Source organism: Sinohyriopsis cumingii, chromosome 1 (genome assembly GCF_028554795.1).
Source record: "Sinohyriopsis cumingii isolate HCF-2022 chromosome 1, ASM2855479v2, whole genome shotgun sequence".
NCBI classification, from domain to species: domain Eukaryota; kingdom Metazoa; phylum Mollusca; class Bivalvia; order Unionida; family Unionidae; genus Sinohyriopsis; species Sinohyriopsis cumingii.
Genome location: NC_142961.1, coordinates 157,941,495 through 158,013,583, shown reverse-complemented (window position 1 = coordinate 158,013,583; position 72,089 = coordinate 157,941,495). Strand labels below are relative to the sequence as shown.

General features: G+C 40.5%; 1 protein-coding gene across 1 annotated transcript; it reads right to left on the bottom strand.

The window, feature by feature from the left end:
• Nucleotides 1–37,345: 37,345 nt before the first annotated feature.
• On the bottom strand, nt 37,346–39,649 carry LOC149808218 (uncharacterized). Its single transcript, XM_089975038.1, has one exon. It carries the CDS (start codon nt 39,318–39,320, stop codon nt 38,196–38,198), a length of 1,125 nt encoding a protein of 374 aa, XP_089831164.1. The 5' UTR covers nt 39,321–39,649; the 3' UTR covers nt 37,346–38,195.
• Between the last annotated feature and the right edge of the window lie 32,440 nt (nt 39,650–72,089).

Genomic DNA, 72,089 nt, shown 5'->3' with positions numbered 1-72,089 from the left:
AAATACATTCACCTTTATCATCACGATGACCATTTCGATACCATTACCAGTATCACTGGATTCCTGAGATATGTTTATTATTGTGAGAAATGTGACTATGGTTATAATAATCGAGAGCAACACAAACATTGTGGATGGAAATGCTCAGGATGTTTGGCCTCTCCACCCTGTCTGAGCGAAGAACCAGTGCCTTGTTCCACTTGTCTGCGCACGTTTGTCAGCCCTACCTGTTACCAACAACATTTGAAGACGCAAGGTTCACAGAAGAAATGCGCTTGTCAACTGCTGAGATTGTGCCCTACGTGTGGACAAGGCATACGTACCAATAATACCAAGGCACACGTATGTTCAGGAAAGAAAAAATGTCACATTTGTCACCACATCGTGGACATGGAACACGAATGTTACGTGCAAAAATACCAACCCCCACCAGAGAAAGAGGACGGTCACAAGAAGAAAGGCAATTTCATCTTTTTCGATTTCGAATGCATGCAAGAGACCGGCATTCACATTCCTAATTTTTGCGTGGCTCATCGAGCGTGCGAGAAGTGCATTCAAGAACCTATCTTCAGTCATTGCCCTCACTGTAGCAAGATTCCCGGAGGACGTGAAAAAATCTTTCGGGGACCAAACACGTTAGCCGATTTTGCCCAATGGGTCTTAGACCCCGTCGACAAGACGTGGAGCCAAGAGGACATCGAACGTTACGGAGATTGTCATCGCCATGCCACAGTGATGGCTCACAATTTTTCCGGATACGATGGACAGTTTCTTCTCAGATACTATACGGAACAAGGCACCGAGCGTCCTAAAGTGACTTTGAACGGAGCCAAAATCATTTTCATGCAAGTGGGACAAGTGCAGTTTAAAGATTCGATGAGCTATTTGGCCATGCCTTTGAGTCGAATGCCTAAAACGTTTGGAATGACAGAAATGGCTAAAGGGTACCTTCCACACTTTTTCAATACGGAAGCCAATCAACATGCCGTTCTACCCCATTTGCCTGAGGCTCACTATTACGACCCCGACAACATGCGTACCGAACAACGAGAAGCTTTCTACGCTTGGTACCAGGCTCACGAATCGGACCCTTTCGACTTTCAGGAAGAAATGCTAAAGTATTGTCGTTCCGACGTGGACATTTTACGGCGTTGCTGTGGAAAATTTCGAGAACTGTTCATGGAACACGGAGGGGTCGATCCTTTGAAAGAAGCTTGCACCATTGCCAAAGCGTGTTCCCTAGTGTATCGACAACGATTCATGCCTGAAAACACCGTGGCTGTCATCAGCCCTCAAACGACCCACTTTGTCAAGCGTCAATACTCGGTCAAAGCCCTACGTTGGTTACATTACTTGTGCGACAAGGAAGACAAGTGGATTCAGCATGCCCGCAACGGAGGGGGCGAAAAGACCATCGGAACGTATTCGGTCGATGGCTGGGACTTAGAAAACCCCAAGATCGTGTACGAGTTTAACGGTTGCTTATTTCACGGATGTCCCGTCTGTTACCCTGACCGTGGCACTAAAAATCAGTTTTTACAACGAACCATGGAAGACTTGTACCAGGACACTTGTCAGCGACGCCTAAAGTTAGAACAGCAAGGATACCAAGTGGTGGAAATGTGGGAACACGAGTACGATCACCGTATGAAAACCGATCCCGAGTTTAAACGCCTCGTGGAAAGTTACCAGTTCATGGACCCGCTGAACCCGAGGGATAGTTTGTACGGAGGAAGGACCAATGCCACCTGTTTGCTGTACCAAGCCGACGAAGAGAAAGGAGAAGAAATCAAATACTTGGACGTGTGTTCGCTGTATCCCTACGTGTGCAAATATTGTCGCTTTCCCGTAGGGCACCCGCAATTGTTCACGGAACACATCGACCTGAAAAACATTCGACAATACGAAGGCTTGATCAAGTGTAAAGTTTTGCCTCCCACGAACCTATACCATCCCGTCTTACCTCACCATTGTCAAGGCAAACTGATGTTTCCCTTGTGCCGTACTTGTGCCGAAACGTGCAACCAAGACCAAGCTTGTCAGCACAGCCAGGAAGAACGGGCCTTGACGGGAACCTGGGTCAGCGTAGAATTGTTCAAAGCTTTGGACATGGGATACCAACTGTTAGAAGTGTACGAAATTTGCCACTTTCCCAAGACACAACAATACCGCAAGGGTGACCCTACTCAGAAAGGCATTTTCGCCGACTACGTGGATGCCTTTTTGAAACTGAAGCAAGAAGCCAGCGGCTATCCTTCCTGGTGTCACACTCCCGAAGACCAAATACAATTCAAAGAGAAATACTACGAACAAGAAGGCATCACTTTAGACCACATCGAGAAAAACGAAGGCAGGCGATCGTTTGCCAAAGTGATGTTAAATTGCTTGTGGGGTAAAATGGCACAACGACCGTGTTTACCCAAGACGGAATATTTGGCAGAACCTTCCCGCTACTTCCAGATGATTCACGACAAAACCAAATACATGAAACACGTGGACGTCGTTCGAGAGAATTTGATCTTGGTCAATTACGAAGAAGATCTGGACTTTGTACAAGACGACCCTTTTGGAAATGTCGTCATTGCGGCTTACGTGACAGCCCATGCTCGCTTAAAATTGTACGAAGCTTTAGAACTGTTAGAAGAACGTGTCCTGTACTTTGACACGGACAGTTGCATTTACATCCATCACCCGATTCAACATCACCCTAACATCGAAGGAGACCGTTTAGGAGCCTGGACAGACGAGCATCCCGACGACAAGATTCTAAGTTTCGTCAGTGGTGGTCCCAAAAATTACGGCTACGAATACCGGGACAAACAAGGAGAAGTGCACACGACGTGCAAAGTGAAAGGACTGACTCTGAATTATCGTACCAGTCGAGTGGTCAACTTTGGGGTATTGAAAGAAGCCTTGCAATCGGGAGAGGATGGAAACTTTAAAGTGACCACCTATCAACCGAACAAGATTGTACGTTTACCCACTCACCACATCGTCAGTCGACCCTTGGAAAAAGTCTATCAAATCGTGTACCAGAAGCGAGTGCGACTTCCCAATCATTTCACCTTACCGTACGGTCACGTTGGTATTGGTCTGTATATAAAAAGGAACCCTAGGCAAGATCGATAGTTCATTGGGACTACCAAGACCGAGCGAACAAGATGAATACTTTGAAAAAGACATCGTTCCAGTTTGGGGATTGTAAAAAAGTTGTATCTTCCTCTAGTGTGACTAATATTGGATGGATAAGACCCAGGCATTGCGACGGAAAATGTCCGGAAGGAAACTGCGATTGTCCATGTGGTTACCATTGTAATTGCGTAACGGAGTTTGCAGACGAGTGCGATTGTGAGCCTTGCGATGGGACCGATGCTGTACGTTGTGACCTGAGCGATGCCGTAAAGCATCATGGGAACTTTGTTCTCACTGCCCCTGTCATGGAAAGTGATGCTGTGCGTGTCAAACCTGAGGGATGTGAAAGCGATGCCGCTCGTCCTCTTGGACATTTTACCGGGTTTAAAGGGGAATGTCGACCTTCACGTTTACCTCCCTACGGATGTCATCCAGCCCTGAGCAAACTCCTGTTCCTGTCACCCAACCCTCATCGAAACGAACCTGTGAAAGACGAATATTCGTTCCCTGTGCGTTTGTCGGAATACTGCGACTTTGAAAATCGTCTTCAATCGTTCAAAGGAAAATGGCCAAAGTATCTGGGAGGACCGACCCCTGAAGAATTAGCCAGAGCCGGATTTTTCTACTTGGGCGAAGGAGATAAAGTCAAGTGCTTCAGTTGCGGTGTGTCACTTCACCACTGGGAACCGCAAGATTCGGCCTACGTTGAACATGCTCGATGGTCACCGAATTGTCATTACTTACCTTTAGTGGGACCGAGACATTGAAGTAACTTCTTACCATAATAATCTGTTCATGGATACTTTACAAGAGAACATTCGTGCTTTGCCTGTGGAGTTGAGAGAACGCATTTACCGAGAGCTGGTCAAAATACAAGTGAAACGTAAAGAACAATTGCATCCGTTACGTCACCGGTGTTTGAACCACTGGTACCTGAAGGCTATACAAGGATTGATTCAATTGAAAGTGTTCCATCGGACAGACATTGATCAACGATCCTCTAGTTTTAAAAAGGATTGGTTTGGTATGGACGATTCTACCTACATCATTGTAAACGTACTGCATCGAATTCCAGAGGAAGAGTTAACGAATTACCAACATCTTGAACACAATGTCAACTTAGTGAAAGAGGAAACTTCTGAACGAATTGTAATGTGTAGATTAGTGACTCAACGATTTAAATTCGACACTGAAGTGAAACCATGTTTGTGCAAAGAGTACATTTCTTGTGTCAGACCAAAGAGGATTTAGTATGACCTATTCATGGATACTTTGCTAGAGAACATTCGTGCTTTGCCTGTGGAGTTGAGAGAACGCATTTACCGAGAGCTGGTGAAAATACAAGTCAAACGTAAAGAACAATTGCATCCGTTACGTCACCAGATCTTTAACCACTGGTACCGGAATGGTATAAGAGAACTGATTCGTCAGAAATTGTTTCAGTGGTCAGACCTTGTTCAACACTTTGAGTTAGTGAATGATCGAAATGTTCATTATTTTGGTTACTTCGAGATTCACCTACAGCAATACATTGAGGAAGACAAGTTAAAGGATTATCAACATATTTTACGTGGAATCTACTTAGAGGAAGAGGAAACTTCTAAACGAACTCTGAAGTTTCGGTTACAGTATGCAAGATTTAGATTCCCTACTGGAGAACGAAGATCTCTGGCTAGAAAGTACGTGTATTGTTTCCGAAACAAAGAGACTATAAAAACAGGCTGCCATGCTACGACTTATGTCACATGTCATCCAACAGATTCCGTGGAAGGAACTCAATGACCATATTCAAACCGTGGATCATTACCATCGATTATTACAAGAACTGTATCCATTCAATTTGGGACGACAAGTGGTGTGTGTCTTAGTGACTTGTTTTTTGGGATTTCGTTTACCAGCCGATTCTTTGTGGACTCTTTACGATCAGTACTTACCACCTCCATGGCCTTAAATGGTCACGAAAAACTCCTTTTGCTCAAAGCCTTGCGGTTTCATCTGGATACTTCTCGACCTCAACAGGAAAAAAAGATTCGTCAACTTTTAGCTACCCAAGACGTGTATGACGATGTGTGTGTAGCTTGTGACTTACACCCTCATTGGACAGATGTTCGTGACTGGAAAAAGGGGGGTTTTGAGGCTTGGACCCAAGAAGTGGCCCAGTATGCACAAGAGTTGTTCAAGGAAAAAAGTTACTTTTCAACCTGTGTTAGTGACGGTGCCAGAAGAACCCGTCACCGAGAACAACCACTCGCTTCAGGACAGGACTGTCATGGACATTCCTGAAAGGTCATTCCGGGAGGACACTTGTGTGACAATACCTCATGTAGAGACTGTAAGAACATTACACACTGTCCCTAGGACATCTTGGTTACCCAAAACATGTTGTACAGACACTTGTTTATATTCCACTTTGATCGCTTTGCTGTGTTTTATATTCCTGTACATCACTATTTGGGTTGTATGTATTTTTGTCTTTCGTGTTCATATTTGAAACATTCAATAAACGTGTTCTGAAAAAAGTATATAAACTCTTGTCTTGTTTGTTTTTCGTGTCACAAGTGACATTTCTCACACCATGGCTACCTCTGCTGTCTCTGCTCCCTCTTCCTCTACTGTCAAAGTCATCGACGAACACTTAGATCGTGCCAGTTGGGAGGCTTTGTATCTTCGCCATCCCTTTAACATGCTCATTGCTGGACCTAGCGGTTCAGGCAAAACCGAATTTGTCAAACGTTTGATCGAACATAAACATCATTTGATCGATCGACCCCCTCAACAGATCGTGTGGTGTTACAAAGAGTGGCAATCGGCGTACAGCCTCTTGCGAGAAAGTCAAGGCGATTCCATCGTGTTTGTGGAAGGCATTCCTAAAGAAGACGACGGCATCGTCTCTGACTCCCGTCAAACCCATTTGGTCATTTTCGACGACATGTTAGGAGAAGACGAAGAAGAAATTAAACTGTGGTTCACGCGCAAAGGGCATCACCGTAATGCCAGTGTCGTTTACATCACCCAAAATTTGTTTCAACAAAGTAAAGCCCATCGCACCATCAGTCTCAATGCACATTACGTGGTCTTGTTTAAAAGCCCTCGAGATAAATCGCAAGTGCAAGTCTTAGCCAAACAGTTAGGAACACCTTGGCTGACTCAGGCGTACGACGATGCCACTCAAACGCCACACGCCTATTTACTCGTCGATTTGAAACCTACCACTCCCGAGGATTTGCGATTTCGTACCCACTTGTTTCACCACTGGTGCCAAGACGGAGGGCCTGTCCTGTACACGTCTCCGTCCTCGACTTCATTTCACTCCCCATCAAAAAATCTATAAAAACCTCAGACCCTTTTTCGTCTGTCTCACACTCAGTGCGAACATGACGTCCCTTCAGTCGCATCTTCCCGTCAAATTGATTCGTGCCTTGTATGGCATCAGTCGAGAAAAAGATCCACAAACACGAGCTCGTGTCTTAGAAGCTAGTCTCAAAGAAGTCTTACGATGGTTCACGGTGACGGCACGTCAATTACTCCAAGGAATCATTCAGATTCCTCATCAAACCCAACGCTTTTTCGATCGAAACAAAGTCGCTTTGGTCCAACTGGCCGATCCCCGCATCGACACTCAAACCAAAAAACAAATCATTTTGAAACCTGGAGGGAGCGGTACTCTAGGAGGGGTCATCATTCGCTCACTCTTAAGATGGGATCCTAATGCCCCCAAAGTTATCCCCAAGACAAAAGTCCAACGAAGCCCTAAGAAGAAAAAGAAAAAGACCAGGTCCCCAAGAAGAATAACTTCTCCAGTGGCGGGACCCTCCTCTTACCAGACACCACCCCGGAAAAAGAAAAGAAGCCCCCAGAAAAAGAAACAGAGAAAAAGTCCCCAGAAAAAGAAAAGTCCACAGAAGAAGAAAACTAGTCGCAAGAGAGGCACTGCGGCCAGGACGCAGCCTTACACTCGCAAACCACGACCTGCCACATCGGTGACTGTGTCTCCGACAGCCTCACGTTTATCCACTTCTCCGTTGATGTCACCAGGAACTGAAGAGTACTTGGAGACATTGATTACACCAAGAACTTCTCCGTTGATGACCCCCAAAAGAACTTCCCCAGTGGCAGGACCTTCCAACTTAGCGGCAGTGGCTGCTGCTCACAAATTACCTTCTCCCAAAATCAAAGTCCATGAAAGATCGGGCATGTTACAAAGTTTACTGGATTTGTCCAAGCAAGAACTGACTCGATTTAGTCCGTTACGTACCCCTGCACGACGTGTCATGCCTGTCATGAAGTTGATACGCCGTAAAGACAATCAGTGGCGACGCGTTCCAGTATAAAAAAGGCCTGTGACCAAGTAGGGTATCAGTGTTCTTTTGGTGCTCCTAAAGATTCAAAGATGTCACCCTTCAGAAAACCCCAAGGAAAGAAAAGGAAAGGACTGCCACCACGTTTAGCCAAACATGGGGACCTGTTATCTGTCCTGTCCAAAGCTTCTCCACCCCTACGAAAAAAACTCATTCAAACGGCCTCCAAAGAGGTCATCGATACCGTCTGCGAATGTTGTTTGAACCTTTTGAAAGGCACGATCCCTTTGTCCAAACACCAGAAACAATGCTTAGGCAAACATCGTCACGTTCTTCGCCAAATGGTTCAAAAGAAAATTCCCATTCGTCAAAAAAAGAAGATGTTGGTTCAACGTGGAGGCATTTTGCCTCTCTTGTTAGGCCCCATACTGAAAGGAGTCTTGGGAACCATGTTGGGAGGACTGATGGGAGCAAGATAAAAAGGCCTTCGAAAGTCCCAAGATCTCAGAATCGACCCCTGACAACCCCATGGAAGGACGAAAACTAGCTTTAGTGCCTTACAAACGATGGATGGAATACCATCGGTGGCAAGAACAACGCACCCCGCATTTACCTCCCAATCCCAATTTGAGCGAGATGTCCCAGTTACAACACGAATTGCAGTCCTTGATGGATCGCCAAGATTTGTCCGAAACAGAAAAATCGCAAAAGTACGGTCAACTCTTGCAACGACTGCAACTCTTTCACCAGAAAGCTTTAGACGAAACAGCTTTACCCACTCTAAAAGATTTTAAGACCTTGATGAAAAGTCCAGCACCATCATCATCATTACCACCACTACCATCCCCAAGGGTCACCAGAGATGCTACCCCACAAAGATCTGAGGAAGAAGAGATGCGCGAAGTGTTTCAAACACCGTCAGCAGCTCCCATTTCGAGTAAGATTGCAGCATCCTTATTGACCCCGTCCCCCACACCCCAACGAGAAGAAATGAAAGCTTGGGTTAAAAAGATGATGTCCACGCCTCCTTCGACAGAAGTGAAAAAGAAAGAAGGGAAACCAGAAGCGAAAAAAGAAAAGAAAACCAAAGCCATTCCATTGCCACCTCCACCACTACCTTCGACTTCTACTCCCGTAGCCCATCGGACACGTAAATCCGTTTCCAAACCACCCTTTCGACCCACCCAAAGTAGCATCACCGAAGAGTGGGTGACTTATTAACACACCAACACAAAAAATGGAAAAAGTCTTAGCCAGCATTTACTACGATCCCTCCCATCCTGCAGGTTACGCAGGAGTTGAAAAATTGTATCGTGCTGCCAAAACGCGACTGAAAAGTCTCCGTTTACCTCAAGTGCAACGATGGTTACAAGAACAAGCTACCTACACTTTGCACAAACCCATTCGACGCAAGTTTGCCAGAAGTCGCACCCGAGTGGAAGGCATCGATCATCAATGGCAAGCCGATTTAGCCGATGTCTCTCATTTGGCCAGCTACAATCGTGGCTACAAATATTTGTTTTGTGTCATCGACGTCTTTTCCAAATTTGCCTGGGTCGTGCCCTTGACTTCCAAATCGAGCAGCGAGTTAGTGCGAGCCCTGCAACGGGTGTTGAAACAAAGCGGTCGTCGCCCTCTTCGATGGCAAACGGACAAAGGCACCGAATTTCTGAACCAAGCTTTCCAAAAAGAATTAAAGAAACGTGACATTCACTTTTTTACCACCGAGAATCCCGAAACCAAAGCCAGCATCGTGGAACGTTTTCAACGCACTTTGAAAGAACGCATGTGGAAATATTTTACGCATCACCACACTCTGAAGTACATCGACATCTTACCGCACCTGGTGCAAGCGTACAACCAATCTTACCATCGAAGCATCGGACGTGCCCCGCAAGACGTGACTCCCGAGAACGAAGTGCTGGTGTTCGAGCGCCTGTTCGGTACGTCCCCGACGAGGGCTGTCCCCAAGAAAAGTGGAGAGTTGACCGTAGGAGATTGGGTGCGCATTGGCAAAACCAAACGCACTTTCGACAAAGGTTACTTACCTAACTGGACGACCGAATTGTTTCGCGTCACTGGACGAGTACATGGCCGTCATCCTGCCGTCTATAAATTGGAAGACATGAACGGAGAAGTACTCAAAGGAACGTTTTATTTGCCCGAGTTACAACGTGTCACCAAAAAAGAAGACGACGTGTACGACATCGAAAGCATTCTGGAACGCAGAACCCGTAAAGTGGGCAAACGACGTGTCAAAGAAGTCAAAGTACGTTGGAAAGGATATCCACCCAGTTTCGATTCTTGGATCGACGCTTCGCAAGTCATCGACTATAAAAAGAAGAAGTGACCATCATGCCCTTTCACACAGCAGCAGACGCAGCTACGTCGACCACTCCTTCTTCCCCTAGTTCTTCTGTGCAAGATTTACAAAAACAACCCTTGTGGGTGTGGTGTGGAGAACGTGTGCCTAAAACGCAAATCGTCTTTTTCTGCCAAATCTTCGTGGTGTATTGTGTCATCGGGGCAGCCATCGCCAATTTGAGTTTGCAACAAGGAGACAAACAATTGTGGACCATTTTATTGAGCAGTTGCATCGGTTACCTGCTTCCCAATCCCTCCCTGAAATTCTCCTCGAACGGGAACGTTGTGTCCAGTGCCAGTGCCAGTCACCACTCCAACATCCACAATCAGAACCCCATTTTGGGTGGAGACACGCCTCTGACATCCAGTAATATCCCCTCGGACAGCCACAGAACTCTGGAATTATGAGTCACGAAAACCAATTTTACTTAACCTTACCCAGTGACAGTTCCATGGAGGTGTTTCCCAACAACACGTTGTGCTGTTACACGGCCAAATTACCTAAAGCCATCCCCTTAGATCACGAAGCCCATTGGGAAGTGGCTTTAGTAGAAATGATTCAACCTACACAAATCCAAAACATCACCGAAAAGCAAAACTATTTTGAGGTGGAAATCCTGAACGAACAATTACAAAACTACATGAATGACATCGGGTTTTCAGGGGACACAAAACCAGCCAGCAAACCACCCTTCATTATCTACACCGTGAAAATTCCGGCAGAGTTTTATTTTAGTGGCCAACATTTGGTGGACACTATTGCGGACAGGTTCGAGTTCGCCTTTGGCAAAGCCCTGAACAGAGTCAAAAAAAGTGTCACCCTGGAGTACCATAAAGTGGCTCGTCGCTTACTGATGAAATTTCAGGATACTCAACTGTTGTCCTTCAGGTTCAATGGTAGTTTGTTTGAAATTTTGGGTGGACATCCAACAATGGTCGCAAACAATTGGAGCCCCAAGATCAACAATAATATGGATTTTTACAGAGCTTTTGGAAAACCGGTAGAACTGAACCAAGGACTGAATTTGATGTTTGTGTACTCCGATGTGGTGGACTACAACGTAGTGGGACACACCTCTGTGCCATTACTGCGTGTCATTCCTTTCAAAGTGGATAGTACCACGACCAGTGACCAGGAAGGTGGAAACACTTACCACGTCCACCGCGAATTTGTCCATCCTCATTATTTACCCGTCAGCAAGTCGTATTTGGACACGGTCAACATTGCTATAAAAGGAGATTTGGGACAAAATATTCCATTCACCAAAGGAAAAGTCACGGTGAAACTCCATTTTCGAAAACGGTTTTCTCACGATTCGTAAGTAAGTCATGTATCCAGTGTACCAAGGGGTGGCTCGACAGCGAGGACACGGTTTAGGAGACATGTTAAAATCGGCCTTTCGTTCGGTGGCCCCGGTGTTGAAACCGATGGTGACACGCGGATTGCACGCCTTGAAAGATGCGGCACTGACGCAAGGCAAAGAATTTCTCCAAAATGTCATCATCGACAAACAAAACCCTAAAGAAGCCTTCATGAGGGCAGGCAAAAATGTCTTGCTGCAAACAGGTAAAGACATTTTAAGTCGACGAGACACACCTATAAATGCCCTGCACGCTACCGAGTCAGGCATTCAGCAAGGACAAGGCAGAAAGAGACGACGAAGAAGAAAACACCCTTTCACCAGACTTCAAGCGAGAAAGGCCAAGAAAAGAAGAACCGTTCGAGACTTAGACGTTTTCGATTATTGAGAAAGAGAAAAAAAATGATGCACCGAGAGTCTTGCGCTTGTTCCAAGACGGAACTGGATCTGTTTGCCATGCCCCCCACCATGATGACCATGCAAGAATCCCAGTGGGTGGAATTTCACCCCGTCTCCTCACTGACCGATTCCGCTCCCATCGAGTTTGAAATCAAAGGACAGCCCGAAGATTACATCGATCTGAATAGCAGTTACTTGTACTTGAAAGTCAAAGTTCTAGATAAGGGAGGAGATACTATAAGCGGCGAAGAGAAAGTAGCTCCCGTCAACAATTTCATGCATTCCTTGTTCAGCTCAGTGGACTTGTACTTGAACAACAAACTGGTTAGCAGCAGCATGGATACTTACCCTTACCGTGCCTACCTGGAAAATCTCTTGACGTACGGAATAGATGCCAAGGATTCTCATCTCAATGCCTGTGTGCTGTGGCAACCTGACGAAGCGGACGAATTTAATGAAACAGGTCTTGAACCTGACCCCAAATCAAAAACAACCACCAATGAGGGATTTGTAGAACGAAGAAACAGAATCAAAGATGGACAGAGTTTAGAACTGATGGATCGTTTGCATTTGGACATGTGGTTGCAAGAGAAATATTTGCTAAACGGAGTGAATGTTCGCCTGAGACTGAATCGTAGCAGTGCCGCTTTCCATTTGTTGGCTGATGACAATGCTACTACTGGTGGCAATCCCAAAAGCAAAATCGAGGAGGCCAAACTATACGTACGACGCGTAGAAGTGTTACCCAAAGTAGGTAACGACATCAGTCAAACGTTGAGCAGAACGACCGCCAAGTATCCCATCCGACGTGTGGAAGTGAAAACGTTCACCATTTCCAAGGGACATCAATCCATGATCGAAGATCATCTGTTTCAAGGACAGTTACCCAAGCGTTTAATCCTTGGTATGGTCATGAAATCAGCCTTCAACGGAACCTTCCTTGAAAATCCTTTCAACTTTCAACACTTCAACGTGAAGAAAATCGAAGTCAGTCGCGATGGCAAGACCTTGTGTACCCGACCTTTCGAACCTGACTTTGCCAACAAAAATTACTTGAGATCGTACTTGTCCCTGTACGAAGCCACGGGACAGTTAGGAACCAACACCAGTCACGGCATTACGTACGACGATTATGACGGAGGCTATGCTTTGTGGGCTTTCGATTTCACTCCAGACCAAGGCAGCGACGAGGGACATTTCCACCCTATAAAATCTGGCCAGATTCGTGTGGAACTTCAGTTTGCAGATAAACTGAAAGAGACAGTGAACGTCATCCTGTATGCCGAATTCGATAATACCATAGAAATCAACAGTTTGAGAGAAGTCATTCTAGATTACTAGAAGTCATGGAAGACTGTTATCCCTCTTTACCTAGTGGAGAAACTTTGGACATGAAATGTGAGGAGACTGTGGAAGAAGAAGTGATCATAATGAAGTCGAGATGGCCAGAACAAGAAGCCCATTTAGTCTCCTGTTTTGCCAAACACTTGGTCGATAAAATGACGGAATTGATCAAGAAAAATTGCTATGGATGTCAAAACGATCATCCCAGTCAAATTCAACACGATAAATGCCTAATGTTAAGTCAAGAAGAAAAATTGGACGAGTATCTGGACGAAGCTTGGAGTCTCATCTCGAACAAAGACGTGTTGCACCAGTGGTATAAAGACTTGCGTGAACATTCTTGTCCACCATTAACCACTCAAGAGATCCATCGTATCGAAGCTCTCCTGAATCAGAGTGAGGAAACAGAACGAATAACCGTTTATTCGTCAGACATTTTCAAGCAAAAAGTCAGGATCGAATTGACGACTTATTATTACCTGTGAAGAAGAAAACACAAAACAATGGATACCTGGGAACTTTATTACCTTTTGAACCACAGTTCGTATACGGCTTCTTGGAATCCCGTCGTCTGTGCCAAAGATGAACTCCCTCATCGCAAACCTAAAGACCATCAAGCTTACGTGATCAACACGGACGACAGTCATCTCCCAGGAACCCACTGGGTAGCCGTCTACTTTCCTCAAGAAGGATGTGTGGAATATTTCGATTCGTACGGATTGCCCCCTTTGGAAGACGATATCATCGACTTTATGAGAAGAAATGCTCAAACCACCCGATTCAATAATGTGAAATTACAAGGCACAGATTCCTTGGTGTGTGGACAGTACTGTGTGTATTTTCTGCATCATCGCAGCCTGGGCTATTCCTTAGAACATTTAGTGACTCATTTCGATCCTCGTTCTTCTGCTAGAAACGATGTGAAAGTAGATCGATGGTTTTGTGACCATTATGCTTATCTTTTGTCTCAAGCTAGGAAACGTAGTGTCCATCAATGGCCTAATGATTTCCAACAGTGGAAATCACAATTTCATTCACAACGTTGTCAGCCCTGTTCAAAAAGTAGTTAGTAATTGAAGAAAAAATTGTTTGTCATTTGAAAAAAATATTGTTTGATGTTATCATGTTGAATTATTGTTAGAGTTGTTGTTAGTTAGTGTTAAGTGATTTTTGAATAAAAAATGTTGTGTTTTGAAAAAAAAAATGACTTTGTGGTTTGTTTAGCTATAAGAATGTTGGATTGATGCTCTTTCATTTCTTACTATCCCTCTCATGAAGGTTGCAGCTCGAAAACCGTGTGGGGGATGTTTTCCTTCACGTCCGCGCTTTAACTTTAAGAACCGGGTTGTTCCCAGTCTAGCCATCCATTGTCGACTCATCCTCCTAAGAAGATGTGCTCCAAACTAGCTAAGCTCAACGAAGCCTACGTGAATCTGCATAGGGTCAGACACAGTCTGATACCGAAACCAGAAGAAATAGAGAATGTGAGAATGTTAAAAATCACTGAAGACCTGATAGAAGAGCTCTTCAGAGAAGAAATGAACAGGGAGAAAGAAGAATGGACAGAGAAGTACAGACTTCAGAGACAGCAGCAACAGCAGCAACAACAGCAACAGCAGCAGCAGCAGCAACCTGAAGCTGACAGAGGCTTTGTCGATTGTCGTATCGACACCAAAGAATTCTTCTTCTCTTTCCGAAGAAGCAGACCTATCGCCAGAAAGTCTATCCTCAGAGGACATCGCATTCTTAGAAACTAAAAAAAGAATGCCATAGCAAAACAAAAAAAACAGCCCTTTTCAGGGCTACCCAATACTCTAGAAAAGAAATAACTATCCATTTGCCAATGTGTGTAGGTAGAGTAGTGTGAAAATAAACACTAACTCTTTCTTAAAAAATGTGAGGGTATGTGTTTGTGTGATTGTGTTTGTAAGTGATAAAGTAGGTTGGTGTGGATAGTAGATTAAAATGATGTTTGTTTTTTTGGGCTGCTTGAGGTGTATATTTGGGGTTAGATTGAATTGCTTTGCGTATGTGGATAGTCTATTGAAGTGATTTATAAAAATTTTACAATAGTAATGGGTAGAATAAAAAGTGTTTCTTTTAGGTCCGCGCGTTGTTGTTGTTTTTTGGTCATGATCTAGGTAAGATGAATTTTATGTTTTTAGGGGATGTTTTCCTTCACGTCCGCGCTTTAAGTATAAATTGAAACTCGTTCGGCAGTCCAGCTACCCTTGTTGATTGATCAACACCAAAAAATGAACACGAGACTTGAGAAACTGTTGGAGCTTCATGTGCATCTGGAATATGCCAGGCGCATATTAAATGAACTGGCCGCGGAAGCCATTGTCGAGGAGGGAAGGATAAGAGAGGAGGAAAGAAAAAACAAAGAAGAGGAGGAGAGAAGATATAAAGAAGAAGAAGAAAGAAGATATAAAGAGGAAAGAAGAAACAAAGAAGAGGAGGAGGAAAAGGAGAGAAGAAATTTCAAAATCCCAGAGAGCGAAAATTGGGATTCTGAAGCGACATATCCTGCCTCTGCTCTCTCCCCCCAAAAGGTAAAAAGTAACTGGGGGATAAGATGTGTATGTGGCGCCAGGCCTGGAAGGTGCCACCATTAACCAGGTGTCCATGAAGTTCCAAACAAAACAGCCCTTTTCAGGGCTACCCAATACTCTAGAAAAGAAATAACGATCCATTTGCCAATGTGTGTAAGTAGAGTAGTGTGAAAATAAACACTAACTCTTTATTAATAGTGGAAGTGTATGTGTTTGTGTGTTTGTGTTAGTAAGAGCTGAGGTATGTTTGTGTGAATAGTAGATTATGGGTTTCTTTATTGTTTCTTAGCGTAAGTGGAGAGTATAGTTTGGGTTATATTATATGAAATGAGAAAAGTGGGGATGTTTTCCTTCACGTCCGCGCGTTGTTGGGTCATGATCTAGGTAAGATCCATTTTATGTTTTTTAGGGGGATGTTTTCCTTCACGTTCGCGCTTTCACTATAAGAACCCACAGTGCTCGTCGTTCAAACCATTCTGCAAAGAATAAAAAGAAGATGGCGTCAAACCAAATGGACAAAATACAAACCTTGCAAGACGTTTTAGACAACTTAGGAATAATGGAACAGATGCTAATAAGACTGGTTGAAGACCATTATTCCTATAGTCCCCATCGTGTAAAGATGGAAATTAACAACTTAAGAAAAGCAAAGGACAAGATTAGTGGTGTGATGAAGGAAATAAAGGAGGAGAAGGAGGATGAAGAGGAAAAGATAAGAATAAGAACATGGAACGAAAAAATTGAAAAAGAAGAGGAAAATGAGAAGAGGAAGAAAGAAGAAGAGGAGGAAGAGAAGAAAGAAGAGAAGGAGAAAAAAAAGAAGAGAAAGAGTGTTGGAGATAAAATAAGAAGTTGGTGGAGGAAAAGAAGAAATTAGAAGAAGAAAACCCAAAGGCCCTTTTCAGGGCCAGCCATATATCTCGAAAAGAGATAGCCTTTGAATTGCCTACCCCTTTTTTTAAAATTTTTAAATTTAAAAAAAAAAAAAAATCCCATGTTAAATTCCCCTTGTCCCTAAACAAGCCCAAACTCTATTCCCCATGTTAAATTCCCCTTGTCCGTAGAGTGACCCACGATTTATTCCCATGTTAAATTCCCCTTGTCCGTAAAGTGACCCACGATTTTTCGCCATGTTAAATTTCCATTGTCCGTAAAGTGACCCAGGGGTCCCTGTAATGCTAATTCCCATTGTCCGTAAAGTGACCCCTTTCACTACTAAGGTTTTCTCAAGGTCTAAGAAAATAACTATGAGGTGTCTATCGCATTTTCTTTTAGCATTAAAATCTAGTTTGATACGGGACTCGAGCCTTATTAGTTGATCTAGGGTGGATCTTTTATTGCGGAAGCCACTTTGGTTTTGTGAGAGAAGATTGTTGCTTTCAAGGTGATATTTGAGTCTGTTGTTTATCATTGTCTCCATCACCTTGCATATGGTATTGGTATAGGAGATCGGTCTATTGGATACTTAAGTGGGGTCCCTGCCAGCTTTAGGGATCGGGATAACTATAGCCTGTTTCCATGTGTGGGCAATTTGTCATGTGTGCCATGATTGATTAATCATATCTAGTATGATTTCTTCCATAGTGGGTGGGATGTTCTTATATATTTCATATCATAGATAGTCTTCTCTCCTGTGGAGGTGGATTTCTTATTTCTAAGTGCTGATTTCCATTCGTCCAAGCTAAACAGTTCATATAGGGGAGAAATCCTTGGATCTAGGTCAGTAAATAGATTTGGATATTTGTACTCTATTGTTGTTCTATGTACTTGAAATTTGGATGGATGGCTGTCATTTTTGCTCATTTCAATAAAGTATATTGCTAGTTAGTCTGCTTTCTCTTTGTTAGTTGTTGCACTCTTGATATTTGGAATATTGTTGCTATTTGCGCATCTCATTGCGTTTAGTTTATTCCAAACCTGTTTTGAATTGCATTGATTAATTTCAAGAGTGGAGCAATAATTTGGCGAAATTTACGAGGGCTTTCTTTGTTTCCTTGATTATATTGTTTCAGTCCTTATTCCACCTTGGTATTGATTGTTTTGCATTTGCGGTGTTATTGGTTCCAGTAGTGGGAATACCTTGAGTGGCGGCTGCATTGATTGCTTCAAGAAGTTTTTGCTTGTATTTGTCAATGTCGTCTTCCCGTAGATTGGCTATAGCTATTCCGGCAAGCAAGGAATTGAATGAATAACAGTCGGCTTTGTCCAGTCTCCACTCGGAAGCTTTAGAGGAAGTGGTAATTGGGTTGATGAAGTTAATAGTAATAATCATGGGGACATGGTCACTGCCCAACGTGGAATCTCTTTCTACTTCCTAATTAGATATATATGCTAATTTGAGTGTGCAAATTGTTAGATCAATTGCCGATAGTACTCTATCCTCTGGTGAAATTCTGGTTTTAGTATCATCATTAAGTATGACCAGACAGTTGTTGATGACCCATTCTTCGATTATTTTGCCTCACTTGTTTTCGGTGCTTTCCTCCCCATCTTTTGCTATGTGCGTTGAAGTTTCCGCATTTCATGTATTCATTTGTTGTGCTGATGAGTTGGGCATAGTTAAAAGGGGAGACGGCATGAGGCTTGCCCAGGTCATAGATATTAAAAATTTAGAATAAAACTTGCCCACCATGGATGAGTATTGATTCATACGCAAAGGGTGTGGGATTATTCGGGTCATTTGTGGCTACAGGGTGCTGTTGGAATGATGTATTTGGGAGTGTGTCACTGACAAAGATGGCAAAACCACCTCCTCTTTGCTCAATGTCTCTCATAGTGAAATTGCTGGCTGAATAACCTGGGATGTTTGGTATATTTTTAGTTTTTTGGTGAATAAGTATTTTTTTGAATAACTATCAAATCAGGTTAATTTTATATTGTTGAAGTTCGATCATTAATTCTGGTTTAATAATATTTAATTCCAGGTTATTCCATTGTCATATTATTGTATTCGTTTTCCTAGTTGTATCCATTCCTAATGTTATAATTAATTATGTTAGTGAATTATAAGGTCAAATTAGCGTTTGGTTTGGAGGTGTTTTTCCAATAGGTCTGATAATAACCAGAATAATGGGATACAAGTTATGTGATAATTTAGAGAGATGTCTGTGATTCAAACCATGAGGTCCTTTAAGTAGTGAATAATGGTGTCATGTGAGAATTTCTCATGCGGGGGCGCACTTGTGTTAACCTGCATTGCTTTCGCCCTTGTTAACTGTATTGCTTTGTAGTGGTGGGACTGCATTTCCTGTTTTTGTTTGGTTCCGAACTTCTCGAACGAAGGTCGATATGTCGGATTTGGTTGGTTTGCTAGTAATATTGTTAACCTTGATTTCTTGTTTTAGTTTATGATCCACCTGTTTTTTATTGATGCTTGAGGGCAAGAGGGTGGTTCCTTTTGTCAGCTGATTTTTCTGGATTTGGGTGGGCTTGGGTAGGAGCGGGCTTAGGGTTTGGTTTGGGGTTTGGCGCAGTTATAGCAGGTATTTGTGGTGTTGGTTTCTTTTCCTGCACGGTGCGTTTCGATCGGATAGTTGATTTAGCTTTTGCGTAAGGCGATCTTTGTTCTTTCATCACTTTAATGATTTCTTCTTCTCTTCTGGTGTAATGACAGTCTTTGGAAATAGGATGATGGAGTCCGTTGCAGGTAGCACACTTTTGTCCTAAGTATGTGAATTTGGTTCTGTGGCTGCCGTCACAGATGTCGCACCTTTTTTACTTTTGCAGCTGCTGGCTTAATGTCCCCATGACTTGCAATGACTGCAGAAGTGAGGTTTGATGTTGAATTCTAGTAGTGGGTACAAGTGGCCATCAAAGTAAACGAGCAGTGATGGAATTGAGTAGAAGTCCAGTAGGATTATGTTGGTCGGTTGTCCTTGGCTCGACTTAAACCTGGAGGCTCTTGATATGTCTGCTCTCTGGTTTATTAGTTCTATGGTTATGTCATTGTTATTTAGGAGATTAAAATTTTGATGTAATTTAAAGACCTTTTTGTAAGTTATATTTAATTTTGGTCCATTCATCTGTGATGGCTTGATATTGATTGTTTGGACAGCATAAAGTTTTTCCTCCTTTTTCTTGATCATGGTCTGGTTTTGCTGGGTTATGCTCTGGGTGTTTTTGGAGAGCGCTTTGTGCCTTGTTAATATGACTTTGGCTGTATCTCCATATATTACATATTTGGATACATGTCTTATGGTGCTGCACCTGACTAAGATGTAGTTAGATCTTGGTCTGATGATTTCGAAGGCTCCAGCATAAGTTTTAGTTAGAATTGATGCTAAACTAATGGTACTTATGCTGAATTGTTAAGAGCTCCTGCTGGCGATGAATATGGTTAGGTCTACACCATGGTATTGATTTTTAACCTGTTTATCTCCCATTGTTCGTCGAATATCCTTTCTTGTTGGTAGTGTTGTCCTTTTGTTAGTTTTACTCACTGTTGGTTGTTTGTTAGTCTTTATTTCCTTGGTTGTTTTGGTAGGTGCCGTGATTGTTTTGGTTGTTGTCCTATGATTTGTCTTAGTTGTATTTTTTGCTTTGGGTATTCCGTTCATCAGAGTTATACCCTTTCTTTGATCCAATATCTCCTCTGGTGACATTGCCCTCCTCTTTTCCGATGATAACATATGTATACAAATTTCTTCTGTCGGTAGTATGTCGTATATGTTTGGATCTGCTAAATCTGATGTGGTTGTTTCCTTTGACGGGCCTGGGGTTTGGCTGGAGTGCATGACTTCTTTTGCCTTTTGGAGGTTTGAGTTCTTTGATTTGGATGTATCTGTCAGCCCCTTTTTGTTCTTGCCGTATGGTAGTAGTGGGGTTTGAGCCGATTTTCCCGGTTGGTCTTTCTTATCCTTGTTGCTGGTGGTAGTAAGTTTTGGGGTATATGTCATTTGGTTATCCTGTTCAAATTTGTGGTTCGGGGAATGGCGGGGGTTGGTGAAGGTGGTAACGGGGACAGACACCTTGGTGGGTAATGTTTTGAGATGGGATGGTAGGTGATGGTAATTGATGGTTGGTTGTTCAGTAAGGAGTGGGGGGGGGGGCGAGTTCAATCAAGTAAGGAGGTCGTTCAGGGGTTACGTGTATTACAGGAAAATCTAGCAAGTCAGTCAGGTCTGGCAACCCCAACAAGTCCAGAAGCGCCGCGCCCTTTCCTGTTTTGTTTGGCGATCCTGCTAAGGTTGCCATGTTGTTATATTCAAGTGCTCAGCTTATATGGTTCAAGCCCGGACGCGATAGAAAACATCCCTACACTGTTTAGAGTAGGAAAGCAAGAATAGTTTGATTTGAGGGACAGATAGAAGTCAAAGAGCATATATCATGATAACAATGGAAAATAAACGACAGAAGCCTTTTTCAAAATACAACATTTTATTCAAATAACTAACATCAAACAATTAACAATTAACACATTTTTAAATAAACAATCCAATAAACTAACAAACATTTTTTTCTAATAACAAACAATTTTGGACAAGGCTGACAACGTTGTGAAGTGAAGCTAGACTTCCAGGAATGGAAGTCATTGGGCCATTGATTTACACTACGTTTCCTAGCTAAAGACAAAAGATAACCATAATGTTTCACAAAACCATCGATCTACTTTGTCATCGTTTCTAGATGAGTGGCGATCAAAATAAGTCACTAAATGTTCTAAAGAATATCCAAGACTGCGTTGATCAAGAAAATACACACAATATTGTCCACACACCATGGAATCTGTGCCTTGTGATTTAACATTATTGTATCGTGTTATCTGACCATTACTTCTCACAAAGTGGATGAAGTCGTCTTGCAAAGGGGGCAATGTGAATCGAAATACTCCACATAACCTTCTTTATGAAAGTAGACGGCTACGCAGTGGGTTCCTGGGAGATGACTATCATTCGTGTTGATGACATAAGCTTGATGGTCTTGAGGTTTGCGATGAGGCAGATCAGCTTTAGCACAAACGACAGGATTCCAAGGAGCAGTGTACGAACTGTGGTTTAAAAGGTAAAAAAGTTTCCAGGTATCCATTATTGTGAAATTTTTTCTTGTTGCCTTTCTTCACAGGTAATGATAAGTGATCAATTCAATTCTGACTTTCTGCTTGGAAATGTCTGACAAGTAACCGTTTCTTCGTTTTGTCTCTGCACTCTGAACCAAAAGAGATTCGATGTGATGGATCTCTAGAGACATCAATGGAGGAGTGGAATGATCACGCAAGTCTTTATACCACTGATACAACATGGCTTCTTCTGAGATGAGACTCCAAGCTTCGTCCAGATACTCGTCGAATTTATCTTCTTGACACAGCATCACACATTTATCGTACTGAATTTGACTGGGATGTTCGTTTTGACATCCATAACAATCTTTCTTGATCAATTGCGTACTTTTTTCTACCAAGTGTTTGGCAAAACAGGAGACTAAATGTTGTTCTTGTTCTGGCCATCAGGACGTCATGACTATGTCCTTTTCGTCTTTGTCTTGGGGTCTTCTTGCACGGTCTCCTCCCATTCCATTTCCAAAGATTCTCCACCATTCAAAGAGGAATAAGTCTTCCATAGCTTCCAATAGTCTAGAATGACTTCTGTCAAACTGTTGATTTCTATGGTATTATCGAATTCGGCATACAGGATGACGTTCACCGTGTTGTTTACATGTATTGGCTTTGCAAACTTAAGTTGCACAAGAATCTGTCCGGATTTTATAGGATGGAAATGTACCTAGTCGCTGCCTTGATATGGGGTGAAATCAAAAGCCCACAAAGTGTAACCTTCTGCATAATCCTCGTACATAATGCCGTGACAACTGTTGGTTTCTAACTGTCCTGTGGGTTCGTACAGGGACAAGTACGATCTCAAGCAATTCTTCTTCTTGGCACTAAAGTCAGGTTCGAAAGGTCTGGTACACAAGGTTTTGCCATTTCGACTGACTTCGATTTTGGACACATTGTAGTACTGAAACACGAAAGAATTTTTCTCGAAGGCCTCATTAAAGGCTGTATTTTCGATGATGCCAATGATCAAACGTTTGGGTATCTGGTAAAGAATGATACTCAGTAACGATACCGAGGTGTATCAGATCACCTTATACTACACTACACCAGAGTACACAAATATCAAATTGAGTCTTTGGTTCAGTTCTACCGGAGATCCAAAAGCCCTGTAAAACTCCATATTACTGTTGATCTTTGGGATAAACTTTTATGCTACCATCTGTGGATGTCCACCCATAATTTAAAACAATCTACCATTAAACCTGAGGGACCATGTGTCGGTATCCTGAAATTTTATCATTAGGCGACGAGCCATTTTATGATACTCAATCTTAAGTTCTTTTGGATCTGTTCAGGGCTTTGCCAAAGGCTAACTCGAACCTGTCCTCAATGGTGTCCACCAAATATTCACCACTAAAATAATAGCCTGACGAAATTTTCAACGTGTAGATGCTGAATGATGGAGTGCTTGCTGACTTTGTGTCACCTGAAAACCCGACTTTATTTATTTCTTCTTGAAATTGGGTGTTCAGGATTTCGAACGGGAAAGTGTTTTGCTTTTCCTTGATGTTTTTGATCTGTGTAAGCTAAATTATTTCCACCAAAGACACTTCCCAACAGGCTTCGTGATCTAATTGGATGAGCTGAGGTAATTTGGCCGTGTAACAACACAAAGTGTTATCGGGAAACACCTCCATGGATCTGTCCCTGGGTAAGGTTAAGTAAAATCGGTTGTTGTTGTTCATAATTCCATAGTTATGCTGCTGTTTGAGAGGTCATTCGAAATCAAAGGAGTGTCTCCACCTAAAATGTTGTTGTTCTTGTTGGAGTGGTGACTGACGCTGGACACAAGATTCCCGTTGTTCCCGTTCGAGGAGTATTTCAGTGAAGGATTGGGACGAATGTAACAGATGCAACTGAACAATCAAATGGTCCACAGTTGTTTGCCTCCTTGTTGCAAAAACAAATTGGCAATGGCCGCCCCGATGACACATTATACCAAAAAGATTTGGCAGAAAAAGACTATTTGCGTTTAGAAACACTTCTCCACATCACACCCACAAGGGTTGTTTTTGTAGATCTTGCAGAGAAGAAATGTGTGAAGTCGATGATTTGCGAAACGTCGATCCAAGAATGAAAACTGGGAGGATATCCTTTCCAACGAACTTGGACTTCTTTGACACAGCATTTTCTCACTTTACGGGTTCTTCGTTCGAGAATGCTTTCGATTTCGTACATGTCGTCTTTTTGTTTTGACGCGTTGTAACTCTGGCAAGCAAAACGTTCCTTTTAACACTTCCCCATTCATATCTTACAATTTATAGACAGTAAAATGACTATCACGTACTCGTCGAGTGACACGAAACAATTCGGTGGTCCAGTTGGGTAAGTAACTTTTGTCGAAAGTGCGTTTGGTTTTGCCAATGCGCACACAATCTCCTACTGCTAACACTCCACTTTTCTTGGGACAGCCACCGTCGGGGACGTAAAAAATAGGCACCCAGAAACGGTCACTTCGTTTTCGAGAGTCACTTCTTGGGGGGGGGGGTACGTCCAATGCTTCGATGGTATGATTGCTTGTACGCTTGAACCAGGTGTAGTAGGATGTTGTTTTTTCTTGTGTAGGGTTTAATGCCAGGAGTGGACATTATCTTTTTAACCCAAGCTTTCAGTTCTTCTCCTTGGGTGTGGGGAAAGAGGTCAACAAGGACTCTGCAGTCTTACTAGGAATGGGAGCTGCTGACGGTGTTTGAAAGACTTCTCGTACCTCTTCTTCCTCAGGCTTTCGTGGGGCTGAGTCTCTCTTAACTGCTGGGGGGTGGGTGGACTTTTCATCAGGGTCTTAAAATCTTTCAGATTGGCTAGAACTGTTTCGTCTAAAACATTCTGGTGAAACAGATGAAATCGTTGCAAGAGTTGTCCGTACTTTTGCGATTTTTCTGTTTCGGACAAATCGTTGCGTTCCATCAACGCTTGCAATTCGTGTTGTAACTGGGATATCTCGGTCAAATTCGGATTGGGAGGTAAATAAATGCGGGGTCCGTTGTTCTTGCCAATGATGGTATTCAATCCATCACTTGTATGGCACTAAAACCAGTTTTCTTCCTTCCATTCGATTTCAAGGGCCACATCTGAGATATTTGGACTCCAGACGTCCCTTTATCTTCTTTGTCCTTTTTATCTTGCTCCCACAATTTTTTCTAGCATTGTTCCCAATACTGCTTTCAGCAAGGGTCCTAACAACAGAGGCAAAATCCCTCCGCGTTGTACCAACATCTTCTTCTTTTGACGAATGGGTATTTTCTTGTGAACCATTTAGCGAAGAACAGGACGATGTTTGGCTAGGCATTATTTCTGGTGTTTAGACAAGGGCATCGTGCCTTTCAAGACGTTCAAACAACATTCGCACACGGTATCGATGACATCTGTGGAGTCAGTTTGACTTTTTATCACAAGGGTGGAGAAAGCTTTGGACTGGGCGGACAACGAGCGGACAACATGCCCCGATGTTTGACTAAACGATGAGGCAGTCCTTTCCTTTTCTTTCCTTTGGGTTTCAAAGAGGGATGGCTTCTGGGGGCTGACATCTTTGGGTCTTCAGGAGCACAAAACACTGGTTCCCATTCTTTTTCTCAGGCCTTTTCTTATACTGGAAGCGTCGCCACTGATTGACTTTACGTCGTAACAACTTGATGACAGGCATCACGCGTCGTTGAGGGGTTTGCAACTGACTAAATCGGGACACTTCTTGCTTAAACAAATCCAGTAACATGACCGATCTCTCTTGGATTTTGATTTTGGGAGCAGGTACTTTGTAAGGAGCTGCCACTCCAGCTAAAGAGAAGGATGGTGTCACCGCTGCAGAAGTTCTTTGGAGGTGTGGGTTTCCATTGTTCCATCGCCAGATGAAGAACGCGTGTCAAACTGGATTTGGTAATCATCCCCAACAACGGATAGGCGGAAGAACCTGAGGCTACTGGAGACGACAGCACCCTCATTGCAGGTCGTGGTTTGCGAATGTAAGGTTGCGCCCTGGTCGAAGTACCTCTCTTGTGGGTACAAGCTGTTTTTTGAGGGCATTTCTTTTTCTGGGGTTGTGACCTGGTCTTGACACCTTTCTTCTTTTTCTTCTTTAGGCTTCGTTCGGCTTTTTTGGGAGTGGCTTTTTGTCTTTGGGAGACTTTTTGAGGCATTAGGATCAAATTTTAAGAGGGAGCGAATGACGACACCTCCTGGAGAACCGCTCACTCCAGTTTTCAAAATGACTTGCCTTTTGGTTTGAGTGTCGATGCGGGGATCGTCCAGTTGTGTCAAGGCTACTTTTCTGTCAAAAAAGCGTTTGGTTTGATGAAGTGAATGGTGCCTTGCAGTAATTAACGTGCTGACACCGAAAACCATCTTAAAACTTTTTTGAGACTGGCTTCTAAGACACGAGCACGTATTTGTGGATTTTGTCGCGACTGATGCCGTACAAAGAACAAATCAATTTGATGGGAGGATGAGATTGAAGATACGTCATGATGACCCTGTGTGAGACAGACCCAAATTGTCCCGAGGTTTTTATAAATGTTTTTGTTAAGTCGACGAAGGGGACGTGTACAGGACAGGCCCTCTGTCTTGACACCAGTGGTGTAACAATTGGGTACGAAATCGAAAATATCAGGAGTGGTGGGTTTTCAATCCACGAGTGAATAGGCGTGTATGGTTTGAGTGGCATCGTCGTACGCATGAGTCAGCCAAGGCGTTCTTAACTGTTTGGCCAAGACTTGCAATTGCTATTTAAACAAGACCACGTCACTATATATCGGTGGTGCACAACCCGCGGCCCGCGGTCTGGATCCGGCCCGCACACGTGTTCTGTCTGGCCCTCTGGGCAAATTAAAGCAGCACAGAAATCTCGCCCGTGAACATTAATTATATTAAAGAAATTCGAAATCCATTGGGCTACTAAAAATAAAATTATATAAAACCTACAGGTCAAGCAGTAGTTTATTACAACATTTATTAGCGTTAATTTCGTTTACCAAGTCGCTGTTGTATAGAACATGTAGCGTCGTGTTTGCGGCCCTCGAGTGGTCTTAGAAAATGCAATCTGGCCCTGGGCCGAAAAAAGTTGTGCACCCCTGCTATATGTCATAGAAAATTGGTCTCAAGATTATTAAACTTGAAAGCAGAAATTTGGTCTCACACACAGAACTTCTTCGACAATTAATAACTACCTTGTTTTGTCTCGGCGTTAATATTATCGCGATTAGACCTCTCTCTATATGTTTCAGTTTCGAAAAAAAATCTTAGAATTTTATTCTTAATTGCTTTTGTCACATTTCATGCTACGAATAGTTTTTGACTTTACGACCAGTTAATATATGCTTATTGTTCATTGTCTTCATTTAATAATACGGACTCTTTCTAAACCAATTCTCTTATGTACTACCCTTTTAAATGAAAGGAGGAGAAGGAGAATGTTGAAGAAGAACAGAAGAAGAAAATGATGACAATGATAATAATGAAGATGGTCATGATGAACAAATTTAGTCTTGATATTTATTTTATCAGCAAAGATATAATCAACAATTTCAGATCTAGCCTCTACAGAGCTTTTATCAGTCTCCAGCAGCCTTTATTGGCATTAATTATCATGCAGAAAATACTCCAGTACTAGACATCACTATAAACTGCCAAACTGCTGACATCGTAGCGATCTGAATGAAAAATTGTTTAAAGCTACATAATAAATCAAAATCACACACACACAGAGGGGCCCCGAGTGGCCAAGTGGTCTAAAGCGCTCTCAGTTATGGATCACTGCCATCTCACCTCTGTCTGCGTGGGTTCGAGTCTCAAATTCAGCCAATGTATGTGAGAAAGCTTGCCAGTAGCTTCTCGTGGGTCGGTGGTTCTTTCCGGGGTTTTCCCGGGTTCTTCCTCCACCATTAATACTGGCTGCCATGTATAGCCTATCGTGTGCTGAAAAATGGCGTTAAACCCCACAATAACAACGTAATGCGCATTAAGACTGATGGAGCGATCGGCTTTACTTTGTTGAAACAAATTTTGAGTAATGTAAATGACACTGGCATTACGATGATGCTCTTTACGCGTAAACTACAGTTTAATTTCTTCTTCGTCTTCTCCTAACATGTCAAAAATGTCCAGATGGGTTTGACTGGGGTCAGACATGGTTCCGTTCTCTTCGCTAGGAATGCTTTCCACAAACACGATGGAATCGCCTTGACTTTCTCGCTGAGGTGGACGATCTATCTAATGATGTTTATGTTCGATCAAACGTTTGACAAAATCGGTTTTGCCTGAATCACAAGGTCCGGCAATTAATATGTTAAAGGGATGGCAACGATACAAGATCTCCCAAATGTTACGATCTATGTGTTCGTCGGTGACTTTGAAAGTGGAGGAAGAGGAATCAGAGACAGCAGATGCAGCCACAGTGCAAGGAATGTCACGTTTGACATGAAGACAAATAAAACAAGAGTTTTTATACTTTTTCAGGACATGGTTATTGATTTTTAAAAATAAACACGAAAGACTAAAATACATAAAAGCCAAAGGGTTAAGTACAACGATAAAATGCACAAAAAATGATCAAAGTGGAATATAAACAAGTTTCTGTACAAGATTGTTTGGTAACCAAGATGTCCTAGGGACAATGTGTAATGTTCTTACAGGCTCTACATGGGGTAATGTCACACAAATGTCCTCCCGAAATGGTCTTTCGGGAACGTCCATGACAGTCCTGTCCTGAAGGAAGTGATTGTCCTCGGTGACGGGTCCTTCTGGCACTGTCACTAACACAGGTCGAAAAGTGACTTTTTTCCTAGGACGTTGAAATGTTGGATCCCAACTCTCCAGCATAATGGGCTATTTCTTGAGTCCAAGCCTCAAAACCCCAATTTTTCCAGTCACGTACATCTGTCCAATGAGGATGTAAGTCAAAAGCTACACACACACATCGTCATACACATCTTCGGTACCTAAAAGTTGTCGGATCTTTTTTTCCCGTAGAGGTCGAGAAGTATCCAGATGGAAACGCAAAGCGTTGAGCATAATGAATCTCTCGTGGTCATTTAAAGGAACCACTTTCATGTTTTATTGGGTGGCAAGTACTGTTCGTAAAGAGTAAACAACGAATCGGCTGGTAAACGAAATCCAAGAAAACGAGTCACTAAGACACACACCATACGTCGACCCCAATTGAATGGACACAGTTTTCGTAATAAGTGTTGGTAATCGTCCATTGTTTGAATAGTGTCATTGATTTCCTTCCACGGAATCTGTTGAATCACTTGTGATAAAATTTGTGGCATGGTAGTCTGTTTTTATACCTCTTTTTGTCGGAGACAATAAGTGTACTTTCTGCACAGAGATGATTTTATTCCAGTGGTTAATCTAACTAATTGTTTAGTTACTAACTTGCACATCAAAAGACAACGTTCAGAAGTTTCCTCTTCCACTAAGTTGACGTTGTGTAAACGATTTTGGTAACTCTCTAACTCTTCCTCTGGAATTCGTTGCAGTAAGTGTACCTTGTAGTACATACAAACAAGAGTAACACACCAATCCTTCTCGCCCACGTCCAGTGTAACAATGTCTGATCACTGGAACACTTTCATCTGAATCAGTCCTTTTGTAGCACTCAGGTACCAATGGTGTAAACATCGGTGACGTAACGGATGCAATTGTTCTTTACGTTTCACTTGAATTTTGACCAGTTCTCGGTAAATCCGTTCTCGCAACTTCTCAGGCAAGCCCAAAATGTTCTCTTGTAAAGTATCCATAAGTATATACTCCTGTGGAATAACTGGGTCGTGGCTAATAGCCTCGTTTATCTTTGTGACTTAAGTAATATCCACTCATAATCAGTCTTCTTTTACTTTGGAAAAGAGCATAATTTAAAAATGGAGAAATTATTTTGAGATTGCGTTTCACTTGTATTTTGACCAGTTCTCGGTAAATCCGTTCTCTCAACTCCACAGGCAAACCACGAATGTTCTCTTGTAAAGTATCCATTCAGGCATTACTGATATCGTCTCACTAAAGGTAAGTAGTGACAATTCGGGGACCATCGAGCATGTTCCAGGTATGCTGAATCTTGTTGTTCCCACTGGTGAAATAACACACCGCAACTGAAGTACCTGACTTTATCCCCTTCGCCCATGCAGAAAAATCCGGCTCTGGCTAATTCTTCAGGGGTCCGTCCTCCCAGATATGTAGGCTATTTTCCTTTAAACGATTGAAAACGATTTTCAAAGTAGCAGTATTCAAGCAAATGCACAGGGAACGAATATTTGTCTTTCACATATTCATTTCGATGAGGGTAGGGTGACATCGACAGGAGTCTGCTCAGGGCTGGATGACATCCGTAGAGTGGTAGACGTGAAGGTTGACATCCACAATGAAAACCAGTAAAGAGTCCACGATCACGAGTGGCATCGCTTTCGCATCCGTCAGGTTTGACACGCGCAGCATCACTTTCCATGATAGGTGTAGTGGTAGTAGCAGTAGTGAGAACAAAGTTCCCATGATGCTTTACTGCATCACTCTCAATGCAAGTGACAGCATCGCACTCCACTTGAGAATCACCGAACTTGAATTGTGCCTGTCTGAACTTGTTTTGTGTTTCTCTGAAAGTATTCATCTTGTTCACTTGGTCTTGGTAGTCACAATGAACTATCGATCTTGCATATTGTCCCTTTTTACACTAGTCGCAGTGAAGTCTCAAGCTTGTACATCGTTCCTTTTTATGTCTAGTTTTGAAAGTCTTCCTTTTTTCTTTCTGGACAACGGTACTACCTTCTCTAAGGTACCGTCATAATTGTACCGTAGTGTAATGGGTGAAAAGGCCATAGAAAGGTAAGGACAGTGCGGAGACCATCAAGTATGTTCCAGAATAGCTGAATCTTTATAGATACATAGATCCATTCATAACTTCAGGCCGCAACTGAAACACTGTACTTCGTATCCCAATCCAGTCTCATGTCCCAAGTAGACAAATCCTGTTCTAGCTAAAACATTCGAAGTAGGTAATCCTTCCCTATCCGTGGGCCATTTTTGAAACGTTTCCAATGGACGGGTAGAATCACAAAAGTCAGGCAAGAAAACAGGAAAATGGAAAGGTTTGAACTTGGAGTTATCATTGGGTCTCTCACTTGATTCATGCTGTGGCGAAGTAATCCTTCTAGTTAGTGACTATCCTCTTACAACCATTTTTTTTATACCGACATATCCATCCGGCAAAGTAAAGTGCTTGTGAAGCAACACTCGCTTTTGGTACACGATTTGATAATAGTTTTTCCAAGGGTCGACTGACGATTTGGTGAGTGGGTAAACGTACAGTCTTGTTCGGTTGGTAGGTGGTCACTTTAAAGTTTCCATCCTCTCCAGACTACAAGGCTTCTTTCAATACCCCAAAGTTTACCACTCGACTGGTGCGATAATTGAGAAGTCAGTCCTTTCACTTTACACTCGGCGTGCACTTCTCCTTGCTTGTCTCGGTATTCGTAGCTGTAATGTTTAGGACCACCACTAGCAAAACTAAAATTCTTCTCGTCGAGGTCTTTGTCTGCCCAGGCTCCTAAACGGTCTCCTTCGATGTTAGGGTGACGTTGACCCGGGCGATCGATGTAAATGCAACTGTCCGTGTCAAAGTACAGGACGCGATCCCCTAACAGTTCTTAAGTTTCGTACAATTTTAAGCGAACATGAGCTGTCACGTAAGTCACAATGATGACATTTCCAAATTCGTCTGCTTGTACAAAGTCCAGATCTTTTTCGTAATTGACTAAGATCAAATCCTCACGAACAAAGTCCACGTGTTTCATGTATTTGGTTTTGTCGTGAATCATCTGGAAGTAGCGGGAAGGTTCTGTCACATATTCTGCCTTAGGTAAACATGGTCGTTGTGCCATTTTGCCCCACATGCAATTTAACATCACTTTGGCAAACGATCGCCTGCCTTCGTTTTTCTCAATGTGGTCTAAAGTGATGCCTTCTTGTTCCCAGTATTTCTCTTTGAATGTCTTTTGGTCATCGGGAGTGTGATACCAGGAAGGATAGCCGGTGGCTTCTCGTTTCAGTTTCAAAAAGGCATCCACGTAGTCTGCGAAAATGCCTTTCTGAATTTGGTCACCCTTGTGGTATTTTTGTGTCTTGGGAAAGTGTTAAATTTCGTACACTTCTAACAGTTGGTATCCCATGTCCAGAGCCTTGAAGAATTCCACGCTGATCCACGTTCCCGTCAAGAAGCGTTCTTCTTGGGTGTGCTGACAAGGCTGATCTTCGTTGCACGTTTCGGCACAAGTATGGCACAATGGAAACATCAGTTTTCCTCGGCAATGCTGAGGTAACACGGGATGGTACAAGTCAGTGGGAGGCAAAACTTTGCACTTGATCGTGCCTTCGTATTGTTGAATGTTGTCCATGTCAAGGTGTTCCGTCAGCAATTGCGGGTGCCCAGTAGGAAAGCAACAATATCTGCACACGTAGAGATACAGTGAACACACGTCCAAGTATTTGATTTCTTCTCCTTTCTCTTAGTCAGCGTGGTACAGCAAACAGGTGCCATTTGTCTGTCCTCCGTACAAACTATCCCTCGGGTTCAGTGGGTCCATCAACTTGTAACTTTCTACGATGTGTTTAAATTCGGAATCGGTTTTCAAACGGTGATCGTACTCGTGTTCCCATATTTCCACCACTTGGTATCCTTGCTGTTCTAACTTCAAGCATCGTCCTGGTACAAGCCTTCCAGGCTTCGATGTAAAAACTGATTTTTAGTGCCACGTTCAGGGTAACAGACAGGACATCCGTGAAATAAGCAACTGTTTAACTTGTACACGATCTTGGGGTTTTCTAAGTCCAAGCCATCCACCGAATATGTTCCGATGGTCTTTTCGCCTCTTCCGTTGAGGGCATGTTGGATCCATTTGTCTTCCTTGTCGCACAAGTAATGTAACCAGTGTAGGGCTTTGGTTGACTGAGGACTGATGACAGCCATGGTGTTTTCGGGCATGTATCGTTGGCGGTGCACTAAGGAACACACTTTGGCAATGGTGCAGGCTTCTTTCAAAGGATCTATCCTTCCATGTTCCATGAACAGTTCTCGAAATTTTCCACAGCAACGCCGTAAAATGTTCATGTCGGAACGACAATACTTTAACATTCCTTCCTGAAAGTCGAAGGGGTCCGAGGCATGAGCCTGGTACCAAGCGTAATAAGCTTCTCGTTGTTTGGTATGCATGTTGTTGGGGTCGTAGTCGTCAGCTTCAGGGAAATGGGGTAGAACGGCGTGTTGATTGGCTTCGGTATTGAAAAACTGGAAAATAACCTTTGGCCATTTCTGTCATTCCAAACGCTTTAGGCATTCGACTCAAAGGCATGGCCAAGTAACTCATCAAATCTTTAAACTGTACTTGTCCCACTTGCATGGAAATGATTTTGTCTCCGTTCAAAGTCACTTTAGGACGTGCGGTGCCTTGTTCCATATAGTATCTCAAAAGAAAGTGTCCATCGTATCCCGAAAAATTGTGAGCCATAACTGTGGCATGACGATGACAATCTCCGTAAAGTTCGATGTCCTCTTGGCTCCACGTTTCGTCAATGGGGTCTAAGATCCATTGTGCGAATTCGGATAGCATGTTTGGTCCTCGAAAGATTTTTTCACATCCTCCAGGAATCTTGCTGCAGTGAGGGCAATGACTAGAGATAGGTTCTTGGATGCACTTCTCGCACGCTCAGTGAGCCATGCAGAAATTAGGAATGTGAATGCCAGTCTCTTGCATGCACTCGAAATCGAAAAAGATGAAATTCCCTTTCTTCTTGTGGTCATCGTCTTCCTGTTGTGGTTGGTATTTCTGAATGTATCACTGATTTTCCAAGTCCACGATTTGGTGACAAATGTGACATCGTTTCTTTCCTGAACATATGTGTGACTTAGCATTATTGGTACATATGCCTTGTCCACAAGTAGGACACAATCTCAGGAGTTGACAAGCACTTTTCTACTGTTAACCTTGTGTCTTCAGATGTTGTTGGTAACAGGTTGGACTGACAAAAGTGCGCTGACAAGCAGGGCAATGCACTTGCTGTTTAAGTGTTTGTCTCTTGTCTGTGTTGTATCTGTACACCCACTTTTTGCTCAGTACTGTGACATCACCTCCCTTAGTTGCAGCATTGTTACCAATCTCCCCTACAGTGACGTCAGATGCTATACAGTCTGCACCTTCCCTTGTCCGTCAACAGGCCCAATATTTCCCCATGTTCAATTCCACTTGTCCATTAACAGGCCCAATCCATTGTCCCTCTATATTCCTATGTTCAATTTCCCATGTTAAAATTCCCCTTGTCCGTAAACGTACCAGGGGGGTGGGGGGTGTCCGTAATGTATTTTCCCATTGTCTGTATAAATCTTGTCTGTAAACGTGACCGGGTGGTAGTGGTCTGTAATGTATTTTCCCATTGATCGTAAAGTGCCCCACTTCACTACTTAGGTCCCTCTTCTTTGACTCGCATCATGTTTTATTCTGGGCCTTCCCTTAGTCTTGAATTTGTTCTGCACACTGAAGCCTCTCTTGCATGCCATGGATGTCAATGGTGACACAAACACAATCACAGCTAGGACGACAAAGTCTTTAAATCTCTGTACTCTTGAAGTAGAGTTGTACAACTTCTGTCAGTGTGCAGTTCAATGATTTCATGATTACCTAGCAAGTAGGTGGTCTCAGGATGTCTCATGCCAAGAAAATGTGGAACTTTGCAGATTAGAAGAACCAGTCATTGCCATTGAGTTTAATTTTCCACATTCTTTACACCACTGGCATATAGCTCTTGTTTGTCAATCAAAATGAATTTTGTGAATCCAAGGAAAGATTTTATTCCAAACACTAAACCAGGCACAACGCACTTTCTTCACTTGGCTACTGTCCCATCCCAACTATTGTTTCTAGCAACTTTGGCAGAGTTCTGAATCACATTAAAATCTTCACCAGTTTTTCGTTTAATCCCAAAATACTTATCCAAATTTACACACTGCATTTTGTCCAAGTCTCGACATGCCTTGATTTCGAGGTCGCGTGCAGTATGGGCCATCCATTTAGTACGTATGCAAAAATATGGCAAAGTTTGACCCCTCCCCTCCTGTACACATGCATACTTTTTTACCCCATCACTTCCGTACGTACGCTTAACGTGCCCCCCAATCCCCGAATTTTATAGAACGGCCTATATTTAATTCACGCATTAACGATCAAGGATTAATAATATTAACGTGTATAATAAAACAGGATAGTCCACTGACGATGAATGTCTGGCTGCATCAAAGAAATAAGCTGCGTAATTTTAAAAAGTTTGTGTAGTGTCCACTAAAATTCAAACGCCCACTTGAACAGGTAATGTATTAGAAAAATTATTATTGAGGCTTCACCCACTCTTATGTGTAGGTACATTATCAGTAGACCCCCCCCCATACGCAAGCGTATGCATTTGGGTTAACCTCCATGCGTACATACTAAATGGATGGATCCTATTTATATGGCTATAATCAGAAACGAACACAATAACAGGGATCGCGCTGGGCTTTGTCAATGTCGCAAAACGTGATTTTTGTCCTAATCAGAGACAAAATATACCATCCTGTGATATTTTTGGTGGCAACATTTTTGGCCGATAAAAATTGTATATCCAGTCTTGGCTTTGGAGTGAAAAAATTCAAAGGCACCTTGACAGGTTCCCGCAAACTTGGATATAAAAATGCACTGATACTCCATCTTGAGAAGTAAAGTCTTACTTTACTATTGGCAATGGTACGTACAAAGCAAACAGCGAGCAAGTCCACCGGATTACATAATTCAACACTGGACACGTGAAAATTAAGTGTGATACGGAACTTTACCTTGACAGAAGAAATTAGAATCATGGAACATTATACGTGCAAGTATAAAATTCTAAAACAAATACAAACCTGAAAATTTCAAACTTGCTGAACAGTAGTCACAGGTTGCATGTGCAAGACAAAAAGGTCAAGACACAGAGAAGTCACCAAATTGGAGAAATATTTCAACATTAAATGTAGTTAAAATGCAGAAGAAGCCTTTATAGAATGCAGATATAAATCGGGGACGCAGGTTATTAATATGAGAGATAGAGCCTGAAAACAGACCAAGCATATTACGAATTTTGACAATCCAAAGAATGATGGACAGATGTTTATTGATCTTACGGACTCGCTAAACAGGAAAGGAGACAAGATCTATAGCCTAAGACCCAAAGGAAATGAACCCATACTTCCATATGGGAAATTAAAGTGTGGAAGCTTCACTCTGAACATATTGGAACCAGCACCATTTCAGGGAAAAAACAAAACTGCAGAACTTCATATATCAGATATTCCATTAGAAATTTCATTGGGGGCTACAGTAGAGAAATTTTAGAAGAAATTCTTAAAAAAGGTAACCAGGGTAAGAATGGACATACACCCCCGCTTCGCCATAAAAAACGGTGTGAGACTTCTCGAGATAGATAAAGAAAAACTTAGAATACTAAAGAAGTCATTCCTTCTACATGGATTCCTTGTTAGAACATGGTAGAAAGGCTGCATATTTCATAGAAAATGCAACCAATGTGGAAACATAGGAATACTCCTCAGAAGTGTCCTACAACAAAAAATCTAGCCAATACACAAACCAGAGAAACCACCCAGCAAAGTGAACCACAGCAAAAATAAGGAAATATACAGGCACAGATACCAAAACCACGGAACAGAGGAAAAGGGAAAATTATACCGCAGAAAGGTAAATGACAGGAAGAGATAATAACAAGATCAACAGGAAAATCAACTAACAACTCAAACGCCAAACGAGAAACAACCAAAATAACAAACAGGACAACTAGATTATAAACCACAGGTGCTTAACGCGAGCTTGATGTTGAAAAAAAAACAAAACAATAATCTAAAGGAAAAAATCATATAGTGCTGGATATTCACGCCGATTATACCTCATATCACATATATCACATTTCTACAATTGTACTTTTTTAAATGTCCTTGAGTGAACATCTTTTATGACATACTTCACACTAAAATGATATTTCTCCATTATCCATCAACATGCACTTAATTTAGATTAATTTCCACTGAGAGTAAATGTTTTGTGACATAATTTACACTCAAATGTATTTTCTGCAGTATGAATCCTCATGTGGTCAAACTTCCACTCTCATTAAACATTTTGTTACGCACTTCACACGTTTTTTTTCCCCATACATATCCTAGTGTAGTCTTATATCTACACACTGATAAAACAATTTATCACACACCTCACACTTAAATCTCCACACTGATAAAACAATTTATCACACACCTCCGACATAAATCTCCACACTGATGAAACAATTTATCACACACCTCACACTTAAATCTCCACACTGATAAAACAATTTATCATACCCCTCACACTTACATCTCCACACTGATAAAACAATTTATCACACACCTCACACTTAAATCTCCACACTGATGAAACAATTTATCACACACCTCACACTTAAATCTCCACACTGATAAAACAATTTATCACACACCTCACACTTAAATCTCCACACTGATGAAACAATTTATCACACATCACACTTAAATCTCCACACTGCTGAAACAATTTATCACACACCTGACACTTAAATCTCCACACTGACGAAACAATTTATCACACACCTGACACTTAAATCATTCTTCTCCAATGTGCACCTCCAGTTTTCCAATGCGAGGAAACATTTCATCACACACTTCCCACTTGAATGGTTCCTCTTGGGTCCTACTAAACACTGCTAATCTTGACAAAGCAACACAAAGCCTGACAAAGTCACACAAAGCCTGACAGAATAATTCAAGGTCAAAACAGAAAAGTATATTTGTATTGCAAATGATGTAGACGAATAAAAGTTAGACAAAATCATATTTGAAATGTTCATTATTAGTTTAAAATGTGTTAATTTTATAAAATGTGGGGAAAAAAAATCATGCATCTCAATGTATTTCCTATTGGGTTACTAAACATATGTTGACAAACATTTGACTTAAATGGTTTGTCTCCTATATGAATGCTCATGTGCCATTGTAAACATCTACCCTGACTAAACCCTTCTTCATCACATACTTCACACATAAATGGCTTTTCTCCAGTATGAATCATATGCTTATGTGCAGTTTTAAATGTCCACCCTGACAAAATCTTTCATCATATACTTCACACGTAAATGGTTTTTCTCCAGTATTTATTCTCATGTGCTGTTTTAAATGTCCACTGCATCTTAACATTTTATCACACACTTCACACTTAAATCGATTTTCTCCAGTATGCATCCTCGTGTGCACTTTTAAATCTCCACCGTGACTAAATCTTTCATCACATACTTCACACTTAAATGGTTTTTCTCCAGCATGTATTATCTGTTTTTTTAAATGTCCACTGTGACTGAACATTTTATCACACACTTCACACTTAAATGGTTTTTCTCCAGTATGAATGCTCATGTGCAGTTTTAAATGTCCACTGCGACTGAACATTTTATCACACACTTCACACTTATATGGATTTCTTATAGTACGTATCCTCATGTGCTGTTTGAAATCTCCATCCTGGCTAAACCTTTCATCACATAATTCACGCTTAAATGTTTTTTCTCCAGAATGTATTCTCATGTGTCTTTTTAAATGTCCACTGCGACTGAACATTTTATCACACACTTCTCACTTAAATGATTTTTCTCCAGTATGAATGCTCATGTGCAGTTTTAAATTTCCACTCTGATTAAACATTTTATCACACACTTCACATTTATATGGTTTTTCTCCAGTATGTATTCTCGTGTGCCGTTTTAAATGTCCACTGCGACTGAACAGTTTATCACACACTTCACACTTATATGGATTTCTTAGAGTATGTATCCTCATGTGCTGTTTAAAATCTCCATCCTGGCTAAACCTTTCATCACATACTTCACACTTAAATGGTTTTTCTCCAGTATGCATGCTCATGTGCAGTTTTAAATTTACACGCTGATTAAATATTTTATCACACACTTCACACTTAAATGGTTTTTCTCCAGTATGAATGCTTATGTGCAGTTTTAAATTTCCACTCTGATTAAACATTTTATCACATACTTCACACTTATATGGTTTTTCTCCAGTATGTATTCTCGTGTGCCGTTTTAAATGTCCTCTGCGACTGAACATTTTATCACACACTTCACACTTATATGGATTTCTTATAGTATGTATCCTCATGTGCTGTTTAAAATTTCCATCCTGGCTAAACCTTCCATCACATACTTCACACTTAAATGGTTTTTTTCCAGCATGTATTCTCATGTGTCTTTTTAAATGTCCACTGCGACTGAACATTTTATCACACACTTCACACTTAAACGGTTTTTCTCCAGTATGAATGCTCATGTGCAGTTTTAAATTTACATTCTGATTAAATACTTTATCACACACTTCACACTTAAATGTTTTTTCTCCAGTATGAATGCTCATGTGCAGTTTTAAATTTCCACTATGATTAAACATTTTATCACACACTCCACACTTAAATGGTTTTTCTCCAGTATGAATGCTCAAGTGCCGTTTTAAACTTCCTTTCTGATTAAACATTTTATCACACACTTCACACTTAAATGGTTTTTCTCTAGTATGAATGCTCATGTGCAGTTTTAAATTTCCACTATGATTAAACATTTTATCACACACTCCACACTTAAATAGTTTTTCTCCAGTATGAATCCCCATGTGCAACTTTAAATTTCCACTCTTGTTAAACATTTTGATCACACTGCACGCGTAAATGATTTTTCTCCGGTACCTAGCCATGTGCGCTTCTGAAGTCTTTCACGTTGATTAAACTCATTTTTTCACTATAATATGGCCCCAAGATCAAACTCATTTTTCACTATCATATGACCCCAAGATCAAACTCATTTTTCACTATCATATGACCCCAAGATCAAACTCATTTTTCACTATATGGCCCCAAGATCAAACACATTTTTCACCATGTGTTCTTTCAGATTGTATTGCTATTAAAGAGACTGAAGTATGTACATGTAATACGCGAAGTTCATCGTGCTTTCTGGAAGAGTCCATTTTCGATACAGGTGCACTGATTCTGGTCGGAATCGCTGCGTGCCACTTGCGAACAAACATTACACTGGACAACAAATTTTTACAAAAGTCATGTTACTGAAATAAAATTAGTCAATTCTTATCAATTTTTATGTGCTGAACACGAATATGACAGTCAAATTGCAAAATTGGCTCTAGTTTTTTTGTAATCTGCAAGAAATTAATGTTTACATAACGAAATGCATTCCAATAGTAAAAGGTCAACTGTAATAGCCTACCTATAAAAAATCAAGTCATTGACTACATCTTAGATTTCTTCGCCTGTCTCTTGTACAGCTGTTCGGGAGCATCTCTGAGGAGTGTCCAGCAGTAGTCAGCCAGCATTGTAGTGGACCATTTTCCCTGGTATCTTTGTTCCATTGTTGCGATATCTTGATGAAAACGTTCGCCGTGTTCATCACTAACAATACCACAGTTGCTAGGAAAGAAATCCAAATGGGAATGAAGGAAGTGAATCTTTAGAGACATATTGCAGCCAAGTTTCTTATACTTCATCAACATGTCTTCTACTAGTTCCTTATAGTTTTCTGCCCTAACATTTCCGAGGAAGTTTGTAGAAACTAGGCGAAAAGCATTCCATGCTTGTTTCGCGTCACCTTCCAGCAAGTTGTTGAACCGGTCATCTTTGAAAAGCTCTCCAATCTGAGGACCCACAAAAACTCCCTCTTTAATCTTTGCTTCGCTGAGTCGAGGGAATTTTTCATGCAGGTATCGGAATGCTGGCAAAGTCCGGTCAATGGCTTTCACGAAGTTCTTCATCAAACCTAGTTTGATGTGAAGGGGTGGTAGCAAGATTTTCTGAGCCTCAACCAGAGCTGGGTGTTGGATATTCTTCTCTCCAATGGCTACATTCTGCCTGTGAGTCCATTCCTTCCTCATGTAGTGCATTTCCCTTGCTCGGCTATCCCACTCGCATAAGAAACACATGTATTTTGTATATCCTTGCTGCAGTCCCATTAAAAGGGCAACTACCTTCAAATCACCACAGAGGTGCCAGCTGTACTTGTTATACTCAATGGAATTCAGTAGCTGCCTTAAGTTATCATATGTCTCTTTCATGTGGACAGCATACGCTACTGGAATAGATGGAAGAATGTTTCCATTGTGCAAAAGCACAGCCTTGAGACTCAGTTTCGAAGAGTCCACAAATAGTCTCCATTCTTGTGGGTCATGAGTGATTTTTAAAGCATTCATGAGGCCCTCAATATCGGAACAGAATATCAGATTACTTTCCTTTCTGAAGAAAGGCTCCAATTGCTGGTGGCGCTTTCGATATGCAGTAATTGTGACATCTTCTTCTAGAAGATTCCATTGTTGGAGTCTTGATCCTAGCAATTCTGCCTTGTTCTTTGATAAGTCCAAATCACGAATCAGGTCATTTAGTTCTTCCTGTGTTATTCTGTGTGGGGTTGATGATGCACCACAGTGAAAATCTGGATCGCTGCATGCTGATGGACCAGGAGAAGAACAGGTCGACTCACCTTTGTCTTCGTCAGATGAATCAAGAGAATATTCTGCTGGAGGTTCTGGAATAGGAAGTCCCTCACCATGTGGAACTGGTCTCAATGCAGACGGAATGTTTGGGTAGACTATTCTCGACTTCTTTCGCTTCGTTATTCCGCCGGAAAGAGGAGGAACCAAGCAGAAGTAACAGTCATTTAGGTGGTTGCTTGGCTCTCTCCACACCATTGGGACTGCAAACGGCATTGATGACCTTTTGCAATTCAACCACTGTGAAAGCTGTGTTGTACATGTAGCACAGCATATATGCGGAGCCCAAGGCTTGTCTTGGTCACCAACCTTGCATCCGAAGTAAAGATGATATGCCTTCTTCACTTGAGAATTGATACTTTTCTTCTGGTTGGCAAATGTCACTTCCCCACAAATATAGCAAAAATTGTCCGCGGTATTAACACACTTTCGAGGCATTACTGTTCTTTATTGTACGTAAATGGATAAAATAATAAGTTTTATGTAACAGTAGCTTGAACTGTCTCGCACAACGTCTAAAATATTTTAAATGCTGAACCTATCTGATTTGGGCTTTATATAGTACACTGCTTACGTCAGCTTCAGCAGCCGCCTGGCATTAGTATAATAGGCCTACACATGTATAGTACACTGCTGACGTCAACTTACTTCAGCAGCCGCATGGCATTAGTATTGCGTTGCATCAGAAAATGATGCAATCAACTGTGGATGATGTGAGCATGATGGTATTATGCAATGTTACATCATTATTCCGGATGTTGCTGCAGTCCTACTGGAGAAATTTACACAGTGAAACATAGAAAATGAGGTATATGAATATCTTCAAAACGAGAGCCAATACAAATTTTTCACGGTTATATTCGTGTTCGGCACACCAAAATACTACAGATTAGGGCCTTTTCAAGTCAGTAATGATTTCACTGTTGACCAGTGTTATCTGCATCGTCTTTAATTATTATCCTACTTACATTTATAACATGTCTGTGTCAACAACAACAACAACAACAACAACAAATCTAAAGACAAAAGTCTAAAATTAATGTAATCAGTATTCGAATATAAAGAAATACAGAGTACTAAGCTTTGTATAATAATAATAATAATAATGCATTATATGCAAAAATTAATGATACATACCTAACACTTCCTTTACGATACATACACACACATACCGGACCTCTCCGATGACCTTGAAGTTAAAACGTCCGCCTCGAACGCGTGAGGTCGCAAGTTCGAACCCAGGCTGAGACATACCGATTTTGTTAAATATAAAATTGTACTAACAGCTTCCTCGCTATGCACTCAGCATTAACAGGTTAGTACTGGTCAGCCTGGTGTTAGGATAATGTGATTGGGTGGGACATCATGCTACATGTCTGCGGCATGATGCCCCAGTACTAGACATCACTATAAACTGTCACACTGCAGACACCGTAGCGATATGACTGAAAAATTGTAAAAGCTGCGTTAAAAATCACACACACACACACACACACACACACACACACAAACATGTATGCATGCATACATTCCAAGTCTCATAAACATCCACAAATATTCTGTCAAATACATTAGCTAAACAAGGAAATAAAACGTGTTTAAACACCTTTAAAGGTGTAAAGACGTCAAAAATTATTAGACTTGTTACTATCTAAAGAGTACAATAAAATCATACCGGACAGATATACCATGAGAAGATAGGTTAGAAGATTGAGAAGGCCATTTAACATTAGTAATCGCTACTTAAATTGTCATCATACATTTCTCAAACTGTGACTAATTCTTCTTCTTCTTCTTCTTCTAGATGACCTTTATTTATTCCTGTCAATCATTTAACGTTGTTTTTTTTTTATATACAAGGACACCCATATGATTTTTAATTTTTTATCCAAAAGGTAAGATGTCAAATTTTTTGAAAAGTTATTTACTAATTAGCGTGTGGAATTATTTAACACTATTCCCAGTGAAATTATTTAACACTATTCCCAAACGCCTGTCATTGCATCTTTCTTAATTAGCTAAGTCGAAAAATTCAAGGAAGCAAAAAGAGAAATCGTTCGAATCGTTGATTATAAAAGATCTAGTTATAAGCGAGGACGAAGAAAAGTCAAAAGATTTCAATAATTCATTTCTATACAGTCAACTGTAAAAAAAACCGACAGCTTGCCTCAAAATGTTCCCGAACAAAACCTACGAGGGTTATCTTATCCTGCTCTTTATGGCATTCCTGTAACCAAGGAGATCCATATAATGTTTTAGCAGGTTTAAAGCCATCAAGCAGCAGAGGGGGCGAACAGACCAATGGTCGAAAAACGTTCAAACGTTGAAAATAAGCCTTCCTATAATTGATCGAAAAAAGAAAAGCGTCGACAGATTTAAAAAAGCGTCGACACTTTACTGAGAGTCTCTATGGAATTTCTAATTGATAATACTCTATTCTGGTTGGTGATTTTTCTAGTTTATTATGCACGCGTTTTACGCAATTACGTCTTAATTGAGGTTGCGTCCTCTCTGCTGATATTAATTAAAATATTTTATCAAGACCTACACGATATCGGGATCTAGGATCATATAAATTTATTGTTATAAATCCATGCGAAGTAGCTTGCGCTCGTGAAAAGAAATTTTTAAATTTAATTATATCCATATCTCCGCTACACCAAGTTTGATGAATATTGCGCAACGTATGTGTGTCTACGCCATTAAACACAACTAAAACATTACAGTTTCCCTGATGACCTTAGGAATCTGTACGTATCGCTGAGTAACATATATCAAATCAGTGTTTTTATGTCTTCCTCGAGAAAATATTCTAGCTGGATTTGATTGTTTGTCTAGCATCACATCATCGTATACAACTAAATTATTAATAAATCCATCTAGATCATCAACAGATGGTGCTTCATCAATATCGGTTATAAATTTAATGACATCGTCATCCAGTAATCGCGCGTTTTCATTAAAATCTTTAAGCACATCGTAGCATCGTTGATCATCAACTGATGGCGCCACCAAATATAACTTATCCCATTTCAACCATCTTATTATCAGATTAAGTAACAATTGCGTCTTACCCGATCCAGATGGTCCTATTATTATCATCCCAATCGAGTTCGGTAACGCAGGATGATGTTTGACAGGTTCTCGTTTTCCAGTTGCGGAGAAATCAGTTATATCCATATCATATAAATATATGAATCTATATTGTTTACGCTAAAGAACTAAAACCCCAACTAATGGTCTATCCACGGTTACAACAAAAAATGCGAGAATAGCATATGGAGGAAGATGTGCAGTATGTAACAGAAAAAAGTTTTCTTTTTTACCTAAAAAAGATGGTGATGATATTGCTAAATTAATGTCAAAGTTCCCAGGAACATCGTGGGCTAAATACCAAGGAAAAAAACATCTACCAGGATATAATTATTGCGGTCCTGGTACTCGACTTGATATCAGACTTGACAATCAGGATCAACCAAACCCAGGCGAGGAACCAATAAACGCTATTGATAAAGCGTGTCATGTTCATGATGTAGCGTATAAAAGTGAAAACTTACAAGAAAGACATATCGCAGATGTAAAATTGATTCATGCGTTAAAGTCTATAAAAAATAAAAACGTAAGAGAATCACTAGCTAATTGGTTAATAAGATCCGCGATGAAAGGTAAATTAGCGTTAGGTACTGGTAATGTATAAATGGAATTGATTTATTATTCCCCAAGAGGATACTGGAAAGGTAACGCAGCGATTAGTAAACTCACCGAGGCAGCAAAAGTCACACGTGTTACTGCTAAAGCGTGGGTATCTAACGGATTTACCAGGACAGACCGAGATTTATTAATAATTTAGTTGTATAACCACTTGCTGAGCGATTATTTGGATATCAATACGCGAAGGAATTTATTCAAGACAAGACATCTCGTGAATGGGTTGCAAGATTACCAAGTGCGATAACTGCGTTAAATAATGAAGTAACTAGAACGACCAACATGAAACATATTAATGCGATCACAAAAAACATATACCAGTACAACGACGTGATTTTTCAGCGCAACCAGTATTAGGTAATACCACTGTAAGGTATTTATATGAACCCGGTGAACTCGAAGGTGATAAAAAAAGAGCGACTGATCCTATTTGAAGTGTTACCACACATAAGATATCCACCGTGACAAGATCCTCAGGTAGACCCGCAATCTACAGATTAGATTCAACTGCTCCTCAACGTGGATTTACAAGTGAACAATTACAGGTGATTCCTGAGGATACGCAATTACCACCGCGATCACTTAACTAGCATCTCTAAGTCGATTACACTCAAGACAGGTCAACATGGTATTTTCTCGTGTATGACCGTGACTGTTATCTTTTCTATCTACGGTAAATTGTCTTGGATTATTATTTGAATATCTCCATAACATCACACAATTACAACTTGTACAATGATTATTCTGCTGTTGTTTCAACGTGCTGATAAATTCAACGTCGATATCAAAATCGCGTTTATTTTTTTTATCAGATTGTTTATAACCAGTTAATTTTTTTCTTATTATATCATTGTCAATATCATCACTAATCACTGACTCGTCCAAGACAATTCTCCGCAACTGAGATATTCTTCTGACTCGAGACACTGCGAGATAAACTAGGTTTGACCACTCGATCGATCATCTATAATCCAAACAACTGTATCAGAAATAGTTAATCCCTGAGATGAGTGAATCGTCATTACATATCCTAGTGTCCACGGAGATTTGTTCAACGATAATGCATCTTCAACAGCGTTGATATCAACTGTGATAATATCATTTAATACTAAATTCTGTTTCTCGGTCTGTCCTGGTATATCAACATCAATATTCTGCCGCCGTGTATCAGCTGGTCGATAACATAACGGAACTGGCAATGTTGGAAATTTTTCTTTATGTAACTGAAAAAATTCCCGTTGAAGTGCATCACGAACTATTTTTCTACTTGCAACTATCAGATCATTTGGTCGCCATGTTTGTAGAAAGTCGTTCATTGGTGTTTCTGAAATTATTCCACGCATTACTTCACACTGAATTTTATTCGGCTGTAGTCTGATTAATTTTTTTAATTCTCTTAATTCTGCATAAAGTGCTCTATGACCATCATTTATTTCTTCGTAATAATCAACGAATTTTTTTAACCAATTATGTGGAGATAGTCCAACAAACGGTGATGGTTGACCATGATCGCCGCACATTATCACAGCAGTATTTCTTGTTAACAACCAATCTAGAAATGTTTTTAATGTTTCTAACGGCACAGTGCATATTTCATCCCATATTATAATCCTCGGAATATATTTTTCTCCCATCCTCGAAGAAGTCCATGCATCACCCTTCCATCAGAAGAAGCTATGATAAGTATATGATTGTACTCCTCGTTGTTTCATCTCTCGCGCGAGTCTTTGTGTAGGTGTCAGCACGATCATATCTGAGTTCTGAAACAGTTCGATAGCTCAAGTGGTTTTACCAGAACCGCCAGGTCCGTTTAGATAAACCGTTTTATTTCTAGTTATTGGATCGTATACCGATGGTGCAGATGATAATTATAGTTTTTGATGTTTCTTTACAATAAATATCTTTAACCGCAATATCAGCTGATTCGGAATAATCAAGTATATTTTTCTTTTTTATTCTCCACGAACCCCATGATGCACAAGTACCGATATGTAGCTGTTCTAGTAATCCTGAATATTTTTATTGATATAAAATGAATAAGTAGCGACTCTGACAGCGAGTGTAGAAACTTTATTTATCATCGATAATAGATTTATTAAAACGTACGCGAGCATTGCAGATCTTAAATGAGTATACTGAGGTGACTCACCGTCCATATAACTTACAATTGTACCTAACTTAGTTCCATTTGACAAGAAAGCAATTTCTCGACTTATAAACGTATTTCTGTTCGTTGTATCAGCGATTATAAAATCTAACTCAGCATCATCCATAATCAATCTTGTACAATGTTGTCTGTGATCATATGCTCCTCCATTGGTGAACTTGCCGATTATTTTTCTACCGAGATCTTTTGCGATTTTATTCTCGTAATCGGTTATATCGGGGCTTTCATCATCGGAATATTTCTTTTGTTGTGGTAACCAAACTTCGGTTTGTTTCCGATATGATATAATTGCTTCACTTACAATCAACAGTGTTAACATCGCATAATCGAGCATATACCGTAATAGTACTATTGGTACCCACATTTTTTCTGAAAAATGTTTTCCAAACCAGGTATAACAAATCGCATGGAGATGTTTAGACATTTCAAATGATTCGATACGAGCGAATTCAGTTAAGTCAAAATCCGGTAATGGTCCATTTATCGATACTCGTGTCATCTCGTGCGTCGGATGACCGAATCGCTCAAAGTACACAGAACAATCTCCGTATCCAAGAAAACTTCCAGGATAACATGCAACCATATCAACCGAAATAACATCTTTATGATCGTATTTAGTATTCCACAATCCACCGTGTCCGTATTCGACAAAACTCAGTATTATATCATCAAGAAAATCGGCCCGAGTTGGTTTCCACAAATTTTTCTTTCTAGCAAAATAAGCCGCAACTGACGGAACAGTAAAACAGTTGCTCAATAGTTCGTCAGTGTCATCAGTATATTGCAGCGCAAGATTTTTCATTTTTTCGTGGAGAAGATCTGTTCGATAAATAACTCCATTCGGTCTTACAAACTGATCGAACTTAATTTTTTCTTCTATATCTGATTCGTCGTTAGAACTCTGAAACAGCCATACTGACACAGAATCGTTTTTACTTATCTCGTTAATAAAATCAAACATATCTCCGCGATAATATTTAACAGTTCGATCTCGTGGAAACACTGTTACTGCGCTAGTCCACGCGTGCGCGTTATGATCAATAATTTCGATCGAAGCTCCTTTTGATTTATATTTTGATTCATATAATATTTCTCCTGCTATCGTCGCTACGGTTATTGGGAATTTTAATTTTTTTCCTAATTCAGCGACATCTTTGATAGACGCCCCGGTATCTTTAACCATCTCGCCCCACTCGTTTATTATTTTACGTCTTTTATCTGTTAAACCGTTTCCACGGGCCGCGTTGTAAAATGTTCTATTACTCGTTCAGCTACACAATTTAGTTTTGAAAATTTCATCGGCGCCAGTTTATCAACGCTAGGTTTTTTATTTATCACATAGATTCCATAAATAACTGCTGTCACAGGATACGCTCGCTCATAATACGGTTTGTCAATAGCAGTCAGCGCTCCTGGTTTGGAATATTTACTTAATATAACGATTTTTTTATTACCAATGACAGGATCATATTTGTCACGGATAATCCAATTATCTGTTTCTGTTAACACGACAAATTTTATTCTGAAAAGATAACTTCTATCATCGAGCTGCTCAATAATAGCTGCCGCTCGTTTGTCATTCATCGTAGCGTCGATGATATCTTTGTCGCGTATAATCTTGAACGTTGACCAGACATGAGATGCACCATCTGCGTGAAATTCTTTCTTAGCGTCGTGAATTTTATTGATCAAACTTTTATTTTTCTTATCAACCAGATTTTTTTGGTAAATCAGAAGATATCCTGTCGAGGTTGAATTTACTTGTTTTCCAAGGCTTGATTCTGGATAATCTCTCGAATTCTCCCATATTATATTTCAGACAAGTATTTAAATAAAAAATATCGTATATATAATATGTCAACAGAACAAGTGCAAATGGTTGATGATCGGATCATTAACTCACTGCAATAAATCCTGCAGGAAGGAATTCTGCGGGATTCACTTGCAGAGCATTCGTAGAGGTTGTTTAGGACCGATACCGTGTCTGCGATGTGGTGTTGGAATACGAGGTAAAATAGAGTTATGTGCGCGTTGTGGTGGTAAAAATATCGCGAGCTTAAAAGATACTATGATAAAAAAAATAATGTAAGTGACGGAGCTATACAATCTGTGGAGGATTATCTAAATAAGTTTTCAGACAAATTATGATTTAAACAAATAATATTATTGTATAATGAAGCAAAATGAATTTGTTCCACATCATATAATAACAAACTACGAATCAAATCTTGATGGTGTGATCAGAAATTGTCAGAAGAAAGTACCAGTTGGTTATATTAATAATGCTGGTTATCTGATGTTTACTGTTGGGAAGAAACCTTATCTCTGTCATCGATTTGTGTACGAGTGTCACAAGGGGTTGATCAGAGACGGTCTTGTGATCGATCATATTGACTCAGATCCTCAAAACAATAATTTATCCAACCTTCAAGCTATTACACAGAGTGAGAATAATACACGGGGAGGGACGGGTAAATACTCAAAAATCCCTAGATCAGTTAAATCCTTCAATACAGAGCCTAGTGAAGAAATTATATTTCAATCAATGAATTCAGCTGCGAAATACTTTGATATTAACTCGCGTAAAAGTCACTGAAAATATATATAAATCCGCTTTCTAAAACAAATATAAACAGAAAATCAACTTCCAATATTGCTAATGAGATAAATTATCATCACTATCAAGTAATTACGTAGAATTATATTTATTAACTATTTATTTAATTATTTATCATTTTGTCAGAAATCCTCACTCTTATACTACCTATTTTTTCGACTTGAGCGAAAGGGAGATAATTTTGTAATATATATTTCTCCGTAGATTTCTGATTTTTACGGTCATAATTAGTCAATTAACCATCAGCGTCGTAATTAATACCAGTAGTTATACTCGTAGAAAGATATTTATGGATTTTCTTTAGCTTAAAAAATAGAAGAATGAATATATTTTACATCGTACAATGTAGCGAGTTATTTTTAAATCTGTTACGAGAAATCGAGGCAGAACACGCTGTTAGTGCAGATATTTACAATCTGTACAGAAACCGCTGTTATAATGCAGAAATATTTAAACCGATCTGAAGGTAATAAAATATTTGATGGTGCAGTGGGTGAAATATATTCAATTTTAGGATGCTTTCGCTATTATGATAAAAGACTATTTTTTCAAGGCAGAAACCGCTGTTTTATTATATCCATACAGAAATATATACAATCCGTTCAGAAACCGCTGTTTTATTATATTCATACAGAAATATATACAGTCCATTCAGAAATCTCTGTTTTATTATATCCATATAGAAATATATACACTCCATTCAGAAACCGATATAATAATTTCGGAAACATATATTTGTCAGATGATTCCGTGGCCTATTGCTAGCGCGTAGAATTACTGAACTCGAGGCCCGGCGATCGAGTCCCCATGGCTGACAATTGTCACTGGTTGCGCTTATTAGCGATTTTTATAATTAATTGGGGCTCCGCCAGGCCTTCAAACTCAACAGAACACCCACCCCACCACGTCACTGGTGGTGGATACATGTTTTGTATCACCCACGGGCTGATTATGTGGGGTGGGTGTCAAAATCTGTTGAGCGTAGAGAATGGCCCACTCGATTAGGGGTTCATGTGGGGATTGTGATTCATTGTATATATTTCATATCATTCATTCCTTGTATATATTCCATATATGTTTGTGCCGTCCTTAATTAAGATTTCATTCATTGTATATATTCCATATACCCCCTGAACTTGCTAAAACACTCGAATAGAGGTTCATGTGGGGATTGTCATTCATTGTATATGTTGTGCTGTCCTTGAAACATCCTCCTGAACTCGCTAAAACACTCGATTAGGGGTTCACATGGGGATACATTTTTTGATATAAATAAATATATATATATATATATATATATATATATATATATATATATATATATATATATATATATATATATATATATATATATATATAAAGTATAATAATGAATCACGAAAGGTATCAATGATGTAATTGTTGCTATCAAAAAATTGGAAAAAGATGGAATTAATATATCTGTGAACTAAATCCTGAAAAAATAATTTCTGATTTGAAATTTTACAAGAACGTAAAAAATGATGGTGGTTATGTACTTTCATCCAAGCACAGGTTCATAAAACAGATTCAAGCTGCGATGTTTCAGTCGCTAGCTACTATAGAAGATGATCAAGTGAAGGAATTCGTTCCTCTTTCTGCTGCAGTAGAAAAAATTAGATCGGAGTTATCCCACGAATACGAGGCAAAAAAAATAATTAGTACTCGTATAAGACAATTAAGAAAAATTATGTCAGCGAGTAACTTCGTTACTGATGAAACGACCGAGCACGCGTAATATTTTATTTTATCAGAAATATTTATTTTATCAGGAATATTTTTATTTTTTCTGAAATATTTATTTTATCAGAAATATTTTATTTTCAGAAACATTTATTTTTTATTTTATCAGAAATATTTTATTTTTTCTGAAATATTTTTTTATCAGAAATATTTTTTTAGTCAAATTTGTTATTTTAGTTGATTTTGTCAAAGAAAATTGATGAATTTTCCAATATCATTCGGGTAAAAAATCAAGCAGTTCTCTAATTGATTTATCGATAAATCGTTAAAAATCCTCATTTTTTTCGAAAATTACCAGAAAAATTAACAAAAATCGCATGAAAAATCTCATTTTTTGAGCTAATTTTACTGATTTTTAACGATTTATCGATAAATGAGTTAGAGAACCGCTTGAGGTTTGACCTGACGAAAAACTGTAATTTGATGAATTTTCTTTGAGAAAATCGACTAAAATAACAAATTGACTAAAAATGTCGGAATATTTCAGAAAAATAAAGTAAAATATTTCAGAAAAATAAAATGAAATATTTCAGAAAAATAAAATAAAATATTAAGATCAAAGATCTATGATCAAAAATCATCACGATAAAAGTCCTCAAGATGAAGATGTACGATAAAAGTCTTTAAGACGAAGATCTACGATAAAAATCTTTAAGATCTCACATGCAGGTTCACAATTAATTCCTCCCCACGCAGGTCAATTAATCGTCCTACGTGGTCGGTGAGTTTGAAATTGATACGTGACAAATACTGAATATGTGTACGTAGATAAACAGGATTGGTTGGCTTTTGCACGATCAAACTCCCAGGAGATACTTGTGGTGTGAACGTGTATAAAATATATTCTTGTTGAGCCTGATTTGACTTTCCAAGATCGATTTGATAGCTGCCATCGATTACGTCACAAACAAGATTGACTGCGATCGTTGATGTTATATTAACGATTCCTGGTGAAACATGTCTACCGCCTCCTTGTGGGTCATTGTTGTGTCTGAGAACAGTTGCTGATGATACTATTTTTTTCCATGCATCAAGTATTTTAGGAAAGTTTTCGTTGATAAGATCATTGAGAGATTTGTTTAGTTCATCCACGTTATATCCGGGGAATTTATAATTCGGTAGATCAGCTTCTTTTATCGAATACGCGTTTAAAAAATCTTGTTTGTCCTTGCCGGTGTTATTAATTGTTACCTGGATTACTCGCCGGTTGATATATTCCATGTCAGATACAAGCTGATTTAATACCTCCACGCGACCAATTATTTTTCTACATGAACTCGTTGCATCAAAGATACATTCTTGGAAATATTGCCGTAGTCGCTCTTGTTGTGTTTTGTATTCTCGGTTGATTTCCTCAAAATATTTAATGATATCAGTTAGGTGAATAACACTACCCACCACTATCTCTCTCACCTCCTCCATTACACTTTATTCAAATCTAAAATACCAGGATAAATCACTTTTGATGAATGAAATTGAGTAATCAATTATTGCGTCTTTTATATTAAGTAGATGTTCCCGGTACGAAGGATTAATTTCATGATATGACTTTTTCGGTTCTTGTGGTTTTGGTTTTTCAGGTGGAGGAATTTCAGACCAACCTAGTACGGATCTTATCGATGATTGATAAATATCAACGGCATAATCAGGTGAATGTATTTCAATCGTTGCTGATAAAGTTGGCTCATGAACGTTAATTGATATTTTTGCTTCTTTTCCTGTTATTGATTTTATTCTACGTTGAAATTCTTCATTGATTTCCTCGACCTCATATCTGCCAGTTGGTATTCCAACAACGACCCAGTCAGGTGTTCCATCGGGCTTGTTTTTGTTAGCAAATACAAGCGAATTATTTGCTGGTGTACCAATAAATGATTTCGATCTGATGTTTGGCCAGCTGTAATATACTCGTAATTGCGCTAACGCGATTTGAATTGCGCGAATCGCAGTTGGAAAATTAACACTATATTCGGGATTAGTCGAGCTTACCGTGATCATCGTGGTCTTGTGTAGGGTTGTGTTTGTCACGATCTGCTGGAGTAGCTCTACTGATGTCATTATTAATACTCGTACCTTTAACAGCACTGTTATATATTTTAATCATTTCTGAAAATTCAAAATCAGAAATTATTCCATCGCTGAGGCTTGCTGATAACAACGAAGATAACTTGGAATATGCGACCGTCTATGTGTGTAATTTTATTATGTAATCGGATAATTTTTCATTCATGCAGGTGCATATTTTTTTTTGATACGATATTAAGAACACCTGCATTTGTTGTTGTGGCTGAAATGCAGATTGTTACGGTTACTGGTGCCATCATTGTCATTGTTGACAATATAACACCTGTTCCAGCAACAACAGCGGATACTGAATAAACAATCACGTCGACGATAACTAGTCGTCGACGATATTTTTTTTACTTTTACCGTATATTGTTCGATGATATCTTTCAACGCTGCTTGCCATTCACGCGCTTGATTATACCTGTATTGAGATGCATCGTCGATTGAGGTACTCATTATATTTTATGCAGTAACCAATTGAGGTGTTTCAACTACAAATTCCAAACACCACCAGTAAGATGTTGCGGTTAATTTCTTATCAGCTGCTTCCAGAATAAATATTTCTTCGGTTCCCTTGTTTAATATAACAGATACAACTCCAGAAAACTTATCAGTTGAATGACGCCATGGATACGTTGTAAATATCTCAAATTTTGCAGCACTGAACACAGACAACCTGTACACGCCAGTGACTATTGCGGTATATTTAATAGTTTTATTCTGCGTTGACCATGTTGCAAATCCCGATGATACCATGTATACGATGTTGGTAATATGCCCGGGAGTTATTCCAGGTGGAATTTTAATCAAACTAGTTTTGTTAACGATCTCAGGAATCTCCACTACGATGTCTTGCTGTGTTCGTTTGATCTTGTCGATGTTAGTTTTGATATCAGAGAGTTTTATATCAGCGGTGGGCGGAGTACCAAAAAATTCCTCTGCGGTTTCGTTAATTTTTCTAAAATTTCTACGGAGATTTGTGAACGCGTTTACGTGAACATCATACTCGGCCCGCAACGTGGATAATTTACCATCTACGGTGTTATAGTTGACGTCGACGTATTTTTTCGTTGCTGCGTCTTCGTCGGATGTTGGATCTCTCAACACTACTATCTTATTCCCGTTCATGCTGAGTTGTCCCGTCATTGTGTCGCCGCTGTTTTTCAAACGATTATCAACGCTTCTTGCAATTTCATTTCTGATGGTTGCAAACGACATACTTGAGTCTCTGATTTTTCCGCTGTCAGTAAACACAGGGATGTTATCTGTGACCGTACCGAGTACTCGTCGAACTATGTCATTCCATTTGATGTTACTCGTTTTTAAAACACCATATCGCTCCTGAAAAACAACAACTTCATCTCGGTCAACTCCAGCCAGGTTCATAATATCGGCAAGTTCTTTAGTTGGGTACTTTGACAAATCGATGTCATCGGATTTTTTTTTACTTTTCTTACATGTATTGGAAGATCTTCCGTAAATATCAACCATTATATAAGATCCTTGATCTGTTTAAAACACGTTGCGCGCAACGAAGCGGTTACTTGTATAATCATGCACAACTTTATGTGGCGGTTTGGATGATTTTGATATGGCGTTAAGTACATTAATTGCTTCACGGCCGCATATTGGCGTATATGTCATTGTTTGTGTTGGTAGCGTTGAATACCAAACTTTTTTATGAAGTGGCTCGACATACTTGATAAATTCAACGGGTGGAGTCAATCCGTACGAATCGAAATAAACAATTCCACGTGGATCAATTGCGTATGATACCCAGTGAGTACTGGGTCCTGAATTTGAGTCAAGATTAATAATACCCGTTTCGAGTTCATTCGGTTATTTCGGTAATTGATCTTGCATAAAAACACCTCTAAAGGCAGATATTTTTAGTTGTTTAGCAGCATTAAGTAAATCAAAATTTGATGCTGTAACGTCTGACGAAGTGATCCTGGAAGCCTCAGACCTCTTCCCCAACGAGATCCTGGTAATCTTAGGCCGCGTCCCTTTTTTGTATCCTTTTCCTGTTGCTTTCTTTAGAGCCATTCCAGCAGCTGTTCCAACAGCACCTAACGCAGCCGCTTTTGCTACGGCTGGAGCAGCAGCAGCTATTAATGCCGGAATGGCCGCGAGAAGTGGAAAAATATCACCTGTTTTAACCATGTCCTTGATGGCGCTCGGTGAAAGATGAATTGAACTCCGGTTTTTGATTCTAGGGCTTTATTGAGATGTTTAATCTGGTTATTTGTCAACGATAATTTCTTTGGACCGCCACTAGAAATCTGATCTCGCTTTAGTGATAATTTTGTTCCGCATTTGTTGACGTTTTCTGATTGAAGTTTCTTCACCTGAACGGGAGTCAGAGTGACATTAACGTGATTGTGTGACATTTTTTATATAAATATCTTTTTCTAAATAACACGATTATAGATTTTCCACTGGTGTATCAACGACTCTCATTCGACCGCTACCATCTGCAAGTAACATGGCTTTATCGCTAAGTATAACCGCGATTGCTCTATAATTAACACCACCACCTGTATTTAATGTTGCTTTAAGATGTATATCAACGACAGATTGTTTTGATAGATCAAGATGCTCCAGCGAAAAATAATAGATAGGATACAAAGTTCTGAAATCATGCTGTGATATTTGCAAACCGGTATCTACATTTTGATCACGTCCCATGAATGACATCAAACGATGATATACACGTCCTATACGATTTTGTCCATAATTAAGTTGTATATTCTCTGTTGGTTCTTGTTGTCCATTTATCCGTAAAGAAATATCTGTGATACCTAGTTGGTCAAATATCATATGAGTATGTTCCTGATTATTTAAACGATCATATTCCTGAAACGCAATAAAAATATGCCGTGGTGCAGAAACACCTTGTTGTAATGCTATATGCCATATAAACTGACCGTTAGCGTTACTTTGTATACTATCCGTGTTTGTTGTTAACCATGACAACAGGGATTTACCACCTGTGTCAATGAAAGAAAGTAATCGTTGTTCTTCTGCGATCGTTGGAGTCATCACCGGCATCCACAAGGAAAATTTTGTTAATACTACTTTACCAGCATCACTAGCAGGTGTTCATAGAGCATCGTTATCATCACCCTTTCTTACAAAAACAACCGTGTGTCTAGCTCCAAAAATAACTTTTCTAACATTCCTACAAAATCCAAAAATATGCGATAGTGGAATTGTACATGAAAAACTTCTCTTGACAGATTTTTACGCGCTGCAAATCCCAAGTTGAAATTTGGATTGGAACCATGAACCACCGGCGCCACATCAGCATCATTGTTTCCTGCAAAAAATTTTGGTCGTTTTATATGATACAGACTATCATCGGCTTTATCAGTATTATCTTTTACAAACATCATCGTGGGACCTGCTGATCTTGTATAATCATCAGAATATCTTGCCAACCCTATTATTGTTGTAGCAACGTCGACATCCTTCTGAATCGATTCGATATTTTTTTTCCAATCAATCATATAAGTGGCGCTATCAAACAGTGCCATAATACCATTGTTGACAAAACCAACTTTTACTGCCTCTCCGTAATCATTATTATCCGTTCTTACAATTGTACCTTCTACCTCAGTAAAAGCCCCAGCGGGTAAAAAGTATCTACTTGTATCATGAACTTGTAGTTCAATTCTTCCACGTTGATCTGGTAATCGTGCGTCATAAGAATAAAACTGATAATCGCGTACAGACTCATCTTTAGGACAGGTGCTTCCATGTCAAATGCTGTGTCGGACATGCGCTTGAACATTTTATTGTAATTATTTTTCGTCTAACACGTTGATTACCGCGTTCGGGAAATTCCACTTCCGGATATTAAACTTGAGATATTATTCCCTGGTTCACCTAATCCCTGATCTGCTAGTTCTGCTAGTTTTTTATTTGCAGCTTGACTTATTATTTTACTGACATCTGCGGGCATCACTTCAGTACTTGGTAATTTTACTGGTTGTCGTTTTCGTCGTATTAATCGTGCTAGTCTATCTTTGATCGCCGAGAACGCTTTACCAGTAAAATTGATAATTGCACCAGGAGCTTTTTCACGAACAACATCGATAGCTTTCATCAATAATTGTTTTGCAACAGGTGCTACTTTTGGGGCTATCCTTGTAAATAATCCCCGTACAACATCACCAAGTCCATCTCCGTAAATTGCTCCGTAGACTGGTAGTCGTGAGTTCACTACTCTGACTGGTACAGGTATACGATAATTATTGTGTATGATCATCTTATCTTATTTATCATTTATCTAATCGCGGTGACTTTAGTCATCAACGAGCTCATCAATAAGTTCCCGGTAAACACCGATATCCATGATGCCGCCGCGAAATAATCGCTGGCAAATATCAGCTGCTTCATTATTTCTGGTGAATTATTTCCGGCACGTTTTTCTCCTATAAGAACCTCTAACCGTGACACGTCATTGAGGATATTATCAGGACAAATAAAATTACTTCCTTCTGATGTAGTCAGGAAACCACTTCCTACAGCGCCGGGAGGATCATCATCATTCTTTCCTGCCAACATCTGTTCCCTTCTCTTTTAAACTCCTCAATTGGCTTCCTCAATGTAGTAAGTCGTCGGGTTTTTGCTCGTTGCAGGGATGAAGGTTTTTGATGTGGTGGAGGAAGTTGTTCTATTTGTTGCAGAGGTGGAGGAAGCTGATATGAAGGCTCTTGCTGGGAGAGTTGTTGTTGTTCTGGTTGTTTTATTTCCTCTTTATAAAGTCTTTTTACTTCTTTATCAAGATTTTTGTATTCTAAACCTCTAGCTTGTTTTTTTTTGTTGTAATATATACGATATACCCATCTAATAAAATCTTCATTGTTTGTTTTTTCATAACCAGGTTTTAAAATATCAGATTTATTAAATATACCAAATAATATTGTTTTGGGTAAATCATTTTCTTCAGCATTTCTAATATCTTCCTCAAACCCTTCCTCAAATCTTGCCATCAATTCTACGTTTTCTTTTATTGGTTTGGGTGCAAGTTTTTTTTTTCACGTCGGCGACTTCAGTACGAAGTTTTCCAATACCTTCAAGTATTTCTTCATCGACGGGTGGAGGCTGAGCCGCAGCTATATCAGTTGGAAGATCTCGCAAAATCTTCTTTGTCTGTTTAGTTCTTCTTGCTATTTTTTCAGTTTGTTCTGCTGTTTGTTTTGATACCGGAAGAAGATCTTCTTTGATGACACTTGTAACTTTTTCAGTAGCTGCAGTGATGGGTTTAAATAACTTTTTAGTGTCTTCCTCGTACTCATCTTGTGCTTCCTGCTGCGCTCGTAAGTTTTCTCTAAATGAGTCTCTAACAGGAAGAAATTTCTTCATTGCTTCTAATCGTTCTCGTGCTATTCTTGCAGTATGAGATTCAGAGTGAACCATTTTATTATAACAATAATTTTTTTAATTAACAGCAACAGAGAGGGCGCGACCTCAATTAAGACGTAATTGCGTAAAGCGCGTGCATAATAAGCTAGAAAAAAAATCACCAACGACAATGGAGTAATATCAATTAGAAATTCCATAGAGACTCTCTCTCAGTAAAGTGTCGACGCATTTTTAAAATCTGTCGACGCTTTTCTTTTTTTCGATCATTTGTAGGAAGGCTTATTTTCGACGTTTGGACGTTTTTCGACCATTGGTCTGTTCGCCCTCTCTGCTGCTCATCAAAAACAGCGTGGCCCTGACTTACTGCGTCCCAAATTATAAATTTACACAATCAATGAAATATACACGGTGCTGCAGTTTCAATACATCAATTCAAACTTCTGTTTTTCCAGATCAATGGAAATTCGCAAACATAATGACTGTTCACAAGAAAGCTTCCAAAAACCAATGTGTCAGAATGTAGTCCTATATCTTTATTTTGTTCCTTATCAAACGTTTTTGAGAGGTGTCTAGATAAATATCTACGACTACATTATGCAACATGATTAATCGATCAGTTTTTCAGCAGATGATTAAACCACACATCGGTTGACATACATTTACCATACAATTTGTTTACTACTAAACCAAGATAAGGAGGTGAGAACCGTTTTTGTTGATATTGGCTAGACTTTCGACAGTGTTGACATAACGGGTTGTTCTCAACACTAAAACATATTGGTGTTCATATAAATTTGTTACACATAACATATATTACATCTACATGTTACCCGTAGATGTAAGAAACAATCTTACATTGCATAATTTTAAAGCCTGCTTGAATTGAGAAAAAGAAATCACTCCAGGTTATTATTATAGCGGTGATAGAACGTCACGGGTTATACATGCTAGGCTACGAAAAGAGTGTTATGGTTTATATTACGATTTACATACGAAACACACACACACACACACACACACACACACACACACTATATCTATCTATCTATCTATCTATCTATCTATCTATATATATATATATATATATAAGCATTTGAGCAGTTGTGAAATAGAGATTGATTTCTTGTCGACTGTACAAAATACACAGGTCTTAGAGACCATATCTTATAACACTCCCTACTGCCTTCACAGTTTAATTATTTGACAACCCTATGTTGTATATAGAAAATAACAATAATTATTGTTGTGAATGCGAAACTTTATTACAATGTCTACAATATTTAAGTAATTAACGTAACTCACAACCTTTTGAAATTCTGTTTTTATCTTATTTTTTAAAAATTTATTTTGTGTATGTATATATGTATGTGAAGTTATACTTTTCCTTTATAACCAGGGACGTAATTTTGGGGGTGAGGGTGGTGCATTTGCCTCCCCCCCCCCGAATTTGCATGTTCTGTAAAATTGCTGTAGTCTATATACGGAAATTAACAAGCCCGTAAAGTTTTGCCCCCCCCCCCGAAAAATTTGAAATGACGTCCCTGCTATTACTGTATCTCTGTTATTCAACCTGAGCCAGTGCCGCGTTGATATTTGCATGAATCAAGTTTTGCCCCCACCCCCACCCCACCCCACCCCGCCCCCGTTTATAACCACTTGTACCAGCATACCCATTTATGATGTTATATTTTTTCTGGTACTGTTGGTGGAGACAGTGCATTAAGAAGCTGATGCTGTCTACTGAATCTCCAAAATCACTTGTTTGTAGTTGCATTTGACAGAATGTAAAAAAAAAAATTTAATATGATTTCAACTAAACGATAGCCACATTAGAGACCGACCGTTTAATTTTCAGGTGAGTGGGGAGATGATATGGAATTTGTTTAGATTCATTTCCGGAAGCTCTCTTATAGTTTGAAAGAAAATATTCTGCTTCTGATTGGTAAACAAAAGAATCCATATATTAGTTGATAGAGAAAGTATCTCATTTTCTTTGCCCCCCCCCCCTTCCCCATTAAATGGCCAATTCCTTAAGTTTGTTTTCAGTCCCTATTCGTCAGAGGCCTAGCACATAAAGTGGATTCTTGTGACCTTGGTGAGCTGAGCAGCTTAACTCGTATACCCTTTTGAAGCGTGAACACCTGTTTGTAAGCCTTGTTATGCAAGTTGGCCAAACAAAGAATCGATCCTCTGTTTAACTCATGTATAAGCTGTTAATTCAAAGTAAAAGAAATGTTTTGCCATAGTGCACAGTACAAAGTTCAGTTTGGGTATTTCTTGGGATTTATTTTACTTATGGGGAGGCAGCGATTGCAACATACATTGAATATTTAGTTTATCCTAGGATGGGTTAAAGTGAATAGGATACAGTAATCTTATGCGGAATATAGCTTTGCGCGAGAACAACATGTACGTAATATCCTTTTATAAATTATTGAGTAATGCACAAAAAATAAATACGTTACTAATACTATTGCAACAACTACCAATGGTATTCGGTGCACGGTATTTGTTTTAAATAAAAACAAGTTTAAAAGTTGAATCTGCATACAGAGGTCACCTAAGTAGTGAAGTGGGATACCCTAGCGTCAATGGGAATTAGCATTACAGAACCCCTTGGGACAATCTGGCGTCAATGGAAAATTAACATGGAGAAAAATCGTGGGACAATCTAGCGTCAAGGGGAATTTAACATGGGAATAAATCGTGGGACAATCTAGCGTCAAGGGGAATTTAACATGGGAATAAATCGTGGGACTGTCTAGCGTCAAGGGGAATTGAATATGGGATTTTTTTTTTTTTTTTTAAAAAATTTTAAATTTAAAAATTTAAATTTAAATTTAAAAAAAGGGGTAGGCAATTCAAAGACTATCTCTTTTCGAGAAATATGGGGCCCTGAAAAGGGCCTTTGGGTTTTCTTCTTCTTCTAATTTCTTCTTTTCCTCCACCAAGTTCTTATTTTATCTCCTACACTCTTCTTCTCTTTCTTTTTTTTCTTCTCCTCCTCTTCTTTCTTCTTCTCTTCCTCCTCTTCTTTCTTCCTCTTTTCATTTTCTTCTTCTTTTTCAATTTTTTCGTTCCAATTGCGTATTCTTATTCTTTCCTCTTCATCCTCCTTCTCCTCCTTGATCTCTTTCATGACACCACTAATCTTGTCCTTTGCTTTCCTTAAGTTATTAATTTCCATCTTCACACGATGGGGACTATAGGAATAATGGTCTTCAACGAGTCTTATTAGCATCTGTTCCATTATTCCTAAGTTGTCTAAAACGTCTTGCAAGGTTTGTATTTTGTCCATTTGGTTTGACGCCATCTTCTTTGTATTCTTTGCAGAATGGTTTGAACGACGAATACTGTGGGTTCTTATACGAAAAGTGCGAACGTGAAGGAAAACATCCCCCTAAAACATAAAATGGATCTTACCTAGATGATGACCCAACATCGCGCGGACGTGAAGGAAAACATCCCCCTACTTTTTTCATATAATATAACCCTAACTATACTCTTCACATACGCTAAGAAACCCATAATCTACTATTCACACAAACTTACTTCACCATTTACAAACACAAACACACACACACTTCCACTATTAATAAAGAGTTAGTGTTTATATTCACACTACTCTACCTACACACATTGGCAAATTAATAGTTATTTCTTTTCTAGAGTATTGGGTAGCCCTGAAAAGGGCTGTTTTTTTGGAACTTCATGGACACCTGGTTAATGGTGGCACCTTCCAGGCCTGGCGCCACATACGCATCTTATCCCCCAGTTACTTTTTACCTTTTGGTGGGAGAGAGCAGAGGCAGGATATGTCGCTTCAGAATCCCAATTTTCACTCTCTGGGATTCTGAAATTTTTTCTTCTCTCCTTTTCCTCCTCCTCTTCTTTATATCTTCTCTCCTCCTCTTCTTTTTTTCTTCTTTCCTCCTCTCTTATCCTTCCCTCCTCGACAATGGCTTCAGCGGCCAGTTCATTTAATATGCGCCTGGCATATTCCAGATGCACATGAAGTTCCAACAGTTTCTCCAGTCTCGTGTTCATTTTTTGGTGTTGATCAATCAACAAGGGTAGCTGGACTGCCGAACGAGTTTCAATTTATACTGAAAGCGCGGACGTGAAGGAAAACATCCCCCTAAAAACATAAAATTCATCTTACCTAGGTCATAACCAAACAACAACAACAACAACATCGCGCCGACCTAAAAGAAACACTCACTTTTTTTATGCTACCCATCACTATTGTAAAAATTTTTATAAATCACTTCAATAGACTATCCACATATGCAAGGCAATCCAATCTAACCCCAAATTTACACCTCAAACAGCCCAAAAAAACTAACATCATTTTAATCTACTATCCATACCAACCTATTTTATCACTTACAAACACAAACACACAAACACATACCCTCACATTTTTTAAGAAAGAGTTAGTGTTTATTTTCACACTACTCTACACATTTTGGCAAATCGATCGTTATTTCTTTTCTAGAGTATTTGGGTAGCCCTGAAAAGGACTGTGTTTTTTTTGTTTGCTATGGCATTCTTTTTTTAGTTTCTAAGAATGCGATGTCCTCTGAGGATAGACTTTCTGGCGATAGGTCTGCTTCTTCGGAAAGAGAAGAAGAACTCTTTGGTGTCGATACGGCAATCGACAAAGCCTCTGTCAGCTTCAGGTTGTTGCTGCTGCTGTTGTTGCTGTTGTTGCTGCTGTTGCTGCTGTCTCTGAAGTCTGTACTTCTCTGTCCATTCTTCTTTCTCCCTGTTCATTTCTTCTCTGAAGAGCTCTTCTATCAGGTCTTCAGTGATTTTTAACATTCTCACATTCTCTATTTCTTCTGGCTTCGGTATCAGACTGTGTCTGACCCTATGCAGATTCACGTAGGCTTCGTTGAGCTTAGCTAGTTTGGAGCACATCTTCGTAGGAGGATGAGTCGACAATGGATGGTTAGACTGGGAACAAACCGGTTCTTAAAGTTAAAGCGCGGACGTGAAGGAAAACATCCCCCACACGGTTTTCGAGCCGCAACGTTCATGAGAGGGATAGTAAGAAATGAAAGAGCATCAATCCAATATTCTTATAGCTAAACAAAAGACAAAGGCATTTTTTTTCCAAACACAACATTTTTTATTCAAAAATCACTTAACACTAAACAACAACATTTCTAACATTTTTTAACAATAATCCAACATATAACATAAATAACATCAAACATTTTTTTTTTCAAATCACAAACATGTTTTTCTCAGTCTACAATCTACTTAGAACAGGGTTGACAACGTTGTGAATGAAATTGTGATTTCCACTGTTGGAAATCATTAGGCCATTGATGGACACTACGTTTCCTAGCTTGAGACAAAAGATAAGCATAATGGTCACAAAACCATCGATCTACTTTCACATCGTTTCTAGCAGAAGAACGAGGATCGAAATGAGTCACTAAATGTTCTAAGGAATAGCCCAGGCTGCGATGATGCAGAAAATACACACAGTACTGTCCACACACCAAGGAATCTGTGCCTTGTAATTTCACGTTATTGAATCGGGTGGTTTGAGCATTTCTTCTCATAAAGTCGATGATATCGTCTTCCAAAGGGGGCAATCCGTACGAATCGAAATATTCCACACATCCTTCTTGAGGAAAGTAGACGGCTACCCAGTGGGTTCCTGAGAGATGACTGTCGTCCGTGTTGATCACGTAAGCTTGATGGTCTTTAGGTTTGCGATGAGGGAGTTCATCTTTAGCACAGACGACAGGATTCCAAGAAGACGTATACGAACTGTGGTTCAAAAGGTAATAAAGTTCCCAGGTATCCATTGTTTTGTGTGGGTTTTTTTTCTTCTTCACAGGTAATAATAAGTCGTCAATTCGATCCTGACTTTTTGCTTGAAAATGTCTGACGAATAAACGGTTATTCGTTCTGTTTCCTCACTCTGATTCAGGAGAGCTTCGATACGATGGATCTCTTGAGTGGTTAATGGTGGACAAGAATGTTCACGCAAGTCTTTATACCACTGGTGCAACACGTCTTTGTTTGAGATGAGACTCCAAGCTTCGTCCAGATACTCGTCCAATTTTTCTTCTTGACTTAACATCAGGCATTTATCGTGTTGAATTTGACTGGGATGATCGTTTTGACATCCATAGCAATTTTTCTTGATCAATTCCGTCATTTTGTCGACCAAGTGTTTGGCAAACCAGGAGACTAAATGGGCTTCTTGTTCTGGCCATCTCGACTTCATCATGACAACTTCGTCTTTGTCTTGGGATTCTCCTTTCACGGTCTCCTCACATTCCATGTCCAAAGTTTCTCCACTTTGTAAAGAGGGATAACAGTCTTCCATGGCTTCTAGTAATCTAGAATGACTTCTCTCAAACTGTTGATTTCTATGGTATTATCGAATTCTGCATACAGGATGACGTTCACCGTCTCTGGTAGACCAACCGCAAACTGAAGTTCCACACGAATCTGGCCAGATTTTATAGGGTGGAAATGTCCCTCGTCGCTGCCCTGGTCAGGAGTGAAATCGAAAGCCCACAAAGCATAGCCTTCTGCATATTCGTCGTACGTAATGCCGTGACTGGTGTTGGTTCCTAACTGTCCGGTGGCTTCGTACAGGGACAAGTACGATCTCAAGTAATTCGACTTAGTCTTATCGGCGGTATTAAAGACAGGTTCGAAAGGTCGGGTACACAAGGTCTTGCCATCGCGACTGACTTCGATCTTGGACACTCTGTAATGATGAAACTGAAAAGGATTTTCTTTATAGTCACCATTGAAAGCTGAATTCTTGACGATGCCAACAATCAAACGTTTGGGTAACTGTCCTTGGAACAGATGATCTTCGATCTTGGATCGGAGTCCAGAGGCAATGGTGAACGTTTTCACTTCCACGCGTCGTATGGGATACTTGGCGGTTGTTCTGCTCAATGTCTGACTGATGTCGTTACCTACTTTCGGTAACACTTCCACACGACGCACGTAAAGTTTGGCTTCTTCGATGGTGGTTTTGTAAGTGGTATCAGCACCAGTCATCAAATGGAAAGCAGCACTACTGCGATTCAGTCTCAGGCGGACATCCACCCCGTTCAGCAAATACTTCTCTTGTAACCACATGTCCAAATGCAAGCGATCCATCAGTTCTAAACTACGACTTAGATGAATTTTCTTTCGTCGTTCTACAAATCCCGTTGTATTTGGATCCTCCCCAGCAACAATTGTAGTTTTGTTGAACCTATCCGCTTGGTCAGGTTTCCATACCACGCAAGCATCCAGATGAGTGTTCTTGGCTTCTTTTCCGTACGTCAAGAGATTTTCCAGGTACGCTCGATAAGGGTAAGTATCCATGTTGCTGCTGACCAGTTTGTTATTCAAGTACAAGTCCACTTCGCTAAACAAGGAATGCATGAAATTGTTGACGGGAGCTACTACATCATCATTGTCTATGGCAACGTTGTTCGCTTCGGTTACTTTGACTTTCAAGTATAGGTAACTGCTATTCAGATCGATGTAATCTTCGGGCTGTCCTTTGATTTCAAATTCGATGGGAGCAGAATCGGTCAATGTGGAGATGGGATTAAATTCCACCCACTGGGATTCTTGCATGGTCATCATCGTGGGGGGCATGGCAAACAGATCCAGTTCCGTCTTGGAACAAGCGCAAGACTCTCGGTGCATCATTTTTTTCTCTTTCTCAATAATCGAAAACGTCTAAGTCTCGAACGGTTCTTCTTTTCTTGGCCTTTCTCGCTTGAAGTCTAGTGAAAGGGTGTTTTCTGCGTCGTCTCTTTCTGCCTTGTCCTTGCTGAATGCCTGACTCGGTAGCGTGCAGGGCATTTATAGGTGTGTCTCGTCGGCCTAAAATGTCTTTTCCCGTTTGCAGCAAGACATTTTTGCCAGCCCTCATGAAGGCTTCTTTAGGGTTTTGTTTGTCGATGATGACATTTTGGAGAAATTCTTTGCCTTGCGTCAGTGCCGCATCTTTCAAGGCGTGCAATCCGCGTGTCACCATCGGTTTCAACACCGGAGCCACTGAACGAAAGGCCGATTTTAACATGTCTCCTAAACCGTGTCCTCGCTGTCGTGCAACCCCTCGGTACACTGGATACATGACTTACTTACGAGTCGTGAGAGAACCGTTTTCGAAAATGGAGTTTCACCGTGACTTTTCCTTTGGTGAATGGAATATTTTGTCCCAAATCTCCTTTTATAGTAATGTTGACCGTGTCCAAATATGACTTGCTGACCGGTAAATAGTGAGGATGGACAAATTCGCGGTGGACGTGGTAAGTGTTTCCACCTTCCTCGTCAGCGTTCGTGGCAGAATCTACTTTGAAAGGAATGACACGCAGTAACGGCACGGAGGTGTGTCCCACCACGTTGTATTCCACCACATCGGAATACACAAACATCAAATTCAGTCCTTGGTTCAGTTCTACCGGGGTATTAAAATACTGGCCAAAAGACTCGTTGCTGTAAATGACGGTTTTTTGGGCTAGTGTTTGTTCTGTTTTATTCCTCATCTTCATGTTACCGCCCAACATGTCAAACAATTCATCACAGAAATAGAAACCCATGATTTTATCCCCCTCAGGAAATTTTATCAGGAACCGACGAGCTGTTTTGTGGTATTCTATGGTGACAGCTTTGGTCTTGAAAGTCTTAAAAGCTTCCCCAAACACGCCATTAAACTTGGTGACTATGGTGTTGACCAAATGTTGACCACTAAAATAATAGCCTTGGGGAATGAACAACTGATAGTCGGTCCACTTTGGATTGTCTTTGTTAGGGTTTTTATACTTATATTTACTGTTGTCATCCATCCACTTTTGCAGTTGTTCGTCATAAACTTCCACATCAAATTTATTTTGATTGGCAACGACATTGAGGACTTGGGTCGGGTGAATCATTTCGATTAAAGCCACTTCCCAATGGGCTTCGTGATCTAAGGGGATGGCTTGAGGTAATTTGGCCGTGTAACAGCACAACGTGTTGTTGGGAAACACCTCCATGGAACTGTCACTGGGTAAAGTTAAGTAAAATTGGTTTTGGTGACTCATAATTCCAGAGTTCTGTGGCTGTCCGAGGGGTTAGTGGATGTCAGAGGCGTGTCTCCGCCCAAAATGGGGTTCTGGTTGTGGTTGTTGTTGTTGTTGGAGTGGTGACTGGCACTGGCACTGGACACAACGTTCCCGTTCGAGGAGAATTTCAGGGAGGGATTGGGAAGCAGGTAACCGATGCAACTGCTCAATAAAATGGTCCACAATTGTTTGTCTCCTTGTTGCAAACTCAAATTGGCGATGGCTGCCCCGATGACACAATACACCACGAAGATTTGGCAAAAAAAGACGATTTGCGTTTTAGGCACACGTTCTCCACACCACACCCACAAGGGTTGTTTTTGTAAATCTTGCACAGAAGAACTAGGGGAAGAAGGACTGGTCGACGTAGCTGCGTCTGATGTGTGAAAGGGCATGATGGTCACTTCTTCTTTTTATAGTCGATGACTTGCGAAGCGTCGATCCAAGAATCGAAACTGGGTGGATATCCTTTCCAACGTACCTTGACTTCTTTGACACGTCGTTTGCCCACTTTACGGGTTCTGCGTTCGAGAATGCTTTCGATGTCGTACACGTCGTCTTCTTTTTTGGTGACACGTTGTAACTCGGGCAAATAAAACGTTCCTTTGAGCACTTCTCCGTTCATGTCTTCCAATTTATAGACGGCAGGATGACGGCCATGCACTCGTCCAGTGACGCGAAACAATTCGGTCGTCCAGTTAGGTAAGTAACCTTTGTCGAAAGTGCGTTTGGTTTTGCCAATGCGCACCCAATCTCCTACGGCCAGCTCTCCACTTTTCTTGGGGACAGCCCTCGTCGGGGACGTACCGAACAGGCGTTCGAACACCAGCACTTCGTTGTCGGGAGTCACGTCTTGCGGGGCACGTCCGATGCTTCGATGGTAAGATTGGTTGTACGCTTGCACCATGTGCGGTAAGATGTCGATGTACTTCAGAGTGTGGTGATGCGTAAAATATTTCCACATGCGTTCTTTCAAAGTGCGTTGAAAACGTTCCACGATGCTGGCTTTGGTTTCGGGATTCTCGGTGGTAAAAAAATGAATGTCACGTTTCTTTAATTCTTTTTGGAAAGCTTGGTTCAGAAATTCGGTGCCTTTGTCCGTTTGCCATCGAGGAGGGTGACGACCGCTTTGTTTCAACACCCGTTGCAGGGCTCGCACTAACTCGCTGCTCGATTTGGAAGTCAAGGGCACGACCCAGGCAAATTTGGAAAAGACGTCGATGACACAAAACAAATATTTGTAACCACGATTGTAGCTGGCCAAATGAGAGACATCGGCTAAATCGGCTTGCCATTGATGATCGATGCCTTCCACTTGGGTGCGACTTCTGGCAAACTTGCGTCGAATGGGTTTGTGTAAAGTGTAGGTAGCTTGTTCTTGTAACCATCGTTGCACTTGAGGTAAACGGAGACTTTTCAGTCGCGTTTTGGCACACGATACAATTTTTGAACTCCTGCGTAACCTGCAGGATGGGAGGGATCGTAGTAAATGCTGGCTAAGACTTTTTCCATTTTTTTGTGTTGGTTGGTGTCTTAATAAGTCACCCACTCTTCGGTGATGCTACTTTGGGTGGGTCGAAAGGGTGGTTTGGAAACGGATTTACGTGTCCGATGGGCTACGGGAGTAGAAGTCGAAGGTAGTGGTGGTGGTGGAGGTGGCAATGGAATGGCTTTGGTTTTCTTTTCTTTTTTCGGTTCTGGTTTCCCTTCTTTCTTTTTCACTTCTGTCGAAGGAGGAGTGGACATCATCTTTTTAACCCAAGCTTTCATTTCTTCTCGTTATGGTGTGGGGGACGGGGTCAACAAGGATGCTGCAATCTTACTCGAAATGGGAGCTGCTGACGGTGTTTGAAACACTTCGCGCGTCTCTTCTTCCTCAGGTCTTTGTGGGGTAGCATCTCTGGTGACTGTTGGGGATGACAGTAGTGGTGGTGGTGGTAATGATGATGATGGTGCTGGACTTTTCATCAAGGTCTTAAAATCTTTCAGAGTGGGTAAAGCTGTTTCGTCTAAAGCTTTCTGGTGAAAGAGTTGCAGTCTTTGCAAGAGTTGACCGTACTTTTGCGATTTTTCTGTTTCGGACAAATCTTGGCGATCCATCAAGGATTGCAATTCGTGTTGTAACTGGGACATCTCGCTCAAATTGGGATTGGGAGGTAAATGCGGGGTGCGTTGTTCTTGCCACCGATGGTATTCCATCCATCGTTTGTAAGGCACTAAAGCTAGTTTTCGTCCTTCCATGGGGTTGTCAGCGGTCGATTCTGAGATCTTGGGACTTCCGAGGGCCTTTTTATCTTGCTCCCACCAGTCCTCCCAACATGGTTCCCAAGACTCCTTTCAGTATGGGGCCTAACAAGAGAGGTAAAATGCCTCCACGTTGGACCAACATCTTCTTTTTTTGACGAATGGGAATTTTCTTTTGAACCATTTGGCGAAGAACGTGACGATGTTTGCTTAAGCATTGTTTCTGGTGTTTGGACAAAGGGATCGTGCCTTTCAAAACGTTCAAACAACATTCGCACACGGTATCGATGACCTCTTTGGAGGCCGTTTGAATGAGTTTTTTTCGTAGGGGTGGAGAAGCTTTGGACAGGACAGATAACAGGTCCCCATGTTTGGCTAAACGTGGTGGCAGTCCTTTCCTTCTCTTTCCTTGGGGTTTTCTGGAGGGTGACATCTTTGAGTCTTCAGGAGCACCTAAAAACACTGATATCCTACTCGGTCACAGGCCTTTTTTATACTGGAACGCGTCGCCATTGATTGTCTTTACGTCGTATCAGTTTGAGGACAGGCATGACACGTCGTGCAGGGGTACGTAACGGACTAAATCGAGCCAGTTCTTGCTTGGACAAATCCAGTAAACTTTGTAACATACCCGATCGTTCATGGACTTTGATTTTGGGAGAAGGTACTTTGTGAGCAGCAGCCACTGCCGCTAAATTGGAAGGTCCTGCCACTGGGGAAGTTCTTTTGGGGGTCATCAACGGAGAAGTTCTTGGTGTGATCAACGTCTCCAAGTACTCTTCAGTTCCTGGTGACATCAACGGAGAAGTGGATAAACGTGAGGCTGCCGGAGACGCAGTCACCGCTGTGGTAGGTCGTGGTTTGCGAGTGTAAGGCTGCGTCCTGGCCGAAGTGCCTCTCTTGCGACTAGTTTTCTTCTTCTGTGGACTTTTCTTTTTCTGAGGACTTTTTCTCTGTTTCTTTTTCTGGGGGCTTCTTTTCTTTTTCCGGGGTGGTGTCTGGTAAGAGGAGGGTCCTGCCACTGGAGAAGTTATTCTTCTTGGGGACCTGGTCTTTTTCTTTTTCTTCTTGGGGCTTCGTTGGACTTTTGTCTTGGGGATAACTTTGGGGGCATTAGGATCCCATCTTAAGAGTGAGCGAATGATGACCCCTCCTAGAGTACCGCTCCTCCAGGTTTCAAAATGATTTGTTTTTTGGTTTGAGTGTCGATGCGGGGATCGGCCAGTTGGACCAAAGCGACTTTGTTTCGATCGAAAAAGCGTTTGGTTTGATGAGGAATCTGAATGATTCCTTGGAGTAATTGACGTGCCGTCACCGTAAACCATCGTAAGACTTCTTTGAGACTAGCTTCTAAGACACGGGCTCGTGTTTGTGGATCTTTTTCTCGACTGATGCCATACAAGGCACGAATCAATTTGACGGGAAGATGCGACTGAAGGGACGTCATGTTCGCACTGTGTGAGACAGACGAAAAAGGGTCTGAGGTTTTTATAGATTTTTTTCATGGGGAGTGAAATGAAGTCGAGGACGGAGACGTGTACAGGACAGGCCCTCCGTCTTGGCACCAGTGGTGAAACAAGTGGGTACGAAATCGCAAATCCTCGGGGGTCGTAGGTTTCAAATCGACGAGCAAATAGGCGTGTGGCGTTTGAGTGGCATCGTCGTACGCCTGAGTCAGCCAAGGCGTTCCTAACTGTTTGGCTAAGACTTGCACTTGCGATTTATCTCGAGGGCTTTTAAACAAGACCACGTAATGCGCATTGAGACTGATGGTGCGATGGGCTTTACTTTGTTGAAACAAATTTTGGGTGATGTAAATGACACTGGCATTACGGTGATGCCCTTTGCGCGTGAACCACAATTTAATTTCTTCTTCGTCTTCTCCTAACATGTCGTCGAAAATGACCAAATGGGTTTGACGGGAGTCAGAGACGATGCCGTCG

What these genes read in the sequence shown, in the direction of transcription:
- LOC149808218 (XM_089975038.1), bottom strand. Translation starts at nt 39,320, where the DNA reads ATGGCTAGGTACCGGAGAAAAATCATTTACGCGTGCAGTGTGATCAAA.